A 72,089-nucleotide genomic window follows, 5' to 3' on the forward strand; every position below is an offset into this window, starting at 1 on the left:
GAATTGTTAAAAAAACACGTTTATTAACAATAAAATCATAATTATATACAGGTTAAAATACAAACCAATCTATACACATCAGAAGTGAGAACAGAGCGAGAGGAGCTAACGATACTGGAAGGACCATTATGTACGTTTGACTTCTTTAGGTAAAGAAATACATTGGTAGTGAGTAAACATAATGTGAGGAGCTCACCAGTTTATATGATGCCATCACACTAAAAACTAAAACATCATAAACACATTAAGGTTACCATTATACATCATTCCACCTTAAATAACTTTTAAATCATTATGCATATAATCTTTTAAAAAATAACATAAAAGTAAATGCAGCTTTAATGTTGGAGTAGATTAAAAATGAAACAGTCTCCCCCGTCTCACACACACACACATTACAGAGTAACATCATCTTACAGCAGTGCTGAAATTCTTTCACTTTCTCATCACAAACCTCAAACGTCCGTTCAATGGTTTACAGGAAATCATCTGGTGGAGGAGGGCGGAGCAACACATGTTTACATATCATGTTTCTCTGAGTGCTCGGTTGGTGCAGAGGTAAATAACTCTGGCCCACTACCAATGGGATCCAGGGTTGGAATCTCCAGTGGTGATATGTGCTGGCTACACAGACATGAATGGCCATGTCTGAGAGGGAGTCTCTGAAGCCCTGTGATAAATAGGCACACTGGTACCCCCAAACATAGCCAATCATGGGCGTCTACATGCTAACTGGTGGGCTAGAAGGAGTGTCTGAAGAACTTTGATAGATTGGTACACTGCCATCCAGACATAGCCAATCATGTGCATCTACACGCTTACTGGTGGGCTAGAGTGATAGACCATTACCCTCTTTTACACTGAGACAGTTGTAGTCTGGTAGTTTAGGTACTGGACTAGTAAGCAAAAAGTCGCTGGTTCAAACCCCTCCACTGCCACTGTTGGGCCCTTGAGCAAAGACCTTAATCCTCAAATGCTTTAACTGTATACTGTAATTCACTTTAAATAAAAGCATCTGCTAAATGCCTGATATATAAATGTAAATCTTCTGTATATTGCTGCATCCAAGCCTTACATCATCAAGCGCAATGCAAAGCACGCCGCCACTGGACTCTAGAGCAGTGGAGACGTGTTCTCTGATGTGACGAATCATGCTTCTCCGGGTAATTGGATACGACTAGATTGGGAGGAGAATTGGGGGAAAATGCAAACTTCAGGAACTACAGGAAGCAGGATTTGTTAAAAAAACACGTTTATTAACAATAAAATCATAATTATATACAGGTTAAAATACAAACCAATCTATACACATCAGAAGTGAGAACAGAGCGAGAGGAGCTAACGATACACATGGATTATTAATGCCGACATCACGAGGTGTATGGAGGCGACTATACTGAGTAAGTCTTCTACCGTTACTGTGGTAGAATCTACAGGTTTGATTTATAAATCCATCACTGATACCAGAACAGCATTCATTCAGTCATTCTAATGGCATTGAGATGAAACCGTGATGAAGGTCCATCAGTTTTGGCGTGTAGATAGATGAATTAGATAAAGTAACAATTGAAATTGCATTATTTACATATTTAACATCAAAAACCTTTTTAAATTTCCATTTCATTAAGAATAATGTGATAAAACAGCGAGCGCACGACTGGTTCACTATACGGACAAAAGTATTGGGACACCACTTCTGAATTCATGTGTTTCCAGCCATACAAATGTTACCTTTTGACTGAATGGGCACAAATTCCCATACAAAGTGTTGTGAGAAGGCTTCTAGCTAAAAAGATCACATAACAGTCACTCTGTTTTAATATCATTTGTTTTTAAAACTGAAAAATTAAATGACCAGTCAGGTGTCCAAATACTTTTGGCCATATAGTGCAGCTCCAGTATCGATCAGCAGTGGCACATCTTATTGTTAGTCGAATTAAAAAAAAAAACAGGAATTGTATTTGGAGGGCCGCTGATTAAAACCCCACTGCCACCAGGTTGCCACTGTTGGGCCCCTGAGCAGGGCCCTTAACCTTCAAACTCAAACTGTAGGTCGCTTTGGATAATAGCATCCGCTAGACGACGTAAATTTAACAAATAAAACTTCAATAAGCAGTCCGTTTCACATTCGGCTCGTCCTTACTCATCTTGACCACCCACCCAGAGGTGTGTCCCAAAATTAAAGATAATATTAGCAATGCCTTTATAGCCTTTTCCTCCCCCGCTGCAGAACCCCACCCTACCCAGCACGTGCCCGCTCCATTACGTGTGTAACCGAGCGCTTCTATTCACCTGCCAGAGACGGTTTCACACAGAGAGCAGCACAGCGTATGGCTTGTTAGGCACTGCTCTCCGTTATTCATAGTCTGTGTGCAGGAGCCTAATGCAGAAGGTGATGAAAATGGAACTATATTGTACGTCTGAGGATCAGGACTCACCTACGGGCGCTTGGGTGGCTCAATTGAGCTCGAGTTCGAACCTCAGCTCTGCTATCACCAGCCAGGCGCCTATACAGAATCACGATTGGCAGTGTCTGTAAGGGGAGGACTGACCGGGCGCCTATACAGACCCACGATTGGCTGCGTCTGTTTGGGAAGGGCCGGCCGAGCGCCTATACAGATCCACGATTGGCTGTGTCTATAAAAGAAGACCGATTGGCTGTGTCTGTAAGGGGAGGGACAACAGAGCGCCTATACAGACCCAAGATGGGCTGTGTCTGTAAGGGGAGGGCCGACCAGGGCGTTATACTGACACACGATTGGCTGTGTCTTTAAGGGGAGGACTGACCGGGCACCTATACAGACCCACGATTGGCTGTGTCTGTACTGGGAGGGCCGACCGGGCGCCTATACAGATCCACAACTGGCTGTGTCTGTACTGGGAGGGCCGACCGGGCGCCTATACAGGTCCACAACTGGCTGTGTCTGTACTGGGAGGGCCGACCGGGCGCCTATACAGATCCACAACTGGCTGTGTCTGTACTGGGAGGGCCGACCGGGCGCCTATACAGATCCACAACTGGCTGTGTCTGTACTGGGAGGGTCGACCAGGGCGTTATACTGACACACGATTGGCTGTGTCTTTAAGGGGAGGACTGATCGGGCGCCTATACAGATCCACAACTGGCTGTGTCTGTACTGGGAGGGTCGACCAGGGCGTTATACTGACACACGATTGGCTGTGTCTGTACTGGGAGGGCCGACCGGGCGCCTATACAGATCCACAACTGGCTGTGTCTGTACTGGGAGGGTCGACCAGGGCGTTATACTGACACACGATTGGCTGTGTCTTTAAGGGGAGGACTGATCGAGCGCCTATACAGATCCACAACTGGCTGTGTCTGTACTGGGAGGGTCGACTGGGCACCTATACAGACCGACGATTGGCTGTGTCTGTACTGGTAGGGCCGACCGAGCGCCTATACAGATCCACAACTGGCTGTGTCTGTACTGGGAGGGTCGACTGGGCACCTATACAGACCGACGATTGGCTGTGTCTGTACTGGGAGGGCCGACCGGGCGCCTATACAGATCCACAACTGGCTGTGTCTGTACTGGGAGGGCTGACCGGGCACCTATATAGACCCACGATTGGCTGTGTCTGTAAGGGGAGGGTAACGATTGGCTGTTTCTGTTAGGGGAGGGCCGACCGGGCACCTATACAGACCCACGATTGGCTGTGTCTGTAGGGGCAGGGCTGACCGAGCGCCTATACACAATCACGATTGGCTGTGTCTGTAGGGGCAGGGCCGACCGGGCCACTATACAGACTAACGATTGGCCGTGTTTGTAAAGGGAGGGCCGATTGGGCGTCTATACAGACTAACGCATGGCTGTGACTGTTAGGGGAGGGCCGACCAGGCGCCTATACAGACTACGATTGGCTGCGTCTGTAATGGGAGGGACAAGAGATGAATTAGGGGTTCCTCATCAATGGGACAATTACGACCTCTACTGGCCAGTTGAGACGCGCTCGGTGAGACCCCCCCCCGGCAGGTGAAAAGAAGCTTCAATTAGACACGACTGGATTGGGTGACACCTACGACACATCCACACCCCTCAGAGCAGCGGGCGGAAGGAACCGAATGTGGAAGGAACGGGAGGCTGCAGAACAGTTCGGTGGAGCCGAAACGCCGGACGAGGTCATATGTTCTCCACTCCTCGGATTCGTCGGGCCAGCTGGATGTCGCGGGGGTACAGGGTCACTCGCTTGGCGTGTATCGCGCACAGGTTAGCGTCTGAGAAGAGGCGCACCAGGAAGGCTTCTGCGGCCTGAAAAACAAACACCACACAGAAAATCAAGAGAACGATCCTGATGTTCTCTAAACATCTGGATAAAAAACAACCACCGCTGGCTGGAAGTCATGGTGAAGGAACCGCAAATCTTCTCCCTGCTCTTGGTCTAATTCCAAGCCAGCTCTAGATGACACTCAGCTACACACGTATTTGGCCAAAAATATGTGGACGCCTGACCATGAGCTCGTTGGACGTCCTATTCCAAGACTGTGGACAACAATGTGGAGCCGGGACCCTGGTCATCCCAGTATTGCTTACTGGGGTTGGGGTCAGATGTTTGTGCTACCTCAGTGGTTAAGGTACTGGACTAGTAATCTGAAGGTTGCCGGTTCAAACCCCACCACCACCAATTTGCCACTGTTGGGCTCCTGAGCAAGGCCCTTAACCTTCAATTGCTCAAATTGTGTATAGACATGATTGTAAGTTGCTCGAGTTGATCGAGTTGGCTTCATGAACGACGATTGGCTGTCGTTCACAGGGATGGAAAGCCGGATAGGGACGTCGTAACTGGTGCAATTGTGACCGCTGCTGGCTGATTTATGGTGCTTGCACTGAGTTGAGGAATAATGTGTTGATCAGGGTGTGGCTCTCCGGACACAAGGCTGATCCGCATATGAACTCGTCTCGTGCAGGTGAAAAGATGCAGTCAGCTACTGCACATGTGTCGGAAGGGGCGTGTGACCGAGTTGGGAAGCTCCTCAGTCAGCAGTGGAGGGTTGAGGGTACGACTAGATTAGGGGAGAAAATTGGGGGGAGGGGGGTTTAAATATGTTTTGACAGGATTTGCTTGGTCATACTGAACCAAAAAAAAGGGCCTTCCCTAACTGTTGCCACAATAATAAATTATATAAATGATTTATTTTATATAACTGATATTGAGTACCACAGTGGATGTGGCTGAAAAGTTAGCAGCCGTGTGGTGTTCCGTTACAGGAGAACCTCACACAGGAACACCAGCATGGTGATATGATTCAGGATGCAGAGCTACAAATCATAGACCTGAGGGAGTTCCGTGAGTGTATGACATGTAGATCAGTATATACATGAGTGTGAGTGTGTGTGTGGCACCTCCTGCAGGGCCATGAGGGCATAGGCCTGCCACATCAGGTTCTCCCGGCTGAACATCTGACACACCTCTCGTACCTACAGACAAACAAAGGAACGGAGATGAAGCTCTAACAGCGTGTCCACATATTCATGGTACATTACAGTAGATTACAAAGATTTGTTTGACAAGTGGACATTCTGTTCCAAACCAAGACTGTAATAACGTGCATTTTTTGCCAAGCTGACCACACTTGATAGAGAATAAAAAGGCTGAGGGACGAACCTCACTGTACACGGAGCTGAGAAGAGCTGTTGTGCTCACAAATACCATCCTACATACTACACAGTATGTAAGGTAAGATAAGCACACTGTAAGATAAGATAACACTTGATTGATCCTGAAGGAAAATTGCAGGGTCACAGTACTACACATATTTCACAAGAGAAGACAAACACTATCAACACTAGTAAACATATTAAGACATGAAGTCAACACGAAAGAAAAATGTCTACATACATAAATGAGCATGTCCAGGACATTAGCAAAAGCAGCATGAGTATTATTGCTAGGGATGTCCTGATCCGATCTCAAAGATCGGAATCGGGGCAGATCGAGGCATTTTTTAACTGATCGGTATGGGCTTTACTACGGCCGATCCTAATCCCGATCCTTTGCTTTACGTCAGCATGTCCGCTGTGTGGAAATACTTTAAATTGGAAAGTGAAACAAGTCCAACAGTGAAGTGTAACGTCTGTAATGTGAGCGTTTCACGAGGCGGTAGGAGCAGAGCTGCGTTCATTACTGTAGAATTCAGCCGAATGCAGCGAGTTTATTATTATGTGATGAGAAGAGGAACCGGCCGTCCGCTAACACGGCAGAGATGCTGATTTTCCTCAAAAAGAACCTTCACTTTATTCTGAGTGTTCTAGTGTTACTGCTACAATGCTGCACTAAGTTTGTTTACTTTTATTTAGTAAAAATAAAAGAACATTAAGCAATAGCTTGGATGCAGCATTTATTTTCCTACAGCACTGCAGAGCTACTCGGTTGTTAAACATGTACATTGGATTAATTTGAATAGCTGTGATGTACTTGAGGTGTGCACTGTGTGAACAGTATTATCCAGTTCTTATCTAGAAAATACAAGTATCGGTTTGGGATCGGGATAAAAATTTATGATCGGGAACAAAAAAATGTGATCGGGACATCCCTAATTATTGCACTAAATGAGATGTGGTAGTACAAAAAATGATTAATAAATAGATAAATACTACGAGTCACAGTGACAACAGTGGTCAGTCTAGTGAGCAGAAATAAGATAAAATTACACTAACAGTAGCATGCCAGGTAAAAACTAGCACGGTACAGATACAAGTAGGTATGGAACGATTCACCACAAGACAGTTAATAACCGATTCCAAAATTCCTCGATTCAAATCGATTTGACATGTAAAATGAATCGATATTCACTTTAAACAGCAGAGGGTGCTGGCACTATACACCTCGCCTGGTTGACGTCACTGGCGCTATACGCCTGGTTGCCTGATTCGGGGTTCGAGCCAAATTGGGCTTAATTCAAAACTGTTTGTTCATACCTCAGAAATTAAATGACATTTATTATTTAGATAAATAAAAGATAATCACAAATACAGTATAAACGGGGGGGAAAAAAATCATATCGCATCGCGAAGAGTGTATTGTTACATTCCTAGTGTATAGTGGTAATAATAATAATAACTGGACATGCAGCAATATTATATAGTTTTAAAAAATATGCACGTCTTTGGACTGTGGGAGGAAACCAGAGCACTCGGAGGAAACCCACGTGGACACAGGGAGGACATGCAAACTCCACACAGAAAGGACCCGGGCCGCCCAACCTGGGGATCGAACCCAGGACCTTCTTGCTGTGACGCTACAGTGGTACCCACTAGGGCTGTCGCGGTGACAGAATTTCCCCTTGCGGTGTTCGCCCTGTCTCAATATCGCGGTATGCGGTTATATCGCCATTTTTTATTTTTTTTATTTACTTAATTTATCTGGATTTTAGAGCTATATAAACAAGCTTTATTGTTAGGCTATGATTCGGTATATTATTGCTTTATAATGACAAAGATGAGACGGCTTTAAGACCAATGAAATGCGTGTTTATTGTTAAATACAGAACAGAGCAGGGATGCGCGTCTTTTCTCTATTAAAAAAAGGTTAAAATAAGCTTCTAGCTTAGGCTAGATATACACTGTGAAACAAAAAAAAAGTGTTTAGGCTAAATATTTTAAATGCACATCTAATCAAAATATGGTAAAAAAATAGAATAAAGAATAAAGTCTGTAAGAGTTTAAACCTGCGTTATCATGCGCGCTAGACGAACCAACATGTTCACCTGATGTGTTTTAGAGAGGATCTGAGTGGGGTAGTGATGTTCCCCTCGGCACTAAAACCCTCTCTGATGGTGCTCGTTGCATTAATACACTGTAGATGTACTGAACCTGCATGCGACTTTAGAGATCAGAGAAAGTCTAGCCTGGTTATCGCGCCACTATTAACCATCTATTTAGTAGGTATAATTAATATAACAATATATACTACATTTCAAGTTATTATTCGTTTCAATAAATTTTTATTCAACGAAAAAATGCATTTAAATCATTCCATCAAGCCAGCAAGAGAGAATCTGCAGGCTGCAATGTCATATTAACCGTCATTAAGTGTTTTAGTTCGCCAAGGCTGTTTAAATATAGTCTAAATTACAAGTATTTATTGAGTGTGAACTCAATTTAATCATTAATAAACTTGCCTATAATTCCTGTTGCGATTGTTTACATTTTAAAACACAAAGCCTGACACTCAGCAGCAACGCATGAGAACAGGTTGCGGGAAAATGTGAATTTATTTAACATTTATTACGCACGAATGTAAGCGTATAAAACAAGATGGACCCTGCAACAATAAAAAAAAAAGAGAAGAAAGAAAGAAAAAACGTGAATATCGCGGTGTTGCGGTTGCTTGGCATGCCCTGCGGTTGGCTGGTCTATACCGCGATATTTCAAAATTGCGGTTAGCGCGACAGCCCTAGTACCCACCGTGCCGCCCTTAACAGGGACACGCCTTCAACAGGTGGAATAAACCAGTAATATAAAGGAAGTGCTTTAACATGTTTATGTGCAACTTTTTAGGAAAGGGTTTAGGGAAGTCCCTTTCCTGCTCCAAAGAGAGCTCTATTAAAACATGCAAAGAGTAGAGGTAGACAGTAGGTTCAGAAAGAAGAATGACATCGACCCGATGTTTCCTTTATTCATTCATTCATTCATTCTGTCGGCTCTCAATGTGTGACTGAAGAGATATTTACATTTACATTTTTAGCATTTAGCAGACGCTTTTATCCAAAGCGACTTACAGTATACAGTCTAAGCAATTGAGGGCCTTGCTCAAGGGCCCATCAGTTGCAACCTGGCAGAGGTGAGGCTTGAGTCGCCCGACTGGCGATGAGTGCTATGTCGAACAGCCAATGAGAACGCAAGATACGGTGTGAGGGGAAACGCAGGGTAGGAGTGTAAAAAGTGTGGCACAGGGACGTAATATAGTTTATATCAGAATACATCTGCACAGGCCGCTCAGGTGGCGCAGCGGTAAAAACACACGCTGGAACCAGAGCTGGGATCTTAAATACATCGTATCGAATCACAGCTCTGCCTGCCGGCTAAGGCTGAGCGGCCACATGAACAACGATTGGCCTGTTGTTCAGATAGGGGTGGGACTAAGCCGGATGGGGTCTCTCTCTCATGACTGGTGCAATTACGACCTTTGATGGCTGATTGAGGGCGCCTGCACAGAGATGAGAAAACAGTGCTCTCAGGGTGTGTCTCTCCATACACAACGCTGAGCTGTACTGCACTCATCAATGTGTGAGTGATAAGATGCAAACGGCTGCTGCCCACCTGTCGGAGGGGGCTTGGGTTAGCTTTGACCAGAGCGTTAGAGAGAACAGAGTGGCGACACTCCCACAGGGAAGCGTTGTCCCAGGCGGGACATATTTCTGTGTCCCAGGCGGGACATATTTCTGTGCAGCTTCCGGGTTGTGGAACATCCCATAGAGCCCCATTCATTTCCACCACTTATCAAGCATTTTCAGCTGTATGTTGCTTTGTTTAAAAAAATAATGAATTTAATGTCATTAATATACTTAATACTGTTATTGTTTAGCATTTGCTCAGCACTAAATGTTACATGTTTATCTTAATTAATAGGTATAACTGAATTTAGCTTAATCAGTTAAGCTTAATTAATGACACACGAGTCTTTTCACCTAAAATTGATTAATTAAAAGTTGATTAATCAAGAGTCTTGTTACAGAAATGATCATAAAACATTAGAGCCATAATAAATCATGCTACTTTTACTTTCATACTTAAGTACATTTGAAGGTAAATACTTTAGTACTTTACTCAAGTGGAGGTAAATAGCATTTTTACTATTACTACTACTTTTACTGGAGTAATATGTTACCTTGGATATCTCTACTTTAACTCGACTACATGGTTTGTGTACCTTGTCCACCACTTACATTAGACAAAATGAACTTGTGCATATTCATAATGAATTCATTCATGTATTACATGTAGGAATTAATTATTAATCACTCATGAAATAAGACATGAATGAAGCTATTTCATGTACCTGCACTATAATGTTAAAGGTACGGTAGTGTGTTTATGAATCTGTTCATTCAGTGCAGGTAAACTTTATGAATCCAGCCACATGGCTCAGTGTTTAACCAAAATGATTATTATTATTATTATGAATCCTCAGGAAAGTGAAGGGAGATGATAGTTTATGTAAAAAACTAAACATAAAAAAACTCTGTAATCTCTGTATATTGTCTCTACTGCTTAATGATATGGCATTATGTAATGTATGCTAATATAATGTACTGTGTGTTAACAAGAACGACCCATAAACATCATTATAAACATCAATCTTCCACTTTATATACCAAACTGACATTAAAGCAGATGCAGTAAATGTAAACGCAGTTGAAAATACCCAGAAATTGTACAAATGTTTATTATTTAGTGTTTAATATTTCATTCACGGCTGCCGGTCCCATATGAGAACATGACAGCGCCGGGTTTGTTTGGAACTGTTGGAGGATTACATGAACCACATGACCGCGTAGCGGCGAGATCAAGGAGTGTCGCAACTCTCTCTATCTACGGCTCTGGCTTTGACCTCCTCAATCAGAGCGGGGATCGGCATTGGTGGAGAGGAAGCATGATGCAATGGGGCAATTGGACGCTCTAAAAGGGAGAGAATGCATAAACAAAAATATATTTAAAAAAATATCTGGATCTGAGTTTCCCGACTGGCAATGAGTGCTGTGTCAAACAGCCAATAAGAACTCAAGATGTGAGGGGTGAGGGGAAACGCAGGGAGGAGTGTAAAAAGGTGGGACAGGGGCGTAATATAGTTTATATCAGAATACATCAGCACACACACGTTTTACAGTATTTCTGACCTTATCGTTCTCTACAAAACATAACACCCACGCTGCATTGCAAAAATATTAATTAACCTCCAACTCACTATAGAATAATCCCTGCTGCTCCTATTTTCTTCTCGCGTTTGTTTTCGTAAAAAAACGTAGTTTGGGAGACCAGAGAAGCTCGCCTGTGATTCCAGTTGGTGATAGATGGTGTAGTGTGAAACCCCCTATCGCCGATCAGTCGTGTAGTGTGAAAGACTCCCGATTGCAAGAGATCCAGTCGTGTCGTGTGAACTGTACAGTGACCTGATGACTCGGAAAGTCGTGTCGTGTGAACTGTACAGTGACCTGATGACTCGGAAAGTCGTGTCGTGTGAACTGTACAGTGACCTGATGACTCGGAAAGTCGTGTCGTGTGAACTGTACAGTGACCTGATGACTCGGAAAGTCGTGTCGTGTGAACTGTACAGTGACCTGATGACTCGGAAAGTCGTGTCGTGTGAACTGTACAGTGACCTGATGACTCGGAAAGTCGTGTCGTGTGAACTGTACAGTGACCTGATGACTCGGAAAGTCGTGTCGTGTGAACTGTACAGTGACCTGATGACTCGGAAAGTCGTGTCGTGTGAACTGTACAGTGACCTGATGACTCGGAAAGTCGTGTCGTGTGAACTGTACAGTGACCTGATGACTCGGAAAGTCGTGTCGTGTGAACTGTACAGTGACCTGATGACTCGGAAAGTCGTGTCGTGTGAACTGTACAGTGACCTGATGACTCGGAAAGTCGTGTCGTGTGAACTGTACAGTGACCTGATGACTCGGAAAGTCGTGTCGTGTGAACTGTACAGTGACCTGATGACTCGGAAAGTCGTGTCGTGTGAACTGTACAGTGACCTGATGACTCGGAAAGTCGTGTCGTGTGAACTGTACAGTGACCTGATGACTCGGAAAGTCGTGTCGTGTGAACTGTACAGTGACCTGATGACTCGGAAAGTCGTGTCGTGTGAACTGTACAGTGACCTGATGACTCGGAAAGTCGTGTCGTGTGAACTGTACAGTGACCTGATGACTCGGAAAGTCGTGTAGTGTGAACTTGGCATTAGGCTGCAACCGAAACCGCATACTTCCATACTGAACAGTACGTGAGAGCAAGTAGTGTGACCAGACACCTAGTATTGTTTAAACAGTATACGAAAAGTACTCGAATGACCTACTGCTTGGGCAACCATTTTTGAGTATTCAAGCTATCCCATAATTCAACTGGAGCTGCGAAGGCGTTTGTAGCGAAGAAGAAAGATGGCGGAAAAGGTTATTGTTGTACCAGTGTGCATCAATTGTACCAGTGTGTATTAATTGTACCAGTGTGTATTAAACAGCTGGGTCCAGTGTAAAAGGTTCCTATTGTACCAGTGTGTATTAATTGTACCAGTGTGTATTAATTGTACCAGTGTATTAATTGTACCAGTGTGTATTAATTGTACCAGTGTATTAATTGTACCAGTGTGTATTAATTGTACCAGTGTGTATTAGGCAGCTGTGTGGGTGAGTATGTACCAGGCGTGAGAACGGTCCCTTGCGCAGCAGCAGATCTGTAGATTTCTGGTATTTCCTGATCTCCATCAGAGCCCTCATGCCGGGCCGAAACCTTCTCTTCTTTCTCGGGGACGCTTCTGTACAGAAACAACAAAAACACACCGGACAGAGTAAATAAGTGAATACGGCATGTGCTGGTGGTAAGAATGTACCAACTATGTTATAAACAGAGATGAAATAAATAGCTGTTGTTCATTTGTTTTCAGATGATCACCGGCGGTGTTACTGTATGACAGGACTCGTAGAAGAACTCAGAAGACGAGGAGGATCCAGAATAAGCTGGACTGCATTAATAAGGACTAGTATGCTACAGGTGAAATGAGACAGGGGGCATTGGAGAAAGCTGACCCATCTGTGTAGCCAACCATCAAAGTGATGACAGGGTAGTGACGAGACATTTATTCATTTTAAACAACCTTGGTAACACCGATTAAAACATACTATGTGTGTCAACTAAACTCATAACTCATGCGGTTCTGGTTCTCACCTGATGGACCGCTGTCTCGGCGGGTTCGTACAGGAGACCTGCGTTTGGGACTGGCCTGCTTCCTCTTGCTGGAGGGCTTGTGTCTCATCGTAGATACTGATGCTGGTACTGTTAAACACATTCAAATAATACAGAAGAAGAGGAACATTTTTATTGTCATTTATACATATAAACGCATGGTCAGCTGTCATAGTGCAACCCTAAAGGGCCCAACAGTGGCTGCACTGGGCTACAGTAAGGAATATCGTGGATTTGAAATCCTCTGTAATTAAACATGTCATGATTATTTAATGCATTCATTAACAAATAATATGAATAATACAAAATATCAAAGCTTTATCCACATATCAAATAATTTCATTATATTTAAAAAACGGCTGCTGGATTATTTGTTGCAGTTCGGCTCATAAGTACACGTTTACTTGTAAGGGAAAGACTAGAGCACAAGTCCATCAAAAAAACTTCTTAAAATCTTATGGAGGAAGATGATCACCACTGAGCTAGTGTATGAGACTGCCAGAACAGAAAAGGAGCTACTGAACCTTACCTGAAACTAAGTCCTTACAAAATAGAGATGTACAACCCCAAATCAGAAAAAAGTTGGAATAATAAAAACACAGAGTTTCTTACATTTACTTTGACTTTTATTTGATGTCAGACAGGATGAACCTGAGATATTTCATGTTTTATCTGCTCAACTTCATTTCATCTATTAATAAACATCCATTCCTGCATTTCAGGTCTGCAACACATTCCAAAAAAAGTTGGGACAGGGGCAATTTAGGGCCAGTAATGAGGTGAAAAAACGAAATAATGATGTGATTGTAATCATGGTTTGGTACAAAAGCAGCATCCAGGAAAGGCTGAGAGTCTCTGATGAGTAAAGATGATCAGAGGATCCAGTTTATCCACTAATGATTGAAAACAATGAACCTCAAAGAAAGACTGGAAGGGATTTGCATGTTCTCCCTCTACAGTGCAGAATATCATTAAACCATTCAAGGAATCAGGAGGAATTTCAGTGTGTAAAGGACAAGAGCACAAGCTTAATCTGAACGCTCGTGATCTTCCATCCCTCAGACGGCATCAAGAACCTCCACTCAACAATAGCTGATATAACCACATGGGTGAGGGATTAGTTTATCAAACCGTTATCAAGCTCTACAATACAGAGTTACTGCACAAATGATACTTAAAACTTTACTGTGCAAAAAAGAAGCCTTATGTTAACCATGACCAGAAGTGGCGTTGACTTCTCTGGGCTTTATTAATAAATGAAATGAAGTTGACCAGATAAAACATGAAATATCTCATCCTGCCTGCCATCAAATAAGTCAAAAATTTTTTTTTTTATTATCTATTTTCCCCCCCCAATTTTTATCCCCACTCTAGTCGTGTCCAATTACCCTGATTGCTCCTCTATACTGATTCGACCCTTTTTGCCGCTAACTGAGAACGCCTCTCAACTGACTTGCGCCCCCTCTGGCACGCAATCAGTGCAGTCTGCATTTTTCACCCGCACGAGCAGAGTTCATACACCGAGAGACACCGCGCACGGAGGGTCACACCCCCCTCAGTGTTATTCCTCAGTCCTGTGCAGGCGCCGTCAGTCAACCGGCAGCGGCCGCGGTCGCACCAGTTATGACGACCTATGCTCCGACCTTCTTACCCCTAACCCTGAACAACAAGCCAAACGTTGTTCATACTGCCGCCCAACCCAGTCGGAAAGGCAGAGCTGAGATTCGATACGATGTATCTGGAAACCCCAACTCTGGTGCGCCAGCTTTTTGGGGTTGTATTTAGGTTGTATGTAGGGCGGTGATAGCTCAGTGGTTAAGGCACTGGACTAGTAAACAGAAGGTTGCCGGTTCAAGCCCCGCCACCACCAAGTTGCCACTGTTGGCAAGACCCTTAACCCTCAATTGCTCATCGTGTTCAGCTCACTGTGTGAGTCGTTTTGGATAAAAGCTTCTGCTAAATGCTGAAAATGTAAATGTATTTATTTGTCGTCCCAGATTAGAACTGCACAATCGCTTGGTGTTGTTAAGACAATGCTGAAGACACATCTTTTTACTTTGGTGTTTATTACGGCTTGAGTGGTGTAGCTATTGTAGTTAATAATACGTTTTAAGTGTATTATGTTTTGTAAATCTTTTGTAAGATTGCATTGATCTGTATCTTTGACAGTTTGATGTTACTATAGTATAGTGAGCCTGTACAACACTTTGGTTACCCACGGTTGTGTTTTAAGGTGCTATATAAATAAACTTTGCCTTAATAGATTTGGATTTACTTGCTTTTACTTGAAAATTCAACAAAAATTCTAAATACACTCAAGCTTTTTAATACAACTGTATAACACAAACCATTAAACGTTTTATTATTTCAGACCCACTAGTGTTTTTAAATCCCCCGCATAGTGGAAAGGTTAGGGTTAGTTATATCCCAGTAAATTCTGTTTATAAAGCTTTATCTGCTTAAAATAATGTAATATTATACTGTATTATTCTCACTAAGCTCTCTTAGTGTCCAAACAATGTGTGTGTGAGAGACAGTAAAGCATTTAACATCACTGCAGCACACACGTGCAGTTAGTAACCGGATTAACATTTTAAATCTCCACAATGCATGTAAAATCAGCTGATATACACATCAGGTGCAATACATGCAGGTGTTATATTCATGCATTTGCACTTTTAAAACATAAAAGCACATTTAATCAGATTTCTGTATGATTTTAGATCCACACACACTACTGTACTGAACTGAGTTCGAGTCCTGCAGCGGGTTCACACATTAGTGCACAAACACGACGCGTTACACACAGCACAGCGTGTATTAATCACACACAGCGCTCACTTTCAGTACATAGTTAAATAAATGAGAGAAGAAAGGATGAATTTCTCACCTGTGCGGGTTATATGAAGTAAAATCCTTTAAACTGAAGCGCTTCGGTTGATCTGACTGCACTCACAGCCGGTACAATTCAAACAATGCAGCGCTGCGGCACATCCACCAATCAGCGCCCAGATACACCGTGACGTCACACAACACACCCGCACTACAGGGCGCTCTAGAGGAGGAACCCAGGCTTGGTGTTTAAATCACGTGACATTCGTCTGAACACTCAACTCAAACTCAAACTCAAAAGAAGCTTTATTGGCATGACAAATAAGGACATTCGTATTGCCAAAGCAAGTTACAGAGAAACATAAACAATAAAAATAAGAAAGAACAAAAATATACAGAACAGTTACATGTGCAAAAAATATAGAATAGAACAAAATATTAATAAAAACAGTGCAAAATAATAACAATAAAAAGTATAATATTTACAATAATGAGGTAGTAAAACAATCAGTCTGTGCGTGTGTGTGTGTGTATGTGTGTATGAGACATGGTCACCCACTGTCCCTCACCTGGTGGCAGGTGTGAGTATAGAGTGCTGCTAGTGTGCAGCTCTCTCTGTGCTCCCCCAGTAGGTGGGGCAGTTTGTCGAGGTCTGGGAGGGAGGTGAAGTCGGGGATGATGTTATTAAATTTAGGGAAGAATTGGGAGCGGACGTGGTGGTACATGGTACACCGGGTGAGGAAGTGCAGCTCCGTCTCTACTGTACTGAGAGTGCAGTGCTGGCACAACCTCTCCTCCCGGGGCAGCCAGGACCGGGTGTGTCGCCCCGTCTCCACGGCCAGGTCGTGTGCGCTCAGTCTGTACCTCGTCAGGGTGTTTCTTAATTTAGGGTCGGATACTGCGCTCAGATAATCTGCTGCACTGTAGTGTCTGTTTAGGGCCAAATAACAAATAACAACAAATAACAACAAATAACTAAACTGCATTTTACTCTGAGTTTTAGTTTCAGTTTCCCAATAGTTCAGATATTTAGTTCGGAGTTTTTGTGTAATTTGGTTTATTCTAATTGGGTTTACAGATTTCTTCTGTTCCTGAGTCTTTATTGTGTTAGTGTGTGTTATTAGTGTGTCGGTGTGTGTTAGCAATGTGTTTGTGTGTTTTATTAGAGTGTCTGTGTGTGTTAGTGGTGTATCTGTGTGTGTTAGAGTGTCTGTGTGTGTTATTAGTGTATCTGTGTGTGTTAGTGGTGTATCTGTGTGTGTTAGAGTGTCTGTGTGTGTTATTAGTGTATCGGTGTGTGTTAGTGGTGTATCTGTGTGTGTTACTGGTGTATCTGTGTGTGTTAGTGGTGTGTGGGTGCAGTGACTCAGGACCAGTTGGATGAGGGGACTGGTATGTTTGCTCAGCTCTTGGTGTTTCAGGGCTTTATAATCATAAGATTGGGGGTCGCTCTCATTTAGATGGTTCCAGAAGTTGATGCTCTTCTCTGTATGTTGATAATTAGTGGAAATCGGCCTAATTCTGCCCTGCACGCATTGTTCGTGGTGTGTTGGTGTGTGTTGGTGTGTGTTGGTGTGTGTTCGTGGTGTGTTGGTGTGTGTTCGTGGTGTGTCTGTGCACCTTTAGGATGCTTTTACAGAACTCTGTGTGCAGGGTCTCTAATGGATGTTTGTCCCAATTATGGAATTGATGGTGTGTAAGCGAACCCCAAACTTCACTGCCATATAGAGCAATCGGTTCAATTATTGATTCAAAAGTGTTAAGCCAGATTCGAACTGGAATTTCCACGAATGTTTGACGTTTTATGGCGTCAACGCCCTGCGAGCTTTTTCTCTCAGTTCATTTACTGCCGGATTAAAGTTTCCTGTGGAACTGATGTTCAGTCCGAGGTAAGTATAATCTTTAGTGTGCTCAATTTCATGGTGTCCTAATTTATATCTGTGTTTGGTTCCCTGAGATCTGGCTCTTTTCTGGAAGGTCATAATTTTGGTCTTTTTGAGGTTGACGGTCAGGGCCCAGGTCTGACAGTATTGCTGCAGCAGGTCCAGTTTGTGCTGGAGACCCTGAGCGCTGGGGGACAGCAGGACCAGATCATCTGCATACAGCAGGAGTTTAATCTCTGAGTCGTGTAGAGTGAGACCGGGCGTGGCTGAGTGCTCTAACATGGAGGCCAATTCATTAATATAGATGTTAAATAGAGTTGGACTTAAACAGCAGCCCTGTCTCACTCCACGCTCCTGAGAGATGAGATGTTTCTCTTACTGCCGATTCTTATTCCACACTGGTTTTCTGTGTACATGGATTTAATAAGATCAGATGTTTTACCCCCTACACCACTCTCTAACATTTTATAAAACAATCCTTCATGCCAAATGGAATCAAAAGCTTTTTTAAAATCAATAAAACATGCAAATATTTTAGAGTTATTTTGAACTACATATTTTTCGATCAGGGTGTGTAGGGTGTAAATATGATCGGTAGTGCGGTAATTTGGTAGGAAACCAATCTGACTTTTACTCAGGACGTTGTGTTGGGTAAGGAAGTGTAATAATCGTGAGTTAATGATACTACAGAATAACTTCCCCAGGTTACTGCTCACACAGATGCCCCGGTAATTATTAGGGTCGAATTTATCTCCACTTTTGTAGATGGGTGTTATGAGACCTTGATTCCAGATTTCAGGGAAGGAACCGACACTCAGAACCAGTTTAAAGACTTTTAACATCGCCAGGTGAAATTTGGAGCTGCCGTGTTTGATCATTTCATTCAGGATCCCGTCAGGTCCTGATGATTTCTTTGTTTTTAGTTTTTTAATGTTGTCTTTAAGTTCCTGCTCAGTAATGAGAGAGTCTAGAGGATTCTGGTGGTTTTTAACAGCCCGTTCCAGTTCCTCTAACTTACTAATAATTTGATTTTGTTCAGGATTTGAATCTAATTCTACATTTTTAAAGAGTGATTGGAAATGGGTTGTCCAGATATCCCCATCCTGAATGGCCAATTCTTCCTGTTCTCTATGTTTTAATTTGTTCCAATTGTCCCAGAATTGATGTGTGTTGATTGATTGTTCAATAATTGTTAGTTGTTTTTGGGTGTACTGAGCTTTTTTGGTTCTGAGTGTACGTTTATATTGTTTGAGGGTTTCACAGTAAAGAAGTCGTGTGTTACTGTTGTTTGGGTCTCTGTGTTTTTGGTTTGATATTTTACGGAGTTCTGTTCTTAACATTTGACAGTCTTTGTCGAACCAGCTGTCATCTTTTGTAGATTTAGGTTTTGATTTAGATTTAATTTTTAATTGAGCTTTATTTGCTGTATTTTTAAAGATCTGATTAATATTTTTAACTGCCTGATTTACTCCTTCTTTACTGTCAATGTACGCAGTGTCCAGAAAGTTGTCTAAGCTAATTTGGATTTCTGTGCAGCTAATTGCTTTCTGGAACTCCTCTGCACTGTTCTCGGCCCATCTGTAGGATCTGGGGAGGTTGTACAGCTTACTGGGCCGTGTGTGTGTGGTGGGGTTAGTTTCTGTCTTTTTGATGAACACAGTAATTTGGCTGTGATCAGACAGAGGGGTTAGAGGTTTAACAGTAAATGCACTGAGAGAGAAAGGGTCTAAATCTGTTATTGCATAATCTACTGTACTATTACCAAGAGGTGAGCAGAACGTGAACCTTCCTAATGAGTCCCCTCGAGTTCTACCGTTGACGATGTACAGACCTAAAGTTCGCTCATGAACACTCATTCATTCATTCATTCATTTATTTATTCCTCCATTCATTTATTCATTCATTCCTTCATTAATTTATTCATTCATTCCTTCATTCATTTATTTATTCATTCCTTCATTCATTTATTCATTCATTCCTCCATTCATTTATTTATTCATTTCTTCATTCATTTCTTCATTCATTCCTTCATTCATTTATTTATTTATTCATTCCTTCATTCATTTATTCATTCATTCCTCCATTCATTTATTCATTCATTCCTTCATTCATTTATTTATTCATTCATTCATTCATTTATTCATTCATTCCTTCATTCATTTATTTATTCATTCATTCCTTCATTCATTTATTTATTCATTCATTCCTTCATTCATATATTTATTCATTCATTCCTTCATTCATTTATTTATTCATTCATTCCTTCATTCATTTATTTATTCATTCATTCCTTCATTCATTTATTTATTCATTCATTCCTTCATTCATATATTTATTCATTCATTCCTCCATTCATTTATTTATTCATTCATTCCTTTATTTATTTATTTATTCATTCATTCCTCCATTCATTTATTTATTCATTCCTCCATTCATTCATTTATTCATTCATTTATTTCTTCATTAATTTCTTCATTAATTTCTTCATTCATTCATTTATTCATTCCTTCATTCATGTATTTATTCATTCATTTCTTCATTAATTTATTCCTCCATTCATTTATTCATTCATTCATTCATTCCTTCATTCATTCCTTCATTCATTTATTCCTCCATTCATTCATTTATTCCTTCATTCATTTATTTATTCATTCATTTATTCATTCATTCATTTATTCATTCATTCCTCCATTCATTCATTTATTCATTCATTTATTCATTCATTCCTCCATTCATTCATTTATTCCTTCATTCCTCCATTCATTTATTTATTCATTCATTTCTTCATTCATTTATTCCTCCATTCATTTTTTCATTCCTTCATTCATTTATTTATTCATTCATTTCTTCATTCATTTATTCCTCCATTCATTTATTCATTCATTCATTCATTCATTCCTTCATTCATTTATTCCTCCATTTATTCCTTCATTCCTCCATTCATTCATTTATTCATTCATTCCTTCAATCATTTATTCATTCATTTATTCATTCATTCCTTCATTCATTTATTTATTCATTCATTTATTCATTCATTCATTTATTCATTCATTCCTTCATTCATTCATTCCTTCATTCATTTATTCGTTCATTCCTCCATTCATTCATTTATTCCTTCATTCCTCCATTCCTCCATTCATTCATTTATTCATTCATTCCTTCATTAATTTATTCATTCATTTATTCATTCATTTATTCATTCATTTATTCATTCATTTATTTATTCATTTATTCCTCCATTCATTTATTCATTCCTTCATTCATTTATTTCTTCATTTATTTCTTCATTCATTTATTCCTCCATTCATTTATTCATTCCTTCATTCATTTATTCATTCATTTATTCATTCATCGGCCAGTGATAGCTCAGTGGTTAAGGTACTGGACTAGTAAACAGAAGGTTGCTGGTTCAAGCCCCGCCACCACCAAGTTGCCACTGTTGGGTCCCTGAGCAAGGCCCTTAACCCTCAATTGCTCACTGTGTAAGTCTCTTTGGATAAAAGCGTCTGCTAAATGCTGTAAATGTAAATGTAAATTTATTCCTCCATTCATTTATTCCTTCATTCATTTATTCCTCCATTCATTTATTCCTCCATTCATTTATTCCTCCATTCATTTATTCCTCCATTCATTTCTTCATTCATTCCTCCATTCGTTCATTTATTCATTCATTACTATAGGCAAATGAAAAATGATAGATAGATAGATAGATAGACAGACAGATAGATAGATAGATAGATAGATAGATAGATAGATAGATAGATAGATAGATATAGACAGACAGACAGACAGACGGACAGACGGACGGACGGACGGACGGACGGACGGACGGACGGAGGACGGACAGATAGATAAGTAGATAGATAGATAGATAGATAGATAGATAGATAGATAGATAGATAGATAGACAGACAGACAGATAGACAGATAGACAGATGGATAGACAGATAGATCATTATTTTATTGAGCACAATCACACAACTACTTTAATTTTTTATTTATTCCTCATATCAAACCCGGCAGAAATCCTAATACAAATAATTATATAAAAGTAGTGTCTTATTTTTAATAATTGCTTCTTCAACAGTGTTGGAATTCTGCCTACGTTTGCCTAAAGCGCCATGAAGTGTAAATTCTGCCTAGCAACAGCGCCCTATTGGTCAGAGTTTTTTTCAATCCGCCTTTCTACGCTGCTGATTGGCTGAGGCAAGCGTAACCTGAATTGTGATTGGCTAATGCCGCAGCGGGACCCTGTGTATCCAGACGCAGTGAGACCTGATTTCAGTGTTCATAATTAATAAAAAGTACATTATTACTACTTTACACAACAGTTGTTTTACACATCACATCTTAAAAAAATACAATACTTATTTATTTCTTAATAAGTTTATAATTCCAACTTGTAACTGTTGCTCTAGCGCCCCTAGAGGATGAAGCGCCCCACGCACTCATTTAATACAGCTGTACACTGCCAATCCACCTACTGCAATATCCATAAGTAAGGATCATAAGATAGGTCCTTAGAATCTATGCTGCTACCCTACTCCACACACATTTACTTTTTGATCTGCTGCAATCATTTAGGAGGTGGGAGGAAGCCCAAGTACCTAGCGGAAACCCTCATGGACAAGGAAAGAACATGTCAAACTCCATACTAACAAAGGAATGTTGCTGTACAGCACACAAACTACCATCGTAATCATCCAGAGCATCTGAAGGAAAGACACACAAACATAATGCCCGGAGTTACATTTAGCAGACGCTTTTATCCAAAGCGACTTACAGTACTGTTACAGTATACTATCTAAGCAATTGAGGGTTAAGGGCCTTGCTCAAGGGCCCAACAGTGGCAACCTGGCAGTGGCGGGGCTTGAACCAGCGACCTTTGGATTACTAGTCCAGTTCCTCTAACCACTAGGCTACAACTTGGGTTAAATACTGCATGTTGCTGTGAGGCAGCCACTCTATCAGCTGCACCTTGTTGACACCAACTGACCAAACATCAGTCAAAAACACTATATGAAATGCAATTTATGGCCATAAGTATGTGGACACCTGTTCTAATTATTAAAATCATGTGTTTCAACCACTTCTATTGCTAACAGATGCATAAACGCAGTGAATTCTATGCTTACAACCACAGTATATTGCAGTAGATAAGGGAAGGCCCAGCTCTCAACCCCACTGAACACATCTTCCAATATCCCTGATTGATCTCACAAATGCTCTTTATTTAGACTGAAAGATCACAGATTTTCACAGACCCAATCGAAAGCCTTCCTAGAAGAGTGGAGACTGTTATAGTGCTTTATACCACACAGTTCTATGTTAAATAAAGCCACACATTCCACATGGTTCATGTCATGATTTATTACAGAGACTACAATTCATTATCCATTAGTTTTCTAAAAAATTTAACACAAAACAAAAGTAAAATATTGGCTGAAGGTTCACTGGCTGTCCATCATCTGAACCGATTCCTCCACGACGTCCAGGATCAGTGGGGTGATGGTTTTCGTCAGCACCGGTGTCGTGCCTTGTTTGTATCTGTAAGTTCCTTCCCTACAGCAGAGAAAATAAAACACACATACAGAAAATTACACAACGGTGGCAACTTGGCGTATGTGAGGCTTTAATCAGTGACCTTCAGATTACGATTACTAGTCCTATACCTTGACCACTAAGCTACCACTACCCTACAAACATTATTGGCTATGTCTGCAAGTTTTCAATCTTTAATAAAAAAAAAAAATCATTATTCTGAGTGAATAAGTGTAAACTGAAGGTAAAAACGTCTATTATATCCAGTCGTAACCAGAACACTGGCTCTACAAGACCATAGAGTATAGAGTAGCCACTTACTTGACTCCTTTCTGTCCGGGCTGGTCGTAGGTACGAAGGTAATCCACTCCTTTAGCAGTGATGACACACAGGTCTATGTTACTGCCAGAGCCCAGATCACAGAAAATACCAGCAGCAATGGCATCACGTACCAACTGCTTCCCTTCCTTCAGCTACACACCAAGTCCAGCCATTCACACACAGAGAGAGATTCAATCATTCAGTCATCCATCAAAACATCATGTTACAGCTGGATCAGCAAACATCAGGTCAGGATTCACTGCATCCTGATACAGAACATTATAGCAGAATGAATTTTACCTCCATGTTGGCCTTGTACCGATCCTCAAACACCGAAATAGCTGCAGCTGCTCCAGAACCTGCGATTTATTCACAACATTATGTTTTAGAAACATTTCATATAATAATAATTGATAAGGATAATAATAATAATAATAATAAAAAACAATAATAATAAAAATAACAATATGCGAATAATGAAAAGTAATAATATAATAATGAGAATAAAACAATGTTATTATTAATAATAATAAAAATGAAGAAATATTAATAATATTAATAATAATAAAAATGAAGAAATGATAATAATTGTACTGATAGTAATAATATCCATAGTAGTAGTAATAATAATAATAGTAAAAATTTAAATAATAATTGTTTTAAAAATAATAATAACACTAAAATAATAATAATAATAACAATAATAACACTAAAATATTAATAATAATAGCTATAATAATAGTAATAATAATAACACTAAAATAATAATAATAATAATAATAATAGTAACAATAATAACACTAAAATAATAATAATAATAACAATAATAACACTAAAATAATAATAATAACAGCAGTAATAATAGTTATAATAATAATAATAATAGTAATAATAATAGTAATAATAATAACACTAAAATAATAATAATAATAACAATAATAACACTAAAATAATAATAACAGCAATAATAATAGTAATAATAATAATAATAGTAATAATAATAACACTAAAATAATAATAACAGCAATAATAATAGTAATAATAATAATAATAGTAATAATAATAGTAATAACAATAACACTAAAATAATAATAATAATAACAATAATAACACTAAAATAATAATAACAGCAATAATAATAGTAATAATAATAATAATAATAACAATAATAACACTAAAATAATAATAACAGCAATAATAATAGTAATAATAATAATAATAGTAATAATAATAACACTAAAATAATAATAATAATAACACTAAAATAATAATAATAATAATAGTAATAATAATAACACTAAAATAATAATAATAATAATAACAATAATAATAATAGTAATAATAATAACACTAAAATAATAATAATAATAATAATAATAAAGTAATTTAATAATAATAATAAGAAGAAGTAGAATACAAAGGTGGACAGTGCAGACAGAGTTTATACCCATGGAGACGAAGGGCAGTTTATCGTAGGATCCGTGAGGGTAGATACTGTACAGCTGAGAGCCGTTATCATCAACTCCTCCTACAATTAGAGATGAACCAATGTGTCCCTGATACCTACAAAACATAAAACATCAAATCACTAATACACAGGCTGTAGAGGTCATGATTTATACCCCACACAGTGCACGCACATAGTAAAGAGCTGTTCTCTATATTCCACCTCTTGTATCACATCAGTTATTACAGACTTATAATAAATTACACTGAGACTGAGGCAGTGGTGGGACTTGAACCAGTGATCTTCAGATTACTACTCCAGGAGCTTAACCGCTTTGCTACCACTGCCACTGGACACAATAACACCTGCTTAATTATCTGATTATCCAACCACAAGAGTCTGTAGAGTTTACATAGAATGATGCTAAAAACTAAGAACATCCAGTCGCTGACACCAGACGATGATGACACCTTGTTGATGAGAGAAGTCAGACGAGAATGACCGGCTGACAGGAAGACTACGGCTACTAACACAACCACATTTCACATCTGAGGTAAGGAGAAAAGAATCTTTAAAAATGTACAGCAAGTTAGAAAAAGGGCTACGAAACAGAGAAATGCCTGGTCTGATGAACCTCGGTGTTGCACCTTGGTAGACGCTGGGGTCAGAAATTAGGAGTTACCATAAATAAATCCCAAAGAACCCAACCTGGCTTGTTTTAACAGTTCCTGGCAACCATACGGTAACCTCACACCAACATTTACCAACATTTCCCATCTTATAAGGTGACTTCCATCATCATAAAGTACATGTCACAAAGCACCAGTCGTCTCAAACTGGTTCCATGAAAATGAGGTCAGTGTGCTTTACTGGCCTCAACAGTCAGCAATGTGATCACGCCAACATGGACCCAAATCTCAAAGAAATCTTACTAAAAAGGCCATCCTGAGAGCAAAGGGGTTCTACCCTGTATTAGTATGGTGTTACAAAGAAACGGGCCAGTGTATTTCTAGTAACCAGTGTAAAGAAGATAGAGTGTCTGACCTGAAGAGCATCTGTTTGAGCTGGCGAGTCACAGTGATGACGAGAGGTGGACGTCCTGTACTGAGAGAATGAAGCTCTATGTTTGACGACATCATTTGCGTGGTGATCTCAGCGTCCGCTGCCACGCCAGCCCCGCAACAGCTAGTCAGGAGAAAGAAATCCCAACACGCTTGTTTAGTCATTCATTTTTATGAGGAGGAAAAACGTCTTTATTTGTCTTGTATACATATTCACGTGTACTGTATAATAAAATTCTTTTTCTGGCTTGACCAGTTGGTGGGGTGGGGTGCTGCTCATGCACTGCCATCCTCAGCTTGTTTTGGGTTTTCTTTCTTTTCTATTTTTCAAGAACATGCTCAGAGCAGTTTGTCTTATGCCTAGTTCACACGACACAAGTTTTGCCCTGATTTTCGCTCGCCGACTGGTCGGCACAAGATTTGCCGGCTCGGCAGCAACTCGGCGTTCGCTCGGCGATCTAAACACGGCTCTCGATCGCTATGTGTGAACTACTCAACAACTCGATCCGATCGACTGAGGAGAGATATCTAGCATGTTGAATATCTGGATCAGTCGGTTGCGACTGGCAGTGAGTGTGGCGAGGGGGATAATATAGTTTCTGTCAGAATACATCGGCACACACACAAGATTTACAATATTTGTGAACTTATCGTCCACGCTGAACCATAATATCAACACTGCATTACAAAAAATATTTATTAACCTCCAACTTCGCCACAGAGCAAAACAATTCCTGCTGGTCGCGTTGCCAAATCCACTCAGATTCATTTACTTTTCCTCCTTGCACATCAGCGCACAAACTTTGATCGCTCGCTACGTGTTGATGTGCATTTTGGACGTGGTATCATTAAACCCCTCGTCACTTCTCACGTGTGTTTTCATGACAGAACGTAGTTTGGGAGACCAGAGAAGCTCGCCTGCGATTCCAGTTGGTGATGGATGGTGTAGTGTGTGACCCTCTATCACCGATCAGTCGTGTAGTGTAAAATACACACCGACATGAAAGACTCCCGATTACAAGAGATCCAGTCGCGTAGTGTGAACTGTACAGCGACCTGACCACTTGGAAAGTCATAAAGTGTGAACTTGGCATTACTGTAACAACCAGTTTTCCGTTATTTTGGCTACCTTTATTTTTTCCTCATCCTTTTTGTTTGTGGCTCTTGTTCCACAGTATTGTTCTAATCTGGTTAGGCATCCTACAGTGTATCACAAAAGTGAGTACACCCCTCACATTTCTGCAGATATTTAAGTATATCTTTTCATGGGACAACACTGACAAAATGACACTTTGACACAATGAAAAGTAGTCTGTGTGCAGCTTATATAACAGTGTAAATTTATTCTTCCCTCAAAATAACTCAATATACAGCCATTAATGTCTAAACCACCGGCAACAAAAGTGAGTACACCCCTAAGAGACTACACCCCTAAATGTCCAAATTGAGCACTGCTTGTCATTTTCCCTCCAAAATGTCATGTGATTTGTTAGTGTTACTAGGTCTCAGGTGTGCATAGGGAGCAGGTGTGTTTAATTTAGTAGTACAGCTCTCACACTCTCTCATACTGGTCACTGAAAGTTCCAACATGGCACCTCATGGCAAAGAACTCTCTGAGGATCTTAAAAGACGAATTGTTGCGCTACATGAAGATGGCCAAGGCTACAAGAAGATTGCCAACACCCTGAAACTGAGCTGCAGCACAGTGGCCAAGATCATCCAGCGTTTTAAAAGAGCAGGGTCCACTCAGAACAGACCTCGCGTTGGTCGTCCAAAGAAGCTGAGTGCACGTGCTCAGCGTCACATCCAACTGCTGTCTTTGAAAGATAGGCGCAGGAGTGCTGTCAGCATTGCTGCAGAGATTGAAAAGGTGGGGGGTCAGCCTGTCAGTGCTCAGACCATACGCCGCACACTACATCAAATTGGTCTGCATGGCTGTCACCCCAGAAGGAAGCCTCTTCTAAAGTCTCTACACAAGAAAGCCCGCAAACAGTTTGCTGAAGACATGTCAACAAAGGACATGGATTACTGGAACCATGTCCTATGGTCTGATGAGACCAAGATTAATTTGTTTGGTTCAGATGGTCTCAAGCATGTGTGGCGGCAATCAGGTGAGGAGTACAAAGATAAGTGTGTCATGCCTACAGTCAAGCATGGTGGTGGGAATGCCATGGTCTGGGGCTGCATGAGTGCAGCAGGTGTTGGGGAGTTACATTTCATTGAGGGACACATGAACTCCAATATGTACTGTGAAATACTGAAGCAGAGCATGATCCCCTCCCTCCGGAAACTGGGTCGCAGGGCAGTGTTCCAGCATGATAATGACCCCAAACACACCTCTAAGACGACCACTGCTTTACTGAAGAGGCTGAGGGTAAAGGTGATGGACTGGCCAAGCATGTCTCCAGACCTAAACCCAATAGAACATCTTTGGGGCATCCTCAAGCGGAAGGTGGAGGAGCGCAAAGTCTCGAATATCCGCCAGCTCCGTGATGTCGTCATGGAGGAGTGGAAAAGCATTCCAGTGGCAACCTGTGAAGCTCTGGTAAACTCCATGCCCAGGAGAGTTAAGGCAGTTCTGGGAAATAATGGTGGCCACACAAAATATTGACACTTTAGGAACTTTCACTAAGGGGTGTACTCACTTTTGTTGCCGGTGGTTTAGACATTAATGGCTGTATATTGAGTTATTTTGAGGGAAGAATAAATTTACACTGTTATATAAGCTGCACACAGACTACTTTTCATTGTGTCAAAGTGTCATTTTGTCAGTGTTGTCCCATGAAAAGATATACTTAAATATCTGCAGAAATGTGAGGGGTGTACTCACTTTTGTGATACACTGTACATATTGGGTTTATTTTCAGTTCTTGCAGGTGCGGGGCTACACCTGACACCTCAGTGGTGAGAAGTTCTCTCCACTAATGAAATCCCTCACTTATTGTTTTAGTACAATAAGTCACGTTAAGCTTTGTTCACACTCCACAGGAAATAACGCCACAGCAGTGCAAAAGCGGTTTTATCACTTGTCGTGTGAATGCGCCGGTACTGAACAGAATACGATATTCCAAGATCAAGCATCTCCACGATTAAGAAGCATAAGGAAACAATAAGGAATATATTTGTGTTATTTTCAGTGTCAAAAACATCCCCATTATTTTACATGAGCCTAAAATATATGCAGGGCGGCACAGTGGCTCGGTGGGTAGCACTGTCGCCTCACAGCAAGAAGGTCCTGGGTTCGATCCCCAGACGGGGCGGTCCGGGTCCTTTCTGTGTGGAGTTTGCATGTTCTCCCTGTGTCTGCGTGGGTTTCCTCTGGGAGCTCCGGTTTCCTCCCACAGTCCAAAAACATGCAGTCAGATTAATTGGAGACACTGAATTGCCCTATAGGCAACCCCGCGACCCTAATCGGATACGCGGTTAAGACAGTGAGTGAGTTTCCCAAAGATCCTTACAGGAACAAATACCTTGAAACTCAACGTCTCCTAAACTCAATGTCATTCCCAGGTTTAAGGTACCACGCTACTAATGAAATCAAGACAAGACTAAGATAAGAACTAAGCTAGGACAGGGGCTAGTTGGGTTTTAGTTACACAGAGGGAGACGTTAGCTGGCTTGCTAGTAGGTTGTGTTGTCTCTGCCCATTGGTTTGAATGGCGTGTTAGCTTAATATGCACAAACTGAGACGGTAGGCGGGAACAGTCGACAACGTCATCGCTGTCTAACTTGAGCGTCTCAATAATCTGCCTTCTAGATTGACGGCAGATAGAATCTCTCTAATTGGGACCTCCCAGGTAGGCAGTGGTCAGCAGGGCAGCTTGCTAGGTTTTCAGGCAGACCGTCCATGTACTTCTGACAGCAGGAGACGCTTTAAGCTCTTGAAATCACAAGGAGAACCTGGTTCCTTACTATATGTTGGGGGCGATGTAGTGGATCTTCATGCAGTTTTTGTCAGCCACCACCATGTCGTCTGTCGCCCGAGTGTCAGCACCAAGTATCACTCCATCCTGACAGGAAGAGATGAGATTAAAAACCATTACATAATAATCAGATACGAATGAAAAACAATAAAACGAATAACTTTTCCTAGTATTCTGACCTTAAACATGATCCCAGCGATGGTGGTCCCCGTCTTGCGGGCTTTGGGGGCGCTGTAACCCTTCTCCGTCAGATCAGCCTCCAACACCGCATTTCTGTTTCCAACAAAACAAAAACCTCATGATCAACTCTCAAGCCGTGCTGTCCTGTGTGTGGAACTCCCTACGTACTCATCCATAGGCCACTCCTGCTGACCCATACTGACCAATAATCAGAACGTGTGTCCTACCTGTAACTATTTATAGACTTATTGGATGGATTAAGGTTAATACACTTAAATGACCTAAAAATATGGACATCCCTCTTAATCACTGATCTAGTTTCAGCTGTTTCAGCCACACCTGTTATATTTTATAACATATTTTATGCCTCCAACTTTGGCCAAAGTTAGGGAAGGCCCTTCCCTTTCCAACATAACAGTATCCCAGTGCATAAAGCAAGGTCTATAAAGACATGATTTAATTACTCAGGTGTCGTAAAATACCACTGGCTTGCACAAGTGTCATTTATTCACTCACTCACTCACTTTCCAATTAGGGTGGTGTGTGCTTTTCCCAGCTTTTCAATGGGTGCAAGGCACACAGTAACACCCTGGAAAGGACCCGGGAACACACATACACACACACATTCACCCATAGAGCAATTCAGTGTCTCCAGTTAACCTGAATGCATGTTTTTGGACTGTGGGAGGAAACCGGAGCTCCCGGGGGAAACCCACACAGACACGGGGAGAACATGCAAACTCCACACAGAACGGACCCAGACCGCCCCGCCTGGGGATCGAACCCAGGACCTTCTTGCTGTGAGGCGACAGTTCTACCCACTGAGCCACCGTGCCGCCAAACAGTGGTGGTGGGGTCTCTATATTCATGCATATGCTTTTGAAGGCAGAAGAGGATGCCCAACAAGGTCACGGTCAGGTGTCCACATACTTTTGGCCATAAAGTACACATTTTATGCCTTTAACTTTGTAGCAAAATTAGGGAAGGCCCTTTGCTTTCCAACAAGATAGTATTCCTGTGCATTATGCAAGGTCTATAAAGACATGGTTTAATTACCCTTGGCGTACTGGCACAGAGCCTTGACTTTAACCTTACTGTACACGTTCGGGATGAATTGGAATGACGATAGCAACATAAGCGCATAGACAAAGCATCATACTTTGTGGGGGAACCTATATTCATGTCTATGCCTAGGTCATGATCAGGTGTCCACATACTTTTGGCCATATATTAGTGTCAGATCTCCACACAGGATCTCGGCTGCTTAACTGAAGCGAATCCCTGCAGTTATGTTCCAAGTTCCAGTGAAAAGTGGACTGTATGGCCAAAAGTATGTGGACGTTTCTGCCACATCCCTTACTAACACCCACTCACTCACTCACTGTCTTAACTGCTTAGCCTATTAGGGACGCAGGGGGAGGGGAGATGCTGGAGCCTATCCCAGTTTTTCAATGGGTGCAAGGCACACAGTAACACCCTGGACGGGGCACCGGTCCATCGCAGGGCACACACACACACACACACACACACTCACCTATAGGGCAATTAAGAGTCTCCAATTAACCTGACTGCATGTTTTTTGACTGTGGGAGGAAACCGGAGCTCCTGGAGGAAACCCACGCAGACACAGGGAGAACATGCAAACTCCGCACAGAAAGGACCCGGATCGAACCCAGAACCTTCCTTGCTGTGAGGCGACAGTGCTACCCACCGAGCCACCATGTCGCCCCCCCTTACTAACAGGTGTATAGAAATGATAAAAGGTGAATGATACGCTTTTAACATTGTGGAAACAGTTTGGGGAAGTTCCCTTTCTCATTCAGCATGATTGCGTATCTGCAGCTACACTTGCTCTACACAGAACCCTGGTCTCAACCCAACCCAACTCAACACTTTTGGGATGAATTCAGCTATAGATTGCGAGCCAGGCTTTATCTTCTCTTCCAACACCAACATCACTGCCTGATGTCACTGACTCTGTTTACTGAATGGGCACAAATTCCCACAGAAGTACAACGTCCTGTACAAAAGCCTCCCATAAGAAAGAGGGAGGATTCAGTATACTGTATACGCACATAGTTTTGGAACAGGATGTCCAACAAGATCATGTTCAGGTGTCCCAGGTTTGATCACAGTGGTTATTAGATACCCCAGTTAGACCAGAACAGGGTTATGGAGCAGGATTTAGGAGGTGTAGGTAGAGCTCACCTGCGGGCGTTCTCAAAGGAAAATCCTCCAGTCTGTTCCTCAAACTGTGAACACGAACTCGTCATGGTTCCAGCAGCTCGACCTGAATAATCGGATCACTTTCTGCTGTTTTTATCTATCACTGACTGAAATGAGAGAGTTTGAAGCGTTTCTGATTAAGCTTGGCGGTGCGTCAGCGTTTTTACTGTCTAAACGCGGTAGTCGCGCTTTCTTTCACTTTCGCTGTAACTCTGGGGTGAGTTCCAATTCAGCTCAGACTGTGATCCCTCCATCACTTCCCCTCACTTCTGATCAGCTCGAAAATCCAGAGCGGGCTTGGTTGTGGAGGGCCAGACTAATAGTGACCTTAATTCTGCTCAATATAAATTTTTTTATAAAAATCTCTTTATAAAAAGCAGTAAATTTGTACAGTTTTTTGAATTTTTTATTTTTTTTAATGCATTTTTCTCCCCCTTTAGCGCGTCCATGGCTGGATTACTGACCGGGCCAGTGGGGCCAGCGCCCAGGGGCCCTTGAGGTCAGGGGGCCCCGGGGGGGCCCTGGCCCAAAACATTTTGCGATGCCTATCAACGTTTATGATACAATATATTTTTATTTCCGAGGGCCCTCCATTTTAAGGATCCTCTGACTATTAGGGACTTTGACCCCAGGGCCTCTTGGGGGCCCTAGCCATGCTTTTGGGGCCCCTAGCCATGCTTTTAGCCATGCTTTTGGGGGCCCTAGCCAACTCTTTGCCCAGGGGCCCAGACTATCCTTAATCCGTCCTTGAGCGCGTCCAGTTGCTCAATCGCATCACGCCTCCTCTCCACCCAAGCCGATCCCCGCTCTGACCGAGGAGATCGAAGCTAACCCACGCTCCCTCCGTCACGTGAGCAGCAAGCCGCATGCATCTCATCACCTACGCATTGACGAGTGTTGCGCCACCTAGCGTTGTGTACGGAGGGACACACCCTAAGAGCACTCTCCAATCAGCCCTGCCCATCTGAACAACAGGTCAATCGTTGTTGATAGCCTAGGTTGGCCAGCCGTCCGGCTTTAGGTCGGACAGTCCGGTTTTTCAGCTGCCAGACCTCCGCCCACACAACGCTAGGACGGACACTTACAAATCCTCCTTTTGGAATGAACTGGTTACATTTTTGATCGATATTATCTGTCATTGGCTCAGGTACATGTCAAAACAAATGCTCGCACACCACTGGTCAATCGCAGAAGGCCCGCCCTCTAAATGCTGTGATTGGGTGGTTGAATTTCGCCCGCTCGCTCTGTTCTGCATACACCTCTACCTGAGTCAATTAGTAAACTTTTGAAGGCAGCGAGGAACAGACGTAAATATGAAAAGTAGACACAACATTTGTTGAGTAAAATAGTCGTTATAGAATTCTTGCTTAAATTGGTCAAAAACTCTGTTATATGGGTTCTGGATTCATTCTGTGTGTTGCAGTATCATGTCCCCCTGTTCCTGGTATGACGTCCTCCTTTTTGGGGTGTAATGTCCTCTTTTTGTGACTATGAATGTGGCCACCCTATCATAGCCGCTCAGCCCAAGCCGGCAAGGCAGAGCTGGATTCGATACGACGTATTCGCGATCCAGCCCTGGTTGCAGCGTGTGTTTTTATCGCTGTGCCACCCGAGCGGCTAATTTGTACAGTTTTAATAAGCTGTTACTGTTAAGAGTCGATGTTACATTCAGGTAACATAAATGAGAAACAGTCAGAGTAAAAACATCAACGTTATTTTACTATTTAATCAAACAATTGTAAACAAAATGTGCAGATTCTGTAAGTTTTCCATTTTCCTTTGCTCGGTACCGTAGTACCCTACACTACAACGTGCTTCCTGTCCCAAATGTTCCGTTGTTTGTTTCTAATTGCTTAAGGGACCACAGCCCTCTTTAGTCAGGAGTGGATGTCTGCAGCAGTAGAGGTGAAAGACGATCTGGGAATTGGATATGACTACATTGGGAGACAATTTTGGGAAAAAAAATATACTGTATTACATGCAAATCACATCACATCTTTACTGCTGAGTCTATTTGCCTGATTACGATTAACAGCATGTTTGAGCACTATGATATTGTAGCGTTTCTACGGCATCGAAGACGAAATGGGATGGGAAATCAGCTCTTTCAGTGAACATGTGGACAAACACCCATTCACACACACAGACATTCATACCACATATACACAGCTAATAGCTGCACAGCCCATAGCCGATGATGCATTTCTCGCGTAGCCAGCCCATTTCCAGTGCCGAAGAACACGGTCACGGTAGATCTTGATACCACAGCCGCGAGACCTTCTGGGTAAAGCTCCACCCCCTTCTCGTCCACAGCAGCGGGTCGCTACAATATGTAAGGTTTCATGAGACAACTAATAGAGTTCTTAGGAGTAGAAATGATAAAGGCAACCCAGTGGTACTTTGTTCAAAGGATGTCGGCTAATTAAAGTTTTTATCAGCTAATGATGATGAGTGTTTTATGTGTTACTTTAATGGACCTCTACGCTGGTAATGTGGTTGTAGTAATGGATCCTCAGGATTCACTGTGGGCATCTTTGTTGAAAGATGTACAGCTGCTTGCTGTTAAAGCGGTGAAGCTTAATCTCCAGAGAGATGGATGGGAAAGACTGGAATACGGAACCTGACATCCACCTCTGCACTGCCCCACTTCCTGCAGTCGTTGCGTTCCAGACAGTATCCAATTTGATTAAGCTACGGCATTGACATACATGACGTGCATAATCTTCCACAACGTTGATATTACACAACGGTTACTATGACCCTGTCTCAGCTTTATTGGAACATGTCGCAGTCATCAAATGTAGAAAAGACCATATAATTGTTCAGCAAAAACACTAAATACATGTTAAAAGGTTTTGCAAATAGTTGCTGTTTGCTTTTATTTGTGCCTTTGCTACCGCCTCAACTTGTTTTTGAGATTGGGGTTGTAGATGAGACTTTCCAAAATGTAGTTTATTTTAAGACATTATATATTGCAGTTTTTCATTAGTCTTCTGAGTTAAGCTCATAGTTCCCGTCCCAGAAATAGTCTCTGTCCCCAGACAAGGTGGTTTTGATGATCCAAAAGGGTAAAGTCATGTGGAGGGCCTGAACTCCTACCTGTCTGTCCCACTGAGGAAGGTGCCAACTCTAGGACTGTGTCCCAGTGAATAAGGTGTTGCCTCTACGTATACCTGTCAAAGTGTGGTGTGTTCTCTGTGCCCGTCAGCCCAAGTGACGGGGGTTTTGCCTCTGTACCTGTCAGCCCCAGTAAAGGAGGTGTTGCCTCTGTACCTGTCAGTCCCAGTGAGGTAGATCTTGTCTCTGTACCTGTCAGCCCCATTGAATGTGGTGTTCTCTGTACCTGTCAGCCCCAGTGTAGGAGGTGTTACCTCTGTACCTGTCAGCCCCAGTAAATGAGGTGTTGTGTCTATGCCTGTTAGCCCGAGTAAAGAGGGTGTGGTCCATATATGTATCTTTCTTAACAACATAGGTGTTGCCTCTGTAACTGTCAGTCCCAGTGAAGGAGGTTTTGCCTCATATATCTGTCAAATGAAGAAGAGACGTTGCCTCTGTACCTGTCACCACTCTGTACCACAAACAAGGTGGTTTTGATGATCCAAAAGAGAAAGTCTTATGAAGGGCCTGCACTCTTACCTGTCTGTCCCAGTGAGGACGATTGCTGACTCTGGAACTGGGTTCCCCTTAAAGGAGGGGTTACATCAATACCTGTCAATAAGAGTAAATGAGGCACGTTCTCTGTATCTATCTGCCCCAGTGATTGAGGTGTTCTCTGTACCTGTCAATCTCAGTAAAAAGGGTGTGGTTCACATCTTAACAAAGCGGGTGTTGTAACTGTCAGCTCCAGTAAAGTCTCCAGTCTCTGGTTTAAGCCCCACCTCGGCCAAGTTACCACAGTTGGGCGCCTAAGCAGCCCTCAGTTACATCTGCTACATGCTGTAAATGTAAAGTGTGTGCAGTCCCTGTACCTGTCAGTCTTCATGAAGGAAGCTTGACCTCTGTTCCTGGTAGTCCCAGTGAAGAAGTGACCTCTAAACATGTCATAATATATCTTTATTTAAATAGCAACCACTGATTACAATCAGGAGTCGAGACAAGAATGACGTTTAACATTTAATTACGTTTAATTATCCTGTGCAGCATTTGAGCACCAGAAAACACAACAGAACGAACATGAGAGAATAAAAAACAACAACTGAATGGATAAATACAAGCTGGGTACAGACAGATGAACCTCTGTGTTACCACAAATACACAGGATATAGAGAGAACTGAGCATCCACAAACTGTACAATATACTATACGAAATAAACCTTCTTTAAGTGTGTGTGTGTGTGTGTGTGTGTGTGTAGATTCACGCTTCAAAATCTGGTTACACAATGTTTGAAATCAGTGTGTGTGTCTGTACATGTGTGTATACGTTATTCTTCTCCACTGGCTTGGCTCGGTTTATCACTGAGCGCCTGGTCTGAAGGAGGATGGACGCAGCTTCATCTCGGTGAACGGAATGGAAACGTTTTTGCCCTTCCACGCTGTCCAGATCACTCCCTAATGTAAACACACACACACACATATATTACAGGTTACAGTGCTGTAGGCTAAATGGTTGGGATTAAAGTACTTTAATACTTTAGGCTTAGCTGGGAAGTGTGTCCACATACTTTTGACCATACAGGGTGTGTGGGTGCATGTGGGTGTACCTGCTGGTTGGTTTCTGTGTTGTACAGGCCGTTGAGGTTAGCCTCGTGACAGTTCTTGTACCACCAGCCTCCTTTGTAGGACATGGCACAGCGAGTGATGAAGGGCGCAGGGTCGCGATCGCGTGTTGAGAACGGACGCTTGTCGTGGTACTTCATAGAGTCGCCTGCATGGGTTAAAATACAATAATTATTCATAATATATTTATTATGATAGCAGCTTTCCTCTACCTAATTAATTAATAAAAATGAGCCATTAGCTGCGTCCATACTTCCATACTTAATAGTACGTGAAATGAGGACGCGAGAGCGGTTAGTATGTCCGAATACATAGTATACACAAAAAGTTATGCGAGAAGTACCCGGATGACCTACTTCTTGGGCAGCCATATTTGAGTATGCAAGCGATGCACACTTGTGGTCCGCTAATGTATCCCATAATGCAACTGGAGCTGCGTAGGCGTTCGAAGCGGAATAAGAAACAACAAAGATGGAGGAAGACGGAGAGTCCTCTGTTTACAAGTGTAAGTAAGATAAATAAAATTAAAATTTTAAAGACGAATAAATAACAAAAAGACGATAAATATCCAAAATTTTGGCGAGTGGGGTTTGTAATGAGTCTGTAACTATGGTGATATTACATCATCACGTCCTCACGTCATCACTTGATGTTGGTAAGATGGCGGATGTAGTAAATAGCGGTGTTGTGTGCATACTGCATACTTCTGTACTGAAAGTATGTACTTCTTTACCGGCCGAGTAGTGCATACTTCCTCCAATCTAGTACATACTCTCTAAGTATGCGATTTTGGACACAGCTATTGTCTTGGGGCAGTGGACTGTTATTAGCTTTAATAAGGTTAGTATCACAATTAGTATCACTGCAGCAGTAGATATAGTAGAGCGTTTGTGGTTATGGTAGAGTGTATATTGGTAGGGTGTGGTTATGGTAGAGTGTATCGGTTATGGTAGAGTGTATATTGGTAGTATGTGGTTATGGTAGCATGTATATTGGTAGTATGTGGTTATGGTAGAGTGTATATTGGTAGTATGTAGTTATAGTAGAGTGTATATTGGTAGTATGTGGTTATGGTAGAGTGTATATTGGTAGTATGTAGTTATAGTAGAGTGTATATTGGTAGTATGTAGTTATAGTAGAGTGTATATTGGTAGTATGTGGTTATGGTAGAGTGTATATTGGTAGTATGTAGTTATAGTAGAGTGTATATTGGTAGTATGTGGTTATAGTAGAGTGTATATTGGTAGTATGTAGTTATAGTAGAGTGTATATTGGTAGTATGTAGTTATAGTAGAGTGTATATTGGTAGTATGTGGTTATGGTAGAGTGTATATTGGTAGTATGTAGTTATAGTAGAGTGTATATTGGTAGTATGTGGTTATGGTAGAGTGTATATTGGTAGTATGTAGTTATAGTAGAGTGTATATTGGTAGTATGTGGTTATGGTAGAGTGTATATTGGTAGTATGTAGTTATAGTAGAGTGTATATTGGTAGTATGTAGTTATAGTAGAGTGTATATTGGTAGTATGTGGTTATGGTAGAGTGTATATTGGTAGTATGTGGTTATGGTAGAGTGTATTGGTAGTGAGTGGTTATGGTAGAGTGTATATTGGTAGGGTGTGGTTATGGTAGAGTGTATATTGGTAGTATGTGGTACTGGTAGAGTGTATATTGGTAGTATGTGGTTATGGTAGAGTGTATTGGCAGTGAGTGGTTATGGTAGAGTGTATATTGGTAGGGTGTGGTTATGGTAGAGTGTATATTGGTAGTATGTAGTTATGGTAGAGTGTATATTGGTAGTATGTGGTTATGGTAGAGTGTATATTGGTAGTATGTGGTTATGGTAGAGTGTATTGGTAGTGAGTGGTTATGGTAGAGTGTATATTGGTAGGGTGTGGTTATGGTAGAGTGTATTGGCAGTGAGTGGTTATGGTAGCGTGTATATTGGTAGGGTGTGGTTATGGTAGAGTGTATTGGCAGTGAGTGGTTATGGTAGAGTGTATATTGGTAGGGTGTGGTTATGGTAGAGTGTATCGGTTATGGTAGAGTGTATATTGGTAGGGTGTGGTTATGGTAGAGTTTTATTGGTAGTATCTAGTTATTGTAGAGTGTATTGGTAGTGTTTGGTACTGGTAGAGTGTATATTGGTAGGGTGTGGTTATGGTAGAGTGTATTGGCAGTGAGTGGTTATGGTAGAGTGTATATTGGTAGGGTGTGGTTATGGTAGAGTGTATCGGTTATGGTAGAGTGTATATTGGTAGGGTGTGGTTATGGTAGAGTGTATTGGTAGTATCTAGTTATTGTAGAGTGTATTGGTAGTGTGTGGTACTGGTAGAGTGTATATTGGTAGGGTGTGGTTATGGTAGAGTGTATTGGCAGTGAGTGGTTATGGTAGAGTGTATATTGGTAGGGTGTGGTTATGGTAGAGTGTATCGGTTATGGTAGAGTGTATATTGGTAGGGTGTGGTTATGGTAGAGTGTATTGGTAGTGAGTGGTTATGGTAGAGTGTATATTGGTAGGGTGTGGTTATGGTAGAGTGTATTGGCAGTGAGTGGTTATGGTAGAGTGTATATTGGTAGTATCTAGTTATGGTAGAGTGTATATTGGTAGGGTGTGGTTATGGTAGAGTGTATTGGCAGTGAGTGGTTATGGTAGAGTGTATATTGGTAGTATCTAGTTATGGTAGAGTGTATATTGGTAGGGTGTGGTTATGGTAGAGTGTATATTGGTAGTATGTGGTTATGGTAGAGTGTATATTGGTAGGGTGTGGTTATGGTAGAGTGTATTGGCAGTGAGTGGTTATGGTAGAGTGTATATTGGTAGTATCTAGTTATGGTAGAGTGTATATTGGTAGGGTGTGGTTATGGTAGAGTGTATATTGGTAGTATGTGGTTATGGTAGAGTGTATATTGGTAGTATCTAGTTATGGTAGAGTGTATATTGGTAGGGTGTGGTTATGGTAGAGTGTATCGGTTATGGTAGAGTGTATATTGGTAGGGTGTGGTTATGGTAGAGTGTATTGGTAGTATCTAGTTATTGTAGAGTGTATTGGTAGTATGTGGTTATGGTAGAGTGTATATTGGTAGTATCTAGTTATGGTAGAGTGTATATTGGTAGTGAGTGGTTATGGTAGAGTGTATATTGGTAGTATGTGGTTATGGTAGAGTGTATATTGGTAGTATGTGGTTATGGTAGAGTGTATATTGGTAGTATCTAGTTATGGTAGAGTGTATTGGTAGTATGTGGTTATGGTAGAGTGTATATTGGTAGTATGTGGTTATGGTAGAGTGTATATTGGTAGGGTGTGGTTATGGTAGAGTGTATATTGGTAGTGAGTGGTTATGGTAGAGTGTATATTGGTAGGGTGTGGTTATGGTAGAGTGTATTGGCAGTGAGTGGTTATGGTAGAGTGTATATTGGTAGGGTGTGGTTATGGTAGAGTGTATCGGTTATGGTAGAGTGTATATTGGTAGTATGTGGTTATGGTAGAGTGTATATTGGTAGTGAGTGGTTATGGTAGAGTATATTGGTAGGGTGTGGTTATGGTAGAGTGTATTGGCAGTGAGTGGTTATGGTAGAGTGTATATTGGTAGTGAGTGGTTATGGTAGAGTGTATATTGGTAGGGTGTGGTTATGGTAGAGTGTATTGGCAGTGAGTGGTTATGGTAGAGTGTATATTGGTAGGGTGTGGTTATGGTAGAGTGTATCGGTTATGGTAGAGTGTATATTGGTAGGGTGTGGTTATGGTAGAGTGTATTGGTAGTATCTAGTTATTGTAGAGTGTATTGGTAGTGTGTGGTTATGGTAGAGTGTATATTGGTAGTATCTAGTTATGGTAGAGTGTATATTGGTAGTGAGTGGTTATGGTAGAGTGTATATTGGTAGTATGTGGTTATGGTAGAGTGTATATTGGTAGTATGTGGTTATGGTAGAGTGTATATTGGTAGTATGTAGTTATGGTAGAGTGTATTGGTAGTATGTGGTTATGGTAGAGTGTATATTGGTAGTATCTAGTTATGGTAGAGTGTATATTGGTAGTGAGTGGTTATGGTAGAGTGTATATTGGTAGTATGTGGTTATGGTAGAGTGTATATTGGTAGTATGTGGTTATGGTAGAGTGTATATTGGTAGTATCTAGTTATGGTAGAGTGTATTGGTAGTATGTGGTTATGGTAGAGTGTATATTGGTAGTATGTGGTTATGGTAGAGTGTATATTGGTAGTATCTAGTTATGGTAGAGTGTATATTGGTAGTATGTGGTTATGGTAGAGTGTATTGGTAGTATGTGGTTATGGTAGAGTGTATTGGTAGTATGTGGTTATGGTAGAGTGTATTGGTAGTATGTGGTTATGGTAGAGTGTATATTGGTAGTGTGTGGTTATGGTAGAGTGTATATTGGTAGTATGTGGTTATGGTAGAGTGTGTATTGGTAGTGTGTGGTACTGGTAGAGTGTATATTGGTAGTATGTGGTTATGGTAGAGTGTATATTGGTAGTATGTAGTTATAGTAGAGTGTATTGGTAGTATGTGGTTATGGTAGAGTGTATATTGGTAGTATGTGGTTATGGTAGAGTGTATATTGGTAGTGTGTGGTACTGGTAGAGTGTATATTGGTAGTATGTGGTTATGGTAGAGTGTATATTGGTAGTATGTGGTTATAGTAGAGTGTATTGGTAGTGTGTGGTACTGGTAGAGTGTATATTGGTAGTATGTAGTTATAGTAGAGTGTATATTGGTAGTATGTAGTTATAGTAGAGTGTATATTGGTAGTGAGTGGTTATGGTAGAGTGTATATTGGTAGTATGTGGTTATGGTAGAGTGTATATTGGTAGTATGTAGTTATAGTAGAGTGTATATTGGTAGTATGTAGTTATAGTAGAGTGTATATTGGTAGTATGTGGTTATGGTAGAGTGTATATTGGTAGTATGTGGTTATGGTAGAGTGTATATTGGTAGTATGTGGTTATGGTAGAGTGTATATTGGTAGTATGTGGTTATGGTAGAGTGTATATTGGTAGTATGTAGTTATAGTAGAGTGTATATTGGTAGTATGTAGTTATAGTAGAGTGTATATTGGTAGTGAGTGGTTATGGTAGAGTGTATATTGGTAGTATGTGGTTATGGTAGAGTGTATATTGGTAGTATGTAGTTATAGTAGAGTGTATATTGGTAGTATGTAGTTATAGTAGAGTGTATATTGGTAGTATGTGGTTATGGTAGAGTGTAAATTGGTAGTATGTGGTTATGGTAGAGTGTATATTGGTAGTATGTGGTTATGGTAGAGTGTATATTGGTAGTATGTGGTTATGGTAGAGTGTATATTGGTAGTATGTAGTTATAGTAGAGTGTATATTGGTAGTATGTAGTTATAGTAGAGTGTATATTGGTAGTATGTAGTTATAGTAGAGTGTATATTGGTAGTATGTGGTTATGGTAGAGTGTATATTGGTAGTATGTAGTTATGGTAGAGTGTATTGGTAGTGTGTGGTACTGGTAGAGTGTATATTGGTAGTATGTGGTTATGGTAGAGTGTATTGGTAGTTTGTGGTACTGATATGACTGCATTATGTATGGTGTGTGTGATGGTTGAATTGATCCATTACCATTTCATCATACATTTATAATAAATAATAAAACACACCCCAGCACATGTACTGATTAGCCGAATCTGGCTGTATTTGGTGGAGACTCACCGGCTGTGCCCGTATATCCAGACACTCGGACTAAGTAGTGTTTCTTCATATTGTCAATGGAGAAAGAGGAGTAGTGAGCGTAGACCGACTGGCCTCCTAATCTCAGATCCACTCTCATACTCATTGGAGTCATGGTGGTGAGATTGTGGAGTAAATCGTTACCTGAACATGAGAGACAGAGAGAGAAAGACATGATTGTTGTGCAGTAGTTTCTCCACCAGGTGGCAGCACAGACCGTCTAACGTCATGTAAACAAACCGATTTATAAAATGAAGGCATAATAAATAGCAGTTAGCATTAGCATTTACTTTATTATTTAATTGGAGTTTATTTTGCACACATAACAATACAAAAGTTTAGAACTTCAGAACTACTAATTCACCCTACAGCAGTTTAACTCTTGTATTGTAATGTTCCTCAGTGAAATAATAAAGAAATAATAAAGTAAATGCTAATGCTAACAAAGAAAGGTAATTACATGGCTGTAGGGTGAACGATATTCTCTTAATGGTCTTTATTAATTTGGAATGGAACGTCCAGCAAACTGATGGTCAAGCTTCCACATACTTTCTGTCCTAGGGTGTATCCCAAGTTTTTGGTACAGCCCTTGTTGAGCTCTGTTAGCGCTTTTCCACCAAAAGAACTCTGGTTCTTGAACCGGTTCTGTTCAGGTTTCTTCGAACCTTAATGTTTTGTAGAGAACCGACCCGCGTTTCCACCAGTTTTTGGGAACCAAGCCTGCGTCATCAACGGTGGGTGTTACATAATGAAAGTAAAGAGTAACATGATGGTGGAGCGTGTAGATTACCTGTGGGGATTTGTGCTGTTGTTACAGATGTTGGTTTTTATGTAAAAAGCATGGATCAGCTGTTGGTGATGTTTTCTTTAGTTCATTGACGTGAGAAGTGTTTTGTGCTTCACTCTCACCGCGACTCTCGGCGCAAATAACAGATTTGCTCAGCGCTCGGCTTGAGTGATAAAACATCATTACAGTTCCATGACACGAACAAACATCTGTGTGAAATTACCATCAAATCCAGTCTAAAATCTCCACATGTATCTGTGTTTAACTGGATTTACTTCACATGTGGTGTTTATGCAGCTTGGGGTTTTAAATCTTCTCGGGAGAGTCAAAAAAGCATAATGTAAAAAATAAAGCATAACGTGGCTGAATGTACTAAAAGTACGACATAGAAACACTCAATTTCTCTCCGTTATTACTGGTTATAAGCGCTCTGTACTGGTTATAAGTGCTCTGTACTGGTTATAAGAGCTCTGTACTGGAGCTCTGTACTGGTTATAAGTGCTCTGTACTGGTTATAAGAGCTCTGTACTGGTTATAAGAGCTCTGTACTGGTTATAAGTGCGCTGTACTGGTTATAAGAGCTCTGTACTGGTTATAAGAGCTCTGTACTGGTTATAAGTGCGCTGTACTGGTTATAAGAGCTCTGTATTGGAGCTCTGTACTGGTTATAAGTGCTCTGTACTGGTTATAAGAGCTCTGTACTGGTTATAAGAGCTCTGTATTGGAGCTCTGTACTGGTTATAAGTGCTCTGTACTGGTTATAAGAGCTCTGTACTGGAGCTCTGTACTGGTTATAAGTGCTCTGTACTGGTTATAAGAGCTCTGTACTGGTTATAAGAGCTCTGTACTGGTTATAAGAGCTCTGTACTGGAGCTCTGTACTGGTTATAAGTGCTCTGTACTGGTTATAAGAGCTCTGTAATGGTTATAAGTGCGCTGTACTGGTTATAAGAGCTCTGTACTGGAGCTCTGTACTGGTTATAAGTGCTCTGTACTGGTTATAAGAGCTCTGTAATGGTTATAAGAGCTCTGTACTGGTTATAAGAGCTCTGTACTGGTTATAAGTGCGCTGTACTGGTTATAAGAGCTCTGTACTGGAGCTCTGTACTGGTTATAAGTGCTCTGTACTGGTTATAAGAGCTCTGTAATGGTTATAAGAGCTCTGTACTGGTTATAAGAGCTCTGTACTGGTTATAAGTGCGCTGTACTGGCTCTAAGACAGACCTGGGCATTGTACGGCCCGCGGGCCACATCCGGCCCGCGAGACATCTCCAACCGGCCCGCATGAGGTTCGAGGCAACTAAAAATTAGATGTAAATAAATGTACATCAAACATGCAGTATAACAGGATTGATTTTGACGGGAGCGCTGTGTCTTTAAATATCAGTAAATTTCGTTTTCGTGTGCGCGAGTGTATCAGCTTCACCGTAATGCGAACAGAACTGAGTGTGATTGACGGTGGAGTTTTTAACAAGACATGAACTTCTGAAGTATTTATTTACTGAAGTTAGATGTAAAGCTGTTTAACGATCACAATTTAGGCTCTAAATCGCTGTTGCGGTACTAAACAGAGAAATACAACAATATGAACGATGCAGAGCGTCACACCTGAAGCTTCACTATCTAAACTGCAAAAGCAACAAATACTTTTTATAAAGTTTAACACATCCAGAACTGAAGCAGTCAACACCAGCTCTGTGATTTTAAAAAGAATATCCAACAATAACAAAGGACTGAAAAACAAATGTGGTAATTAGACTCCAAACAAAATAGTTTAAAAATCTGCACATTTGTTCACATTAGTTTTTTTGCTTTTTATTTGTTTAAATAGTGAAATAATGTTGATGTTTTTTCTCTGCCTACTTCTAATTTTCTGATTGTAACATCTAAACATTAACAGCTTATTAGAACTGCACAATTGACTGCTTCTCATAAAGAGTGGGCAGTTGTAGCCTAGTGCTTAAGGTACTGGACTAGTAAATACAAGGTCGCTGGTTCAAGCCCCTCCACTGCCAGGTTGCTGCTTTTGGGCCCTTGAGCAAGGCCCTTAACCCTCAATTGCTCAGACTGTATAGTGTAACTGTAATGTAAGTCGCTTTGGATAAAGACGTAAACGCTAAATGCTGAAAATGTAAATGTAAATGTAAATAAAGAGATAAAATTTATATTGAGCAGAATTAAGTTCACCTTATTGGTCCGGCCCTCCACAACAGTCCCAGTTTCTTATGTGGCCCCTTGGAAAATTTAATTGCCCACCCCTGCTCTAAGAGCTCTGTACTGGAGCTCTGTACTGGTTATAAGTGCTCTGTACTGGTTATAAGAGCTCTGAACTGGTTATAAGAGCTCTGTACTGGTTATAAGAGCTCGGTACTGGTTATAAGAGCTCTGTATTGGAGCTCTGTACTGGTTAGAAGTGCTCTGTACTGGTTATAAGAGCTCTGTACTGGAGCTCTGTACTGGTTATAAGTGCGCTGTACTGGTTATAAGTGCGCTGTACTGGTTATAAGAGCTCTGTACTGGAGCTCTGTACTGGTTATAAGTGCTCTGTACTGGTTATAAGAGCTCTGTAATGGTTATAAGAGCTCTGTACTGGTTATAAGAGCTCTGTACTGGTTATAAGTGCGCTGTACTGGTTATAAGAGCTCTGTACTGGAGCTCTGTACTGGTTATAAGTGCTCTGTACCGGTTATAAGAGCTCTGTAATGGTTATAAGAGCTCTGTACTGGTTATAAGAGCTCTGTACTGGTTATAAGTGCGCTGTACTGGCTATAAGAGCTCTGTACTGGAGCTCTGTACTGGTTATAAGTGCTCTGTACTGGTTATAAGAGCTCTGTACTGGTTATAAGAGCTCTGTACTGGTTATAAGAGCTCGGTACTGGTTATAAGAGCTCTGTATTGGAGCTCTGTACTGGTTATAAGTGCTCTGTACTGGTTATAAGAGCTCTGTACTGGAGCTCTGTACTGGTTATAAGTGCTCTGTACTGGTTATAAGAGCTCTGTACTGGTTATAAGAGCTCTGTACTGGTTATAAGTGCGCTGTACTGGTTATAAGAGCTCTGTACTGGTTATAAGAGCTCTGTACTGGTTATAAGTGCGCTGTACAGGTTATAAGAGCTCTGTACTTTTTGTTTTGTTGTCTGCATTTACATGATTTATTTTTTATTCACAGCGGTCCTGTTTGTGTCCGTTCTGGTCAGTGCAGCGACATTAAATCGTCCGATTCGTGTCCTTACCGAGCCAGAACTCTCCTTCCAGGTCTCCGAATCCCTTTCTGTAGTCCGGCCAGTTTCTAAAGAAGTTTACTTTGCCGTCCTTCCTTCTCTGGAAAACCTGCAGCACACACACACACACACACACACACACACACACACGTTAACATTTCCACTTGTAATTATTATTATTACCCCCCCCCCCCCCCCCCCAATTTTCACCCCTAATCTAGTCGTATCCAATTACCCTGGTTGCGTCACGCTTCACCTCTACCGATACAACCCTCCACTGCTCACTGAGGGCCTTCGCAACTGACACACGCCCCCTCCGACACATGAGCAGTACCGACTCTTTACACCTGCACGAGGGGAGTTAATATGCTGATCAGCCCTGTGCACAGAGAGCCACACCCTGATCAGCATTATTCCTCAACTCTGTGCACACGCCATCCATCAGCCAGCAGAGGTCGTAATTGCACCAGTTATGAGGAACCCTGGCGTGTTTTACCGCTGCGCCACCTAAGCAGCCTCACTTGTAATTATTAAAAAAAACCACATGAGGACAGTCTGTGGACAGCACGTACACTATATGGCCAAAAGTATTCGGACACCTGACCATGACATTTCAAAAACAAGCTGTATTAAAATATAGTGACCTCTTTGTGATCTTTTCAGCTAGAACAACAGCCGCTCTTCTGAGAAGCTTCTCACTTTTTCAAGACTTTAAAGTGTGTCTGTGTATGGGAATTTGTGCCCACTGAGTCAAAAGTGACAGCATTTGAACGGCTGGGCACTAACGTTGTTGATGTTCCGGTTACAGATTAGCTAACTAACAATCCCCTGAAATGTTAGTTTTACCCCCTGTAATTTAAAGCATGTGCAGGTCACTGGAGTTTCATTATAGAGCTAACTTTTATGCTGGAACAGGAAAGGACCTAATTTCCTTTATATAATTGATTTATCACACCTGTTAGCCAATCAGCCATAACAATAAAACCACCTCCTTGTTTCTACACTCACTGTCCATTTTATCAGCTCCACTTACCATATATAAGCACTTTGTAGTTCTACAATTACTGACTGTAGTCCATCTGTTTCTCTACATGCTTCGTTAGCTTCTTTCACCCGGTTCTTCAATGGTCAGGACCCCCACAGAGCAGGTATTATTTAGGTGGTGGATCATTCTCAGCACTGCAGTGACATGGTGGTGGTGTGTTAGTGTGTGTTGTGCTGGTATGAGTGGATCAGACTCACTGTCACTGCTGTAGTTTTTAAACACCTCATTGTCACTGCTGGACTGAGAATAGTCCACCAACCAAAAATATCCAGCCAACAGCGCCCCGTGGGCAGCGTCCTGTGACCACTGATGAAGGTCTAGATGATGACCAACTCAAACTTTACATCTACAAGGTGGACCAACTGGGTAGGACTGACTAATACAGTGGACAGTGAGTGGACACGGTATTTAAAACCTCCAGCAGCGCTGCTGTGTCTGATCCACTCATACCAGCACAACACACACTAACACACCACCACCATGTCAGTGTCACTGCAGTGCTGAGAATGATCCACCACCTAAATAATACCTGCTCTGTGGGGGTCCTGATCATTGAAGAACAGGGTGAAAGAAGCTAACGAAGCATGTAGAGAAACAGATGGACTACAGTCAGTAATTGTAGAACTACAAAGTGCTTCTATATGGTAAGTGGAGCTGATAAAATGGACAGTGAGTGTAGAAACAAGGAGGTGGTTTTAATGTTATGGCTGATCGGTGTATATGGTAAATACATTTATTCTGACATAATAAATGTACTCTGCAGCCCTTCAGTAGTCGCACCGATACAGACCTAACGCTTAGTGCTGACACTCGGATCAGTACTACTTGAAATAATCCGAAACCCTCTGAGAAGGCCGTTCTACTGGAACACACACCACACCGTACACACACACACACACACTCACTTCATTTCACTGCTGCTAACGGAACCTGGTGTATGGCAGAAAGTGGACGGGATAATAACCAAGGACGATTACCACAAATGTGTCAGATCCTGGAGATCCAGCAGAGCAACGACCCATCACGCACATCTGCACTGCTTTAGGAATTAAGATTTCAGTACGGCCTCCACTGCGCCAGAAACAACCAACCAGTTCTGCCCAGTACGGTGCTCCAGGAGTGATTAGGGTACTGGAATAGTAATCAGTCACTAGTTTAAGCCCCACTGCCACCAGTTTGTCATTGTTGGGCCCTTGAGCAAGGTCATTGTTAGTCTCTTTGGATCAAAGTGTCTGATATATGCTGTTTATCAGACACTTGGTGGTATCAGATTGGTGGTGGCTATTGAAAGTGACAGATCCAGGTAGGAAAAGCTCCCTTTTTCTCCCAGTTCATCATAGCCTGGGAGTTACTCTTCCACCCCTGGAGACCCTGGTGGCGTCTGAGGAGGGTACATTCGCATGCCAAACGCTCCCTCTGAACCCCTCTTATTCACCCGTACTTCAGTGGATTCGGGTGCGAGGCCAGTCTCACCCATACAGAGTTTATTGTGCCCCACCAGGCTTTCTGTGCCAGAGATGCCACTGGACATTAATACGAGTCTAACACCTGAAGCTAATCCAGTCCAGCATCATCGCTTACCGTCCATCCTCCTCCATCCGTCTCCATATCACAGTACACCAGAACAGGTTTTCCATCTTTTCCTCCAGGAAAAATCTCTGTTACGTCCGACTCAGTTATTCCGTTCAGAACCTCCTGAGAGCAATCAGTGGGGAACGGGAACCTCAGAGGACCTGCGAGAGAGAAACAAAACAAACATCCCGGTCCAGAACCGTGAGTATTAACACATCTCAAATCAACTAGCTAAATCGATTTACACTTGGTACTTGGTACGATGTAAGCAATTGAGGGTCAAGGGCCTTGATCAGGGGCGCAAAAGAATGTGTTCATTCTATACTTAATTTATTATCATTATTATAATTATCATCATTATAATTAATAATGAGGGCAGTTGTAGCCTAGAGAGTAAGGTACAGGACTAGTAATCGAAAGGTCGTTGGTTCAAGCCCCACCACTGCCAGGTTGCCACTGTTGGGCCCTTGAGCAAGGCCCTTAACCCTCAATTGCTTAGACAGTATACTGTCACAGTACTGTAAGTCGCTTTTGATAAAAGCGTCTGCTAAATGCCAAAAATGTAAATGTAAATGTAATAATAATAATAATGATAATAACAACAACAACAACAATAATAATAAAATAATAATAAAAATGAAATATAAAAAAAATAAATAATAATAATAATAATAAAATAAAATAATAATAATAATGAAATAATAATAATAATAATAATGAACTAATAATAATAATAAAATAGTAATCATAAAAAACAATATCAATAATGAAATAATAAAAATAATAAAATAATAATAATAAAATATCTACATAAGAATAGTAATCATACAATTAATAATAAAATATAGTAAAAAAATTATAATTAAAAATAATAATGCAATAATAATAATAATAATAATAGTAATTAAATCTCAATAAAAATATAATATTATAATAAAATAACAGTACAATAATAATACAAATTAAATGGTATTAATAATAAAATATCATTTAAATAATAATAATAAAATAATAATCATAAAATATCAATAATAAAATATCAATAATAAAATATAATAATTATAAAACTATAATAAAATAATAATAATAAAAATAAAATAGTAATAATAATAATAAAATATTAATAATATAAGAATAATAATCATTAAAATACAATTAATAGTAAAAATTATAGTAATACAAAAAATTAATAAAAAAATATATAATATAATTAAATTATAATACAATAGTAATACAAATAAAATGGTAATAATAATAATAATAATAATAATATAAATAAGCACTAGGGTAACGGTAGCTCAGTAGTTTAGGTACTGGACTAGTCATCAGAAGGTTGCTGGTTCAAGCCCTACCCTTAACCCTCATTTGTTTAGTCTGTATTCTGTCATAAGTTGCTTTTGATAAAAGCGTCCACTACATGCTGTAAATGTAAAATGTAAAACAGTGGGACAAAGTAAATCAGATATATATCAGATATATAAATATAATGAGAAGTTATTATTGATTATAACTGATTGTATGTGTGAATGTGTTCACTGTGTTATTGTGCAATTAAAGAATGTAAACAAAATGTTGGATGAGGAGCTGAGACGGGTTCTACATGTACTACATGTTCTACATGTACCCTGATGGGTCGATTTTTCTTTAATGACACGAGCGCCACTGCTGCATCACTCATGCTGCTGAGGCTGATGCTGTTACCTAGCAACCAGGAAACATCCTGCATCCTTATCGTGTGGTCAGAAGTACCTGTCGTATAATGCAGTACGTACAACTATACGTCCAAAAGTGTGTGGACACCCCTTTTAATTATCAGGTTTATCAGGTTTAAGCCACACCCATTGCTAACAAGTGCATAAAACCAATTCTATAAACGATATGCTTATACCTTTGCAGGAACAGTTTAGTGAAGGCCCACAAAGCAAGGAACTCCAGTGTTCTGCACTGAGCTCTGGAACCTCATCGAACAGCTTTGGAATGAACTGAAACATGGATTGTAAGCCAGTTCTTCTCATCCAGCATCAGCACCTGACCTCACAAAGGCTTTTTTTGACCAAATGGGCACAACTTCCCACAGACACACTCATAATCTTGTGGTAAAAACCTTTCCAACAAGCCACTGGTCAGGTGTCCACATACTTCTGGCACTGTAGTGTGGATATGACGCACCTGTAGTGAATTCGGTGGAGATGGCGGCGGTGTAGACGCCTCCTCTCTCGCCCTGCAGCTGAGCCGTGTACTTAGATGAGGAGCGCAGCCGCTTCAGCTTGTGCTCTCTGGCATTGGGGTCAAGGGTCACCTCCTGTTGGGCAGAGAGGGCACAGAAATCAATTAATTTACGTCTGTTATGATGAGAGAAGTCATGTGACCTGGCCGGCGGCTCACCTTGCGCTCTCCTCCCTCTGTGAAATATACCAGCTTGTAGCTGGTCACGGGTAAAGACGGTGGTTTCCACGACAACACGGCCGTACGCGGGGTGACCTGACTGGCCGTCAGGTCCCGGGGTCCCTCCCCTTTTACGCCGACGCCTGCCGGATACAGGAACAGGCTTTCAAAAACGTCATGTTAATCGTTCAACAACTGGTTGCTATAATTCATTTTGAGGGTTTTACAAAGTTCAGCTTCATTTTGAGGGTTGAGTGTTTTAGAAAGTTCAGCTTCATTTTGAGGGTTGAGGGTTTTAGAAAGTTCAGCTTCATTTTGAGGGTTGAGGGTTTTAGAAAGTTCAGCTTCATTTTGAGGGTTGAGTGTTTTAGAAAGTTCAGCTTCATTTTGAGGGTTGAGTGTTTTAGAAAGTTCAGCTTCATTTTGAGGGTTGAGTGTTTTAGAAAGTTCAGCTTCATTTTGAGGTTTGAGGGTTTTAGAAAGTTCAGCTTCATTTTGAGGGTTGAGGGTTTTAGAAAGTTCAGCTTCATTTTGAGGGTTGAGTGTTTTAGAAAGTTCAGCTTCATTTTCATTTTCAGGGTTGAGTGTTTTATAACGTTCAGCTGTTTTTAAAGGGTTGAGTGTTTTAGAAAGTTCAGCTTCATTTTGAGGGTTGAGGGTTTTAGAAAGTTCAGCTTCATTTTGAGGGTTGAGTGTTTTAGAAAAATCAGCTTTATTTTCATTTTGAGGGTTGAGTGTTTTAGACAGTTCAGCTTCATTTTAAGGGTTAAGTGTTTTAGAAAGTTCAGCTTCATTTTAAGGGTTGAGTGTTTTAGAAAGTTCAGATTCATTTTGAGGGTTGACTGTTTTAGAAAGTTCAGCTTCATTTTAAGGGTTGAGTGTTTTAGAAAGTTCAGCTTCATTTTGAGGGTTGAGTGTTTTAGACAGTTCAGCTTCATTTTAAGGGTTAAGTGTTTTAGAAAGTTCAGCTTCATTTTAAGGGTTGAGTGTTTTAGAAAGTTCAGCTTCATTTTGAGGGTTGAGTGTTTTAGAAAGTTCAGCTTCATTTTGAGGGTTGAGTGTTTTAGAAAGTTTGAGGGTTGAGTGTTTTAGAAAGTTCAGCTTCATTTTGAGGTTTGAGGGTTTTAGAAAGTTCAGCTTCATTTTAAGGGTTGAGTGTTTTAGAAAGTTCAGCTTCATTTTGAGGGTTGAGTGTTTTAGAAAGTTCAGCTTCATTTTGAGGGTTGAGTGTTTTAGAAAGTTCAGCTTCATTTTGAGGGTTGAGTGTTTTAGAAAGTTCAGCTTCATTTTGAGGTTTGAGGGTTTTAGAAAGTTCAGCTTCATTTTGAGGGTTGAGGGTTTTAGAAAGTTCAGCTTCATTTTGAGGGTTGAGTGTTTTAGAAAGTTCAGCTTCATTTTGAGGGTTGAGTGTTTTAGAAAGTTCAGCTTCATTTTGAGGTTTGAGGGTTTTAGAAAGTTCAGCTTCATTTTGAGGGTTGAGGGTTTTAGAAAGTTCAGCTTCATTTTGAGGGTTGAGTGTTTTAGAAAGTTCAGCTTCATTTTCATTTTCAGGGTTGAGTGTTTCATAACGTTCAGCTGTTTTTAAAGGGTTGAGTGTTTTAGAAAGTTCAGCTTCATTTTGAGGGTTGAGGGTTTTAGAAAGTTCAGCTTCATTTTGAGGGTTGAGTGTTTTAGAAAAATCAGCTTTATTTTCATTTTGAGGGTTGAGTGTTTTAGACAGTTCAGCTTCATTTTAAGGGTTAAGTGTTTTAGAAAGTTCAGCTTCATTTTAAGGGTTGAGTGTTTTAGAAAGTTCAGATTCATTTTGAGGGTTGACTGTTTTAGAAAGTTCAGCTTCATTTTAAGGGTTGAGTGTTTTAGAAAGTTCAGCTTCATTTTGAGGGTTGAGTGTTTTAGAAAGTTCAGCTTCATTTTGAGGTTTGAGGGTTTTAGAAAGTTCAGCTTCATTTTGAGGGTTGAGGGTTTTAGAAAGTTCAGCTTCATTTTGAGGGTTGAGTGTTTTAGAAAGTTCAGCTTCATTTTGAGGGTTGAGTGTTTTAGAAAGTTCAGCTTCATTTTGAGGTTTGAGGGTTTTAGAAAGTTCAGCTTCATTTTAAGGGTTGAGTGTTTTAGAAAGTTCAGCTTCATTTTGAGGGTTGAGTGTTTTAGAAAGTTCAGCTTCATTTTGAGGGTTGAGTGTTTTAGAAAGTTCAGCTTCATTTTGAGGGTTGAGTGTTTTAGAAAGTTCAGCTTCATTTTGAGGTTTGAGGGTTTTAGAAAGTTCAGCTTCATTTTGAGGGTTGAGGGTTTTAGAAAGTTCAGCTTCATTTTGAGGGTTGAGTGTTTTAGAAAGTTCAGCTTCATTTTGAGGGTTGAGTGTTTTAGAAAGTTCAGCTTCATTTTGAGGTTTGAGGGTTTTAGAAAGTTCAGCTTCATTTTGAGGGTTGAGGGTTTTAGAAAGTTCAGCTTCATTTTGAGGGTTGAGTGTTTTAGAAAGTTCAGCTTCATTTTCATTTTCAGGGTTGAGTGTTTCATAACGTTCAGCTGTTTTTAAAGGGTTGAGTGTTTTAGAAAGTTCAGCTTCATTTTGAGGGTTGAGGGTTTTAGAAAGTTCAGCTTTATTTTGAGGGTTGAGTGTTTTAGAAAAATCAGCTTTATTTTCATTTTGAGGGTTGAGTGTTTTAGACAGTTCAGCTTCATTTTAAGGGTTAAGTGTTTTAGAAAGTTCAGCTTCATTTTAAGGGTTGAGTGTTTTAGAAAGTTCAGATTCATTTTGAGGGTTGACTGTTTTAGAAAGTTCAGCTTCATTTTAAGGGTTGAGTGTTTTAGAAAGTTCAGCTTCATTTTGAGGGTTGAGTGTTTTAGAAAGTTCAGCTTCATTTTGAGGTTTGAGGGTTTTAGAAAGTTCAGCTTCATTTTGAGGGTTGAGGGTTTTAGAAAGTTCAGCTTCATTTTGAGGGTTGAGTGTTTTAGAAAGTTCAGCTTCATTTTGAGGGTTGAGTGTTTTAGAAAGTTCAGCTTCATTTTGAGGTTTGAGGGTTTTAGAAAGTTCAGCTTCATTTTAAGGGTTGAGTGTTTTAGAAAGTTCAGCTTCATTTTGAGGGTTGAGTGTTTTAGAAAGTTCAGCTTCATTTTGAGGGTTGAGTGTTTTAGAAAGTTCAGCTTCATTTTGAGGGTTGAGTGTTTTAGAAAGTTCAGCTTCATTTTGAGGTTTGAGGGTTTTAGAAAGTTCAGCTTCATTTTGAGGGTTGAGGGTTTTAGAAAGTTCAGCTTCATTTTGAGGGTTGAGTGTTTTAGAAAGTTCAGCTTCATTTTGAGGGTTGAGTGTTTTAGAAAGTTCAGCTTCATTTTGAGGTTTGAGGGTTTTAGAAAGTTCAGCTTCATTTTGAGGGTTGAGGGTTTTAGAAAGTTCAGCTTCATTTTGAGGGTTGAGTGTTTTAGAAAGTTCAGCTTCATTTTCATTTTCAGGGTTGAGTGTTTCATAACGTTCAGCTGTTTTTAAAGGGTTGAGTGTTTTAGAAAGTTCAGCTTCATTTTGAGGGTTGAGGGTTTTAGAAAGTTCAGCTTCATTTTGAGGGTTGAGTGTTTTAGAAAAATCAGCTTTATTTTCATTTTGAGGGTTGAGTGTTTTAGACAGTTCAGCTTCATTTTAAGGGTTAAGTGTTTTAGAAAGTTCAGCTTCATTTTAAGGGTTGAGTGTTTTAGAAAGTTCAGATTCATTTTGAGGGTTGACTGTTTTAGAAAGTTCAGCTTCATTTTAAGGGTTGAGTGTTTTAGAAAGTTCAGCTTCATTTTGAGGGTTGAGTGTTTTAGACAGTTCAGCTTCATTTTAAGGGTTAAGTGTTTTAGAAAGTTCAGCTTCATTTTAAGGGTTGAGTGTTTTAGAAAGTTCAGCTTCATTTTGAGGGTTGAGGGTTTTAGAAAGTTCAGCTTCATTTTGAGGGTTGAGTGTTTTAGAAAGTTCAGCTTCATTTTGAGGGTTGAGTGTTTTAGAAAGTTCAGCTTCATTTTGAGGTTTGAGGGTTTTAGAAAGTTCAGCTTCATTTTGAGGGTTGAGGGTTTTAGAAAGTTCAGCTTCATTTTGAGGGTTGAGTGTTTTAGAAAGTTCAGCTTCATTTTCATTTTCAGGGTTGAGTGTTTTATAACGTTCAGCTGTTTTTAAAGGGTTGAGTGTTTTAGAAAGTTCAGCTTCATTTTGAGGGTTGAGGGTTTTAGAAAGTTCAGCTTCATTTTGAGGGTTGAGTGTTTTAGAAAAATCAGCTTTATTTTCATTTTGAGGGTTGAGTGTTTTAGACAGTTCAGCTTCATTTTAAGGGTTAAGTGTTTTAGAAAGTTCAGCTTCATTTTAAGGGTTGAGTGTTTTAGAAAGTTCAGCTTCATTTTGAGGGTTGACTGTTTTAGAAAGTTCAGCTTCATTTTAAGGGTTGAGTGTTTTAGAAAGTTCAGCTTATTTTGAGGGTTGAGTGTTTTAGAAAGTTCAGCTTCATTTTGAGGTTTGAGTGTTTTAGAAAGTTCAGCTTATTTTGAGGGTTGAGTGCTTTAGAAAGTTCAGCTTCATTTTGAGGGTTGAGTGTTTAAGAAAGTTCAGCTTCATTTTAAGGGTTGAGTGTTTTAGAACATTCAGCTTCATTTAAAGGGTTGAGTGTTTTATAACATTCAGCTGTTTTTAAAGTGTTGAGTGTTTTAGAAAGTTCAGCTTCATTTTTATTTTGAGGGTTGAGTGTTTTAGAACATTCAGCTTCATTTAAATGGTTGAGTGTTTTATAACGTTCAGCTGTTTTTAAAGGGCTGAGTGTTTTAGAAAGTTCAGCTTCATTTTCATTTTGAGGGTTGAGTCTTTTAGAACATTCAGCTTCATTTAAAGGGTTGAGTGTTTTATAACGTTTAGCTGTTTTTAAAGTGTTGAGTGTTTTATAAAGTTCAGCTTCATTTTCATTTTGAGGGTTGAGTGTTTTAGAAAGTTCATTTTCATTTTGAGGGTTAAGTGTTTTAGAACATTCAGCTTCATTTAAAGGGTTGAGTGTTTTATAACGTTCAGCTGTTTTTAAAGGGCTGAGTGTTTTAGAAAGTTCAGCTTCATTTTCATTTTGAGGGTTGAGTGTTTTAGAACATTCAGCTTCATTTTGAGGGTTGTGTGTTTTAGAACATTCAGCTTCATTTTGAAGGTTGAGTGTTTTATAACGTTCAGTTGTTTTTAAAGGGTTGAGTGTTTTAGAAAGTTCAGCTTCATTTTCATTTTGAGGGTTGAGTGTTTTAGAATGTTCAGTCATTAATAGTAATTCCTGAACGTCATTGTTCTCTTGAGGATCACTGCTGTGCACCTGATCCAGGTACGTGAACCAGAACAGTGTGTTTACATTACATGGACCGAGCCCTACATAACACTCCTGAACACACCCTGCAGGAGGCGCTACTGTACTCACACACACTAACACAGCGTACAGGGCGGGGCTCTCACCGTTGGTGGTGGTGAAGATGGTTTGTGTGCCGGCGCTCCTTCCCTCTCCGAGCTGGCTGAAGATGTTGACGATGTATTTGGTGGCGGCCGTCAGAGCCTGAAGCTGCTGCTCCACCGTGTTACCTGATACCTTCACTGTGGACTCTGAACCTGGAGCTACACACACACACACACACACACACACACACACAAACATGAATGTCAATCTAACCAAACCTCTCACTCCAAGCACAAATCCAGTGGTCGCCTGGTGAGTAGAGCTGTTGGTTGAATCTTGGCTCTGTCATGCAGCCACTGTTTGGGCCTTGAACAAGGCTCGAAATCCTCTTAATGGTAGCTTAGTGGTCAAGGTACTGGACTAGCAATCAGAAGCCCCACCACTGCCAAGCTGCCACTTTTGGGCCCCTGAGCAAGGCTCTTAACACTCAATTGTAGGTAAAAAAGTTGAAGGTAAAAGAGAAAGAGGACAGCCAGCAACAAGATGGATGGATGCAATTAGGGTATTAAGAAGCCTGAAGACCCAAACCTTCACCTACCACCGCTTTATCCTGGTCAGGGTCGCGGTGGGTCTGATTTACTGGGCCAATAACTCATACCTTTAGGGCGACATAAGTAGCTCCAATTAACCTGACTTCATGTCGTTGGACTGTGGGAGAAAACTGGAGCTCCCGGAGGAAACCCACACAGACACAGGGAGAACATGCAAACTCCACACAGAAAGGACCCGGCCCGCTTCAACTGGGAATCGAACCCAGGACCTTCTTGCTGTGAGGCGACAGTGCTACCCACATAGTAGATGGGATAGTCTGATGGGACTGCCAATTGTGCCCACTAGATGGCGCCCAGTAGAGCAGAGCCGAGATTCGAACCTGGGTGTTCAGAATCTTAGCGCTGGTGTGTTAGCAGAATATCCCGCTGTGCCACCTTGGCTGGAGTCGGAACTTGACACTGAATAATGATAATAAAGCCTTAATTGAGCTTTTAGATATTCTATAATATTCCGTTTTTCCAGAATATCCATTAATTGGCTAGGCAGTTGTACTAACGTGGTGCAAACCTCACCACTGCCAGGTTGCCCCTGTTGGGCCCTTAACCATCAATAGCTTAGACTGTATACTGTCACAGTACTGTGAGTCACTTTGGATAAAGGCGTCTGCTAAATGTGGGCGCTCAGGTGGCACAGCCCTAAAAATATGCTACTCCACTACCGCTAAGATGTGGGGATTCAAATCTCAGTGGTGCTATCAGCTGGTCGGGTATTTATATGGACATGAATGGCTAATGTCCAGGGAATGGGGTGTGGGAGCAAAACTGCCCAGCTATTGGAAGGTGCACTAGTCAGTGTGCTCTCAGCGCCGGGGTCAAGCCCAGATTGAAGTAGGTGAGTGGCACCAGGACGGGTAAAACCAAGTTTGGTATGCAGACCCCAGTTTATGATGGTAGCTTTTTATGTTATTGTTTTAATTTTTTAGTTCAAATATTCAGCTTTTCTAGAAAGTTTATTAGTTAAAAAATTTACTAGTTTTTACTTGAGTCGTCAGTCATTATTTGCTATTTTGATATTTTCCAGGATGTTCAGCAGTTCTTGAACATTGGACCAGTCTAGAACATTATTATTTTAAACTGTTCTTCCTGAATGTTGCCATCTTTAACGTCTTTGCAGTTCGGTTTTACAGCGTTTTTTTCCCCCTTGTTATTAGTGCACTACACCTCATGTACACGGTTCTGCAGTGTGAGGAAGGGAGAGAAGAGAACTGAGCTGCATTTGGAACACATCCCAGAAACGTGGGATTAATCACGTCTAGCTTAAAACCTGTCATAATAATGTGATCTCAGTGAACGTTTAACAGATGAGCTCAGCTTTGTGTTTATATATCGTTAGATTATTATTATTATGGTTCTTGGCTCTACAGTAGCAGAACGTACATTTATTTTATTTACATCTGCAGGAATAAATCTGTTCTGGAATAAAACGTCCTGAGTGGAGATTTAATGATGTCTGTAGGAAACAGTTATAGTTATAGTACAGAGAGAGAGAGAGAGAGAGAGAGAGAGAGAGAGAGCTGACCTTTCTCCGGGCTGTAAACGATGACGTACTGGTCCACGGTTGCCAGCGCTGGTCTCCAGAGCAGAATGGCTTTGGTATCAGTGACGTTGATGGCCCTGAGGTCAGTGGGTGGGTCAGGAACTGGGAGGACAAGAGTCAATCAAGACACGCAGAATTACTCACAAACAAACAGTACAACAGAAGGAAAGAACCAAAGACTGAAACAAACAGAGGAAACAGGTCTGGTATCAGGAACTATGTGAATATGGTGCAGTGGTAGCTCAGAGGTACTGGACAAGTGATCAGAAGGTTTGGCCTCCGAGCAAGAAGCAGGCTCTAAATTTCATGACTGTAACTGTTATGTTTAGTGTGTATTGATCAGACGGTCAGTCTGATACGTACGTGTAAGGACCATGTCCTTGATGGCGTCGCTCTCGTCCAGGCCAAGCACAGAGATGACGCTAACCTCATACGAGGATCCGGGAGAAAGTTTGTTCAGGGAGAGAGTCGAGGCTGAGGAATTCATCGCCACTGAGATCGGCTCACCTGTAAATACAGTAATAAGACCTCATCAACTGTAACACAACCTCGTCTACTGTAACACATCCTCGTCTACTGTAACACATCCTCGTCTACTGTAACACAATCTCATCTACTGTAACACAATCTCATCTACTGTAACACATCATCTACTATAACACAACCTCGTCTACTGTAACACATCATCATCTACTGTAACACATAATCTACTATAACACATCCTCGTCTACTGTAACACAATCTCATCTACTGTAACACATCATCTACTATAACACAACCTCGTCTACTGTAACACATCATCATCTACTGTAACACATCCTCGTCTACTGTAACACAATCTCATCTACTGTAACACATCCTCGTCTACTGTAACACAATCTCATCTACTGTAACACAATCTCATCTACTGTAACACATCATCTACTATAACACAACCTCGTCTACTGTAACACATCATCATCTACTGTAACACAACCTCATCTACTGTAACACAACCTCATCAACTGTAACACAACCTCGTCTACTGTAACACATCCTCGTCTACTGTAACACATCCTCGTCTACTGTAACACAATCTCATCTACTGTAACACATCCTCGTCTACTGTAACACATCCTCGTCTACTGTAACACAATCTCATCTACTGTAACACATCATCTACTATAACACAACCTCATCTACTGTAACACATCATCATCTACTGTAACACAACCTCATCTACTGTAACACAACCTCATCAACTGTAACACAACCTCGTCTACTGTAACACATCCTCGTCTACTGTAACACATCCTCGTCTACTGTAACACAATCTCATCTACTGTAACACATCCTCGTCTACTGTAACAAATCCTCGTCTACTGTAACACAATCTCATCTACTGTAACACATCATCTACTATAACACAACCTCGTCTACTGTAACACATCATCTACTGTAACACAACCTCATCTACTGTAACACAACCTCATCTACTGTAACACATCATCATCTACTGTAACACAATCTCATCTACTGTAACACATCATCATCTACTGTAACACAATCTCATCTACTGTAACACAACCTAGTCTACTGTAACACAATCTCATCTACTGTAACACATCCTCGTCTACTGTAACACATCCTCGTCTACTGTAACACATCCTCGTCTACTGTAACACAATCTCATCTATTGTAACACAATCTCATCTACTGTAACACAATCTCATCTACTGTAACACAATCTCATCTACTGTAACACATCCTTGTCTACTATAACACAACCTCGTCTACTGTAACATCATCTACTGTAACCCAACCTCATCTACTGTAACACATCATCAACTGTAACACAATCTCATCTACTGTAACACATCCTCGTCTACTGTAACACAATCTCATCTACTGTAACACATCCTCGTCTACTGTAACACAACCTCGTCTACTGTAACACATCCTTGTCTACTGTAACACATCCTCGTCTACTGTAAAACAATCTCATCTACTGTAACACAACCTCGTCTACTGTAACACATCCTCGTCTACTGTAACACAATCTCATCTACTGTAACACATCATCATCTACTATAACACAACCTTGTCTACTGTAACACAATCTCATCTACTGTAACACATCCTCGTCTACTGTAACACAACCTCATCTACTGTAACACAACCTCATCTACTGTAACACATCATCATCTACTGTAACACAATCTCATCTACTGTAACACATCATCATCTACTATAACACAACCTCGTCTACTGTAACACATCATCTACTGTAACACAACCTCATCTACTGTAACCCAACCTCATCTACTGTAACACAACATCATCTACTGTAACACACAAACCTCCTCTACTGTAACACAACCTCGTCTACTGTAACACAACCTCGTCCACTGTAACACAACCTCATCTACTGTAACACAACATCATCTACTATAACACACAAACCTCCTCTACTGTAACACAACCTCATCTACTGTAACACAACCTCATCTACTGTAACACAACCTCATCTACTATAACACACAAACCTCCTCTACTGTAACACAACCTCGTCTACTGTAACACAACCTCGTCTACTGTAACACAACCTCATCTACTATAACACACAAACCTCCTCTACTGTAACACAACCTCATCTACTGTAACACAACCTCATCTACTGTAACACAACATCATCTACTATAACACACAAACCTCCTCTACTGTAATACAACCTCGTCTACTGTAACACAACCTCGTCTACTGTAACACAACATCATCTACTATAACACACAAACCTCCTCTACTGTAATACAACCTCGTCTACTGTAACACAACCTCGTCTACTGTAACACAGCCTCATCTACTGTAACCCAAGCTCATCTACTGTAACCCAACCTCGTCTACTGTAACACAGCCTCGTCTACTGTAACACAGTCTCGTCTACTGTAACACAACCTCGTCTACTGTAACACAGCCTCATCTACTGTAACACAGCCTCATCTACTGTAACTCAACATCATCTGCTGTAACACAACCTCATCTACTGTAACACAGCCTAGTCTACTGTAACACAGTCTCGTCTACTGTAACACAACCTCGTCTTCTGTAACACAACCTCGTCTACTGTAACACAGCCTCATCTACTGTAACACAGCCTCATCTATTGTAACACATCATCATCTACTGTAACACAATCTCATCTACTGTAACACAGCCTCATCTACTGTACAGTGTATCACAAAAGTGAGTACACCCCTCACATTTCTGCAGATATTTAAGTATATCTTTTCATGGGACAACACTGACAAAATGACACTTTGACACAATGAAAAGTAGTCTGTGTGCAGCTTATATAACAGTGTAAATTTATTCTTCCCTCAAAATAACTCAATATACAGCCATTAATGTCTAAACCACCGGCAACAAAAGTGAGTACACCCCTTAGTGAAAGTTCCTGAAGTGTCAATATTTTGTGTGGCCACCATTATTTCCCAGAACTGCCTTAACTCTCCTGGGCATGGAGTTTACCAGAGCTTCACAGGTTGCCACTGGAATGCTTTTCCACTCCTCCATGACGACATCACGGAGCTGGCGGATATTCGAGACTTTGCGCTCCTCCACCTTCCGCTTGAGGATGCCCCAAAGATGTTCTATTGGGTTTAGGTCTGGAGACATGCTTGGCCAGTCCATCACCTTTACCCTCAGCCTCTTCAATAAAGCAGTGGTCGTCTTAGAGGTGTGTTTGGGGTCATTATCATGCTGGAACACTGCCCTGCGACCCAGTTTCCGGAGGGAGGGGATCATGCTCTGCTTCAGTATTTCACAGTACATATCGGAGTTCATGTGTCCCTCAATGAAATGTAACTCCCCAACACCTGCTGCACTCATGCAGCCCCAGACCATGGCATTCCCACCACCATGCTTGACTGTAGGCATGACACACTTATCTTTGTACTCCTCACCTGATTGCTGCCACACATGCTTGAGACCATCTGAACCAAATAAATTAATCTTGGTCTCATCAGACCATAGGACATGGTTCCAGTAATCCATGTCCTTTGTTGACATGTCTTCAGCAAACTGTTTGCGGGCTTTTTTGTGTAGAGACTTCAGAAGAGGCTTCCTTCTGGGGTGACAGCCATGCAGACCAATTTGATGTAGTGTGCGGCGTATGGTCTGAGCACTGACAGGCTGACCCCCCACCTTTTCAATCTCTGCAGCAATGCTGACAGCACTCCTGCGCCTATCTTTCAAAGACAGCAGTTGGATGTGACGCTGAGCATGTGCACTCAGCTTCTTTGGACGACCAACGCGAGGTCTGTTTTGAGTGGACCCTGCTCTTTTAAAACGCTGGATGATCTTGGCCACTGTGCTGCAGCTCAGTTTCAGGGTGTTGGCAATCTTCTTGTAGCCTTGGCCATCTTCATGTAGCACAACAATTCGTCTTTTAAGATCCTCAGAGAGTTTTTTGCCATGAGGTGCCATGTTGGAACTTTCAGTGACCAGTATGAGAGAGTTTGAGAGCTGTACTACTAAATTGAACACACCTGCTCAATAAGCACACCTGAGACCTAGTAACACTAACAAATCACATGACATTTTGGAGGGAAAATGACAAGCAGTGCTCACTTTGGACATTTAGGGGTGTAGTCTCTTAGGGGTGTACTCACTTTTGTTGCCGGCTGTTTAGACATTAATGGCTGTATATTGAGTTATTTTGAGGGAAGAATAAATTTACACTGTTATATAAGCTGCACACAGACTACTTTTCATTGTGTCAAAGTGTCATTTTGTCAATGTTGTCCCATGAAAAGATATACTTAAATATCTGCAGAAATGTGAGGGGTGTACTCACTTTTGTGATACACTGTAACTCATTATCATCTACTGTAATACAACCTCATCTACTGTAACAACATCATCTGCTGTAATACAACCTCATCTACTGTAACACAGCCTCATCTACTGTAACACAGCCTCATCTACTGTAACTCAACATCATATACTGTAATACAACCTCATCTACTGTAACAACATCATCTGCTGTAATACAACCTCATCTACTGTAACACAACCTCGTCTACTGTAACACAGCCTCATCTACTGTAACACAGCCTCATCTACTGTAACACAACCTCGTCTACTGTAACACATTATCATCTACTGTAACACAATCTCATCTACTGTAACATCATCTGCTGTAATACAACCTCATCTACTGTAACACAACCTCGTCTACTGTAACACAGCCTCATCTACTGTAACACAGCCTCATCTACTGTAACTCAACATCATCTACTGTAATACAACCTCATCTACTGTAACAACATCATCTGCTGTAACACAATCTCATCTACTGTAACTCAACATCATCTACTGTAATACAACCTCATCTACTGTAACAACATCATCTGCTGTAACATAGCCTCATCTACTGTAACTCAACATCATCTACTGTAATACAACCTCATCTACTGTAACTCAACATCATCTACTGTAATACAACCTCATCTACTGTAACTCAACATCATCTGCTGTAACACATCCTCGTCTACTATAACACAACCTCATCTACTATAATGTCATCTACTGTTACACAATCTCATCTACTGTAACACCTCATCTACTGTAACACATCATCATCTACTGTAACACAACCTCATCTACTATAACACCTATATCCTGTAAATCATGAACCCCAATGCTGATCTCAATGGCAGGTGGATCCATCACAAACACAATCATGACTGATAAAACAACCTCACATACTCTAACACACAACCTCATTGAGTGGAGGAGCTCTTACCCTCCTGGGTGTGAGTGTAGGTGACCTTAAACCCAGACACCGAGCTCTTGGGCTTCCTCCACGACACATTGAGGGAGCTATCAGTGATATCACTGAAGCTGAGGTCTGAGGGAGGCTCCGGACCTGAGGACACACCACACACAGTTCAAACAGGACAGAGCAAGTCGTTAAAAAATGTATACATAAATAAATGAAAAGAAACAAACAAAACATCAAAGGAATGAAGGAAATAAACAAATGAATAGTAAAGATTATATATATGATGATATATATTTATATACAGTAATGTGTAGTGTGTAATTAAGTGCAGCACTCACAGTTCTGTACTGGAACACATAACATTCTCACAGTAATAATAACAGTGCTTATAACAGTGCTTATAACAGTTAGTGTACATAGACGGTGTATGTACTGGTGTATATATGTGCAGTCCAAACATATATACAGTATATCATATATACAGCAGGGCATATACACACACACACACACACACACACACGCATGAACACGGCCGTTAATACAGTGCACACACTTCAACACAAGCATGAAGTGCTTCATGAAGACGCTGCTCTTCTGATTCCTGTGAGAGAAGAAGACAAACACAGAGAGGAAGTGAAGGATCCGAGGAGGAAGTGATGTCAAATGTAGTTACAGTCGTCGCTCGGAGAGAAGAAAAAGCTCTTGTGAAGGCTAGCAGGTAACCCAATTGGTTTAAAACTGTTATCACTATCGTTGTTGATGCTAGACATCCTCGACGACCTCCCCTTGCTTGTCGAATCTTTGTGACCGTCTTAATTACAGATGGTTGACAGATGAGGGTGGGGATTAATAATGCACATCTATGAACTTATAAGTAAGGCCCTACCTAATTTACGGACCATGAAATGAGCCTTTTCCCATATGATAGGCAATTTATAGCAATTTATAATTTTTTGTTCATGTAGTGTTCAAGTGCCCCACTGTCACGCTTGGAGCCTCAGTGTGATCCTGTGCTCCAGTGTGCCACGCCCTTCTCTCCCCAGTCTCCAGCCAGCCTCCCTCTCCTGATTGGTTAGCTGGGGCTAATTAGCCCCAGCTGCTACTATTTAGGAGAGGCTCAGGGAAAGGCTGGTTGGAGACTATTTCATGGTAACTCTGTTTGCCCCTGGTATCTCTGCCCCTGGTATCTCTGCCCCTGGTATCTCTGCCCCTGGTATCTCTGCCCCTGGTATCTCTGCCCCTGGTACTCTGTCCGTTCTCGCTCTTGTTTGCTCTTGTTTGCTCTTGTTTGCTCTTGTTTGCTCTTGTTTGCTCTTGTTTGCTCTTGTTTGCTCTGTTTATGTCTGTTAACCTAGTCTGTGTCTGTTAGCCTAGCCCTGTCTGTTAGCCTAATCCTTGTGTGTTAGCTTGTGTGTGTTAGCTCTGTGTTACTAGCTTTAGTTCAGTTTATCTTTGTTTAGTCTTTGTAGTCCTGTTCAGTCTGTTTAGCCCAGTTAGTCTGTTTAGCCCAGTTAGTCTGTTTAGCCCAATTAGTCTGTTTTACCCTGTTAGTCTGTTTAGTCCTGTTCAGTCTGTTTTACCCTGTTAGTCTGTTTAGTCCTGTTCAGTCTGTTTAACCCTGTTAGTCTGTTTAGTCCTGTTCAGTCTGTTTAGTCCTGTTCAGTCTGTTTTACCCTGTTAGTCTGTTTAGTCCTGTTAGTCTGTTTAGCCCTGTTAGTCTGTTTAGCCCTGTTAGTTTGTTTAGCCCTGTTGGTCTGTGTAGTCCTATTAGTCTGTTATTTCTGTTTAGCTTTAGTTAGCTTAGCATAGGTTGTGTGTTTGGTTTTGTGTACCCTTGTCTTGTTCTACCCTGTCTTGTCTTCATTATTATTAAATATAGTTTATCACACATCTCCGCGTTTGTGTCCGCCCCTCCTGTCCGTCTAGCCCACATAAGCGTTACAGAATAGTCTCCCCAAGAGGACACAGCGAGATGTTTTTTGTCCATGTTTTTCCGGACTTCGGCTCCATGAGGTTTCCTCAAACCTTCCCGCTTAGTAGGCCAGCTCCATATGATGGAAGCGACTCAGGCGTCGAAGGCTTCCTTCTACAGAGTCAGCTCTACCTGCAGAACCTTCTGGACCCCCAGCCAGCTGAAATCGACAGGGTGCAATTTATGATGTCTCGGCTGAGGGGTGCTGCTCGTGAGTGGGCTAAGCAGCTTTGGTCTGACAGGGGAGTTGAGCTGAACTCGGTGAAGGATTTCGAGGGCCTCATGAGAACCAAATTTTCATGTAGCAAAGTGCCCACTGCAGCTTATACCTGGCATCCAGTGCCCACTGGGGAGGTTAAATTTTCCCCAGTGCCCACTGCGGATGTGGTCCAGGAGCCAGTGCCCGCTTATAAAGCTCGTGACTGTCCCAAGTCCACGTTAGGAGCCAGCCAATATTATTTAGGTCCTGTTTCCTGTTTCGACCCCAAGGGCTCCAGGGGTCCTTCTGTTTGTTCGCCGTCTCCAGTGTTTTCGCAGCTGAGTCCAGTTTCTCCAGGGTCCAAACAGCTGACTTCTGACGCATATCCAGGGTCCAAGCAGCTGATTTCGGACGCCTCTCCAGTGTTTTCGCAGCTGAGTCCAGTTTCTCCAGGGTCCAAACAGCTGACTTTTGACGCATATCCAGGGTCCAAGCAGCTGATTTCGGACGCCTCTCCAGTGTTTTCGCAGCTGAGTCCAGTTTCTCCAGGGTCCAAACAGCTGACTTTTGACGCCTCTCCAGGGTCCAAGCAGCTGATTTCGGATGCCTCTCCAGTGTTTTCACAGCTGAGTCCAGTTTCTCCGGGGTCCAAACAGCTGGCTTCTGACGCATATCCAGGGTCCAAGCAGCTGACTTTGGACGCCTCTCTAGTGTTTTCGCAGCTGACTTTGGACGCCTCTCCAGGGTCCTCGCAGCTGAATGACGTTTCTCCAGTGTTTTCGCGGCTGACTTCGGGCGCCTCTCCAGGGTCCTCACGGCTGAGTGATGTTTCTCTAGTGTTTTCGCAGCTGACTTCGGACGCCTCTCCAGGGTCCTCGCAGCTGAATGACGTTTCTCCAGTGTTTTCGCAGTTACCTTCGGACGCCTTTCCAGGGTTCTCACAGCTGTTTCGAGAAGTTTCTCAAGGGTTTTTGCAGCTGAGTCCGGACGCCTCTCCGGGGTCCTCACAGCTGAATCAAGGAGATTCTCAAGGATTTGCGCAGCTGAATGACGTTTCTCCAGTGTTTTCGCAGCTGACTTCGGACGCCTCTCCGGGGTCCTCACGGCTGAGTGATGTTTCTCTAGTGTTTTCGCAGCTGACTTCGGACGCCTCTCCAGGGTCCTCGCAGCTGAATGACACTTCTCCAGTGTTTTCGCAGCTGACTTCGGACGCCTCTCCAGGGTCCACGCAGCTGAATGACGTTGCTCCAGTGTTTTCCCAAGTGACTTCGGACGCCTCTCCAGGGTCCTCGCAGCTGAGTGACGTTTCTCTAGTGTTTTCGCAGTTAACTTTGGACACCTCTCCAGGGTTCTCACAGCTGTTTCAAGAACTTTCTCAAGGGTTTTTGCAGCTGATTCCGGACGCCTCTCAAGGGTCCTCACAGCTGAATCAAGGAGATTCTCAAGGATTTGTGCAGCTGATTAATGACGTTTCTCCAGTGTTTTTGCAGCTGACTCTTGACGCCTCTCCTCAAGGGTCCACGCAGCTGACTCCGGACGCCTCTTCTCAAGGGTCCACGCAGCTGACTCCGGACGCCTCTTCTCAAGGGTCCACGCAGCTGACTCCGGACGCCTCTTCTCAAGGGTCCTCGCAGCTGACTCCGGATGCTTCTTCTCAAGGGTCCTCGCAGCTGACTCCCGAAGCCTCTTCGCCAGGCTCCACGCAGCTGACTCCCGAAGCCTCTTCGCCAGGCTCCACGCAGCTGACTCCCGAAGCCTCTTTGCCAGGCTCCACGCAGCTGACTCCCGAAGCCTCTTCGCCAGGCTCCACGCAGCTGACTCCCGAAGCCTCTTCGCCAGGCTCCACGCAGCTGACTCCCGAAGCCTCTTCGCCAGGCTCCACGCAGCTGACTCCCGAAGCCTCTTCGCCAGGCTCCACGCAGCTGACTCCCGAAGCCTCTTCGCCAGGCTCCACGCAGCTGACTCACGAAGCCTCTTCGCCAGGCTCCACGCAGCTGACTCACGAAGCCTCTTCGCCAGGCTCCACGCAGCTGGCTCCTGTTCCCGAGTTGGCGCAGCCCGATGGCGCTCCTGTTCCCGAGTTGGCGCAGCCCGATGGCGCTCCTCTTCCCGAGTTGGCGCAGCCCGATGGCGCTCCTGTTCCCGAGTTGGCGCATCCCGATGGCGCTCCTGTTCCCGAGTTGGCGCATCCCGATGGCGCTCCTGTTCCCGAGTTGGCGCATCCCGATGGCACTCCTGTTCCTGTTTTGGCGCATCCCGATGGCGCTCCTGTTCCTGAGTTGGCGCATCCCGATGGCGCTCCTGTTCCTGAGTTGGCGCATCCCGATGGCGCTCCTGTTCCTGAGTTGGCGCATCCCGATGGCGCTCCTGTTCCTGAGTTGGCGCATCCCGATGGCGCTCCTGTTCCCGAGTTGGCGCAGCCCGATGCCGCTCCTGTTCCCGAGTTGGTGCCCCCTGATGGCACTCCTGTTCCCGAATGGGCGTCCCTCGGCGACGCTCCTGTTCCTGAGTTGGTGTCCTCCGACGGCACTCCTGTTCCTGAGTTGGTGTCCTCCGACGGCACTCCTGTTCCTGAGTTGGTGTCCTCCGACCGCACTTCTGTTCCTGAGTTGGTGTCCTCCGACCGCACTTCTGTTCCTGAGTTGGTGTCCTCCGACGGCACTTCTATTCCTGAGTTGGTGTCCTCCGACGGCACTTCTGTTCCTGAGTTGGTGTCCTCCGACGGCACTTCTGTTCCTGAGTTGGTGTCCTCCGACGGCACTTCTGTTCCTGAGTTGGTGTCCTCCGACGGCACTTCTGTTCCTGAGTTGGTGTCCTCCGACGGCACTTCTGTTCCTGAGTTGGCGCCCCCTGATGGCGCTCCTGTTCCAGAGTTGGTGTCCTTCGAAGGTGCTTCTGTTTCCTCATCGGCACCCACCGACGGCGCTCCTGTTTCTTCGTCGGCACTCCCAGATGGCGCTCCTGTTTCCGTGTTGGCGCCCCCCGATGGTGCTTCTGTTCCCACGTTGGCGCCCCCCGACGGCGCTTTTGAACTCTCGTCGGCGCTCCCCGACAGCACTTCTGGTCTCCTATCATGCCTACCGCAAGGCATATTGAATGACTTCGAATTTGCCCCTCAAGGTCCAGGACCTCCTTTTTGTTTTTGTATTTGGGCACGCCAGGAGTCGTGCCTTCGGGGAGGGGCCTACTGTCACGCTTGGAGCCTCAGTGTGATCCTGTGCTCCAGTGTGCCACGCCCTTCTCTCCCCAGTCTCCAGCCAGCCTCCCTCTCCTGATTGGTTAGCTGGGGCTAATTAGCCCCAGCTGCTACTATTTAGGAGAGGCTCAGGGAAAGGCTGGTTGGAGACTATTTCATGGTAACTCTGTTTGCGGCTGGTATCTCTGCCCCTGGTATCTCTGCCCCTGGTATCTCTGCCCCTGGTATCTCTGCCCCTGGTACTCTGTCCGTTCTCGCTCTTGTTTGCTCTTGTTTGCTCTTGTTTGCTCTTGTTTGCTCTTGTTTGCTCTTGTTTGCTCTTGTTTGCTCTGTTTATGTCTGTTAACCTAGTCTGTGTCTGTTAGCCTAGCCCTGTCTGTTAGCCTAATCCTTGTGTGTTAGCTTGTGTGTGTTAGCTCTGTGTTACTAGCTTTAGTTCAGTTTATCTTTGTTTAGTCTTTGTAGTCCTGTTCAGTCTGTTTAGCCCAGTTAGTCTGTTTAGCCCAGTTAGTCTGTTTAGCCCAGTTAGTCTGTTTAGCCCAGTTAGTCTGTTTAGCCCAGTTAGTCTGTTTTACCCTGTTAGTCTGTTTAGTCCTGTTCAGTCTGTTTTACCCTGTTAGTCTGTTTAGTCCTGTTCAGTCTGTTTAACCCTGTTAGTCTGTTTAGTCCTGTTCAGTCTGTTTAGTCCTGTTCAGTCTGTTTTACCCTGTTAGTCTGTTTAGTCCTGTTAGTCTGTTTAGCCCTGTTAGTCTGTTTAGCCCTGTTAGTTTGTTTAGCCCTGTTGGTCTGTGTAGTCCTATTAGTCTGTTATTTCTGTTTAGCTTTAGTTAGCTTAGCATAGGTTGTGTGTTTGGTTTTGTGTACCCTTGTCTTGTTCTACCCTGTCTTGTCTTCATTATTATTAAATATAGTTTATCACACATCTCCGCGTTTGTGTCCGCCCCTCCTGTCCGTCTAGCCCACATAAGCGTTACACCCACGAATACTGGTCAGTTTGCACTACGAGGCATCCTGGTGTAACCGAGCGTCTTTAGAGTTTGCTGAGTTTATAAAGAAAGAAATAAACTAAAACAGACAAACAATAAGGAGCAGAACACTTTACAAAGATGATCACGTGTGTAGAGGAACACACTTTTACATTGAGTATTGGTGACGACCAGTAGTATAAGTTACTTTGTCTGCTGTCAGTCTGTGGGATAGTCTTAGTATTTAGTACTGTAATTTCCCCGTTAATATGTATAATTAATTCCTTATAATAACGTGTATCTCTCTTGTTTTAATTCCATATTCTTTAAATTGTAGGGTATATTTTACTATATTTTCTTTGTTTTCATGTTCTTAATTGCTTATCTCTCTTGTTTTAATTTCATATTCTCTAAATTGTAGGGTATATTTTACTATATTTTCTTAAAATTTTTCATGTTCTTAATTTTTATGTCTCTTGTTTGATCTTCATGTTCTTAATTGTAACTAAATGTTTGCAAGAAGTCTTTCTGAGGTTCTAGATCTCAGGAATGTTTCATGCTTTTAATTAATTTTTTTTTCCTTATGTAAAGCACTTTGAATTGCCACTGTGTATGAAAGGTGCTATACAAATAAACTTGCCTTGCCTTGCCATGATTCTGGAATAAGCAAATGGATGAAATGCACTCAATACACC

The 72,089-nt window shown here is 41.8% G+C and overlaps 3 protein-coding genes across 4 annotated transcripts in view; all 3 read right to left on the bottom strand.

Moving 5' to 3' along the window:
* Positions 1-1,235: 1,235 nt before the first annotated feature.
* LOC134318492 (histone H3-like centromeric protein A) lies at positions 1,236-15,902 on the bottom strand. The gene is made up of 5 exons (XM_062999468.1): positions 15,814-15,902; positions 12,906-13,013; positions 12,380-12,495; positions 5,364-5,438; positions 1,236-4,271 (listed from the first exon to the last, which is right to left on the bottom strand). Exons 2-5 carry the CDS (start codon positions 12,991-12,993, stop codon positions 4,143-4,145), a joined length of 408 nt encoding a protein of 135 aa, XP_062855538.1. The 5' UTR covers positions 12,994-13,013; positions 15,814-15,902; the 3' UTR covers positions 1,236-4,142.
* A 7,086-nt stretch (positions 15,903-22,988) lies between these two features.
* On the bottom strand, positions 22,989-32,511 carry psmb10 (proteasome 20S subunit beta 10). The gene is made up of 8 exons (XM_063016618.1): positions 32,320-32,511; positions 30,111-30,204; positions 29,921-30,018; positions 25,992-26,132; positions 24,948-25,063; positions 23,801-23,859; positions 23,501-23,652; positions 22,989-23,200 (listed from the first exon to the last, which is right to left on the bottom strand). The coding sequence occupies exons 1-8, from the start codon at positions 32,382-32,384 to the stop codon at positions 23,089-23,091; spliced, it is 837 nt and encodes a 278-aa protein (XP_062872688.1). The 5' UTR covers positions 32,385-32,511; the 3' UTR covers positions 22,989-23,088.
* A 3,933-nt stretch (positions 32,512-36,444) lies between these two features.
* Positions 36,445-72,089, bottom strand: part of LOC134334175 (tenascin) — a 90,767-nt gene continuing 55,122 nt past the window's right edge. For both annotated transcript variants that reach the window (XM_063016502.1, XM_063016425.1), the window contains 11 exons: positions 65,084-65,206; positions 59,662-59,805; positions 59,281-59,400; positions 57,213-57,368; positions 51,776-51,918; positions 51,560-51,692; positions 49,400-49,551; positions 46,786-46,882; positions 42,749-42,910; positions 37,038-37,201; positions 36,445-36,885 (listed from right to left, as the gene is read on the bottom strand). In XM_063016502.1, coding sequence (XP_062872572.1) covers positions 36,790-36,885; positions 37,038-37,201; positions 42,749-42,910; positions 46,786-46,882; positions 49,400-49,551; positions 51,560-51,692; positions 51,776-51,918; positions 57,213-57,368; positions 59,281-59,400; positions 59,662-59,805; positions 65,084-65,206 — 1,490 coding nt within the window. In that variant the 3' untranslated portion in view covers positions 36,445-36,789. The remainder of the gene's footprint in view (positions 36,886-37,037; positions 37,202-42,748; positions 42,911-46,785; positions 46,883-49,399; positions 49,552-51,559; positions 51,693-51,775; positions 51,919-57,212; positions 57,369-59,280; positions 59,401-59,661; positions 59,806-65,083; positions 65,207-72,089) is intronic.

Source organism: Trichomycterus rosablanca, chromosome 1 (genome assembly GCF_030014385.1).
Source record: "Trichomycterus rosablanca isolate fTriRos1 chromosome 1, fTriRos1.hap1, whole genome shotgun sequence".
Taxonomy (NCBI): Eukaryota; Metazoa; Chordata; class Actinopteri; order Siluriformes; family Trichomycteridae; genus Trichomycterus; species Trichomycterus rosablanca.

Bases quoted from the DNA above. Each gene is read 5' to 3' on its own strand.
- LOC134318492 (XM_062999468.1), bottom strand. From the start codon at position 12,993: ATGAGACACAAGCCCTCCAGCAAGAGGAAGCAGGCCAGTCCCAAACGC. The intron at 12,496-12,905 runs GTGAGAACCAGA...GTTTCTGTACAG, and splicing joins CCGAGACAGCGGTCCATCAG to AAGCGTCCCCGAGAAAGAAG. The intron at 4,272-5,363 runs GTGCCACACACA...TTTGTTTTTCAG, and splicing joins CCCTCATGGCCCTGCAGGAG to GCCGCAGAAGCCTTCCTGGT.
- psmb10 (XM_063016618.1), bottom strand. From the start codon at position 32,384: ATGACGAGTTCGTGTTCACAGTTTGAGGAACAGACTGGAGGATTTTCC. The intron at 23,653-23,800 runs GTAAAATTCATT...CTTGGTGTGTAG, and splicing joins GGTACAAGGCCAACATGGAG to CTGAAGGAAGGGAAGCAGTT. The intron at 23,201-23,500 runs GTAAGTGGCTAC...TCTCTGCTGTAG, and splicing joins CCCGGACAGAAAGGAGTCAA to GGAAGGAACTTACAGATACA.